The sequence below is a fragment of the Sciurus vulgaris genome (assembly GCF_902686455.1).
Source record: "Sciurus vulgaris genome assembly, chromosome: 5".
NCBI classification, from domain to species: domain Eukaryota; kingdom Metazoa; phylum Chordata; class Mammalia; order Rodentia; family Sciuridae; genus Sciurus; species Sciurus vulgaris.
The window spans coordinates 52361283-52433371 of record NC_136465.1 but is presented as its reverse complement, the minus strand read 5'-3'; the positions used below and the strand labels follow the sequence as shown (position 1 = coordinate 52433371).

The window sequence follows — 72089 nt, the reverse complement described above, 5'->3', positions numbered from 1 at the left end:
GGTACCCTTCATTTCTGTCTTCCCCTCCTTGTGCTTTTGTTATCACACATTTTACTTCCTTATATGTTCTATATATTATAAATTTTACAATGCACTATTATTAGTCAAAAAGAAGGGAATTGTTTTGTATTTAATCATGCATTTTCTCTTTCTAGCACTTTTCATTCCCTTGTGTCTCTAAGTCTTTCTCTGGTATCATTTTACTTCTGTCGTAAGAGCTCTCTTTAACATTTCTGATAGTGAAGGTCTCCTGTATAAAAATTCTCATTGTCTGAAAAAGTCTTGATTTCATTTTTCTATGGAAGATATTTTACTGGGCTAGAAGGCTAGTTTCCTTTCTCCTTCTCCCCACACTTCTAAGATGCTGCTCCACTGTCTTCTCACTTGCACAGTTTATAACAAGAAGGTAGCTTTAAATTTTATGTTTCCACCTTGATAATTCATGTGTCATCTTATCTTGGCTCCTCTCTTAAGATTTCCATTTTACATTATATTTTTAGCAATTTGATTATGATGTGCCCTGGGACGCTTTTCTTTGTATTTTCCTGCTCGAGATTCTTAGGTCTTTTTGGATGGGTGCATTTCTACTTTCCATGGATTTGGAAATTTTTCATGCATCCTTTCTTCAAATACTTATTCTGGGACTCCAATTACATGTAGTTGAGAGACCAATACAGTCTAATGTGTCAGTGAATCTCTGTTCACTTTTTTCCACTGATCTCTTGGTACTTTAATTTAGATCATGTCTATTCTTGTATCTTAAAGTTCACTGGTCTCTTTCTTCTACAGTGAACTGTTGATCTCCCTTCCAGTAAATTTTTTGTTTCTATTGAGTATTTCAAATTATTCTATTATCTGTCCTTTAATAGACCATCCATTGTCAACTTTTGAACTTTCTTTTTAGTGATTGCCCTAACGTTTGCAATATACACTTGGAATTAATCCAACCTCACTTCCAAATAACAATATGCTGACTTACAGGTAGTGTGCATAGTCTATAATAACAAGAATTAATTCTAATTCTTTCTCCTTGTCCTTTGTATTATCACTGTCATTCTCAGTTATATATATACATAAGTATGTATATATATATATATATATATACACAAGTATGTATATATATATATATATACACACACATAAGTTTCACATATAAGTATTCACTATGTATACTTAGCTGTGATTTTTGTTTGCAATAAGTATACATCTTGAATATACATTTGTTATTATTTTGAGCAAACTTTTATCTGTGAGATTAAAAGTAAGAAAAGTAAGTTATTTTACCTTCACTTATTTCTTCTTTGTTGCTCATCCTTTTTTAAGTAGATTTGAATTTCTAATCTATACTATGTTCCTATACTATGAGATTTTTTTAACATTTCTATAAGCAGATTCACTGACAAAAAATAATTTCCTCTATTTTTGCCTGAGAATGTCTTTGTCTTTTCTCTAGTTTTTAAAGGATAATTTTGGAATACAGAATTCCAAACTGGTGGGAATTGACTTAACACTTTAAATATTTCACTCCATTCTCACCTTGCTTGGGTGCTTTCTGAGATGTTTGATGTGATTCTTATCCTTGTCCTCCATATAAAGCTATTTTTCTCTCTGACTTATTTTAGGATTTTTGTTACTAGGTTCAATGTATAGTAGTTTTGGTATTTATCCTGCTGGCTCTTCACTGAGCTTCCTGGATCTGTGGTTTGGTGTTTGACATTAATTTTGGGAAATTATCAATAATTATTGCTTCAAATATTTCTTTTGTTCCTTTCTCCTTCTTGTCTTTTTCTGGGATTCCTATTATCAGTATGTTATACCCTTTTATGGCTGTCCCAGAGCTCTTTAATAGTATATATATATTTTTTTTCTTTTTTCTCTTTCCTTTTCACGTTTAGAGGTTTATGTCAATATATCCACAAACTGAAAGACTCTTTCCTCAGTCATGTCCAGTCTACTAATAAGTCCATCTAAGGATGTGGCCATTCTTTGGAGTGTCCAAAGTCTATTCTTGGTTTCGGTTTCAGTGTTTTTAATCTCTAGATCAAAAATTTTTGAATCCTCCCTTCAAGATGTTCATCTCTCCACTTACATTACCCATCTCTTCTTGCATGTTGTTTATCTTATCCATTAGAGCACAAGAGTCACGATTGTTTAAAATCTCCTACCGTAATTCCAACATGCCTGTTATGTCTGGTTCTGATGCTTGTATTATCGCTTCAAACTATGGTTTGCTATTGTGTGTGTGTGTGTGTGTGTGTGTGTGTGTCATTGTTGTTGTTGTTTTGTGCCTGTTGGTATCCCTTGCAATTCTTTCTTGATAGCTAGACATGATGTACTGTGTGAAAGGAGCTACAATAACTAGACCTTTAGTCACATGTTGGTAAGGCATGAGGGGAAAGAAAGTTCTCTGTCCTGTGATTCGGTCTGTCATTTAGAGAGCCTGTGCCTCTCTGGACCATTAATTTTAGTGCTTCTCAATTTTTTCTCCCCCGCTTAGATGGGACAGGACAGGGAGAGCTGCTGAAGTTAGATATTTCCCTTCTTCAAGTGGAAGAGGCAGGAGGAGTGGAGTTGTGTATTTCTTTCCCCATGGTCAGATGGGCCGAGCAAGATAGACTTTGGTTAATTGGTTTCTCCTAAAGGAAGACCTTGTTAAGAACAGAGTACTCTGGCATAACTCAAAATGGCTTCCTCTCCCCTTTCATTCCACTGGCAGCAGGAGGGGCTCTTTCTCCAATATTTCCTGTGAGAACCTAAGTTGAACTCATGTAGATAGAGTTTAAAAAGTGGAAGGGGGGGCCTCTGACTTGATCTCCCTGGAGTTTGTATTCTTAAACTTTTCCACACCGAGCTGCCCACAATGTGTCAGTTACAGTTCAGATTGTCCTATGCCCGCAGTGGTTCCTACAAAGGTTGCTGCCCCCACACGTAATTATCTGTATTGGCCTGATACTCTCCCGTCTGGAATAAGACTTGTCGATTTTTCAGTTTGTTCAGCTTTTTACTGTTGCTCAGGCAGAGTATCAACCTCCAAGCTCCTTCCATGCAGAACCGGAAGCAGGAAGCTGCAGTTTTCAATTCAGATGTTGCTTCAGCTATAGAAGTTCAGTTTGGTTATTTTTATATTTTCCGTCTCTCTCTTTTCATTATCTTCATATTTTCCACCAGGTTTTTTTTAGCACACTTACAATAGATGGAGTTTTCATAAACTTTTATTTCAGAATAATTTAAGATCTGTAAAAAATTGACCAAGATAGTATTAAGTTTCTATATACCATTCCCCCAGTTTCCCTTACTTTAACATCTTGTATAACTTAATTTAACATCTTTTATAACACTTGTTAAAACTAAATATTGTGAGTCGAATTGAACTTCCCCAAAAAGATAAGGTGAAGTCCTAACACTTGGTGCTTGTGAACATAACTATATTCTAAAATAGAGACTTTGCAGATGTAATTAGTTAGATGAGATCATACTGGAATATAGTAGACCCTAACTCTAATATGTCCAGAGTCCTCATAAAAAGAGACCCAGAGGACAGAGGCACATGTGGAGAATTTCATATTATGAGGAGGCAGAGATGTGGATGATGCATCTACCAGCCAAGTTCTCTGATGACCACCAGCGGGTAGAGAGAGGCAAGAATGATTTCAGAACCTTCAAAAAGAGCATATTCCTGCCAACATCTTGTTTCCAGACTTCTAGCCTCCAGAACCCTGAGATTATAAATTTCTATTGTTATAAGCCACCCAGTTTATGATACTTTATTACAATAGCCCAAGAAAACAAGACAAATAAGAAATTAACATTGGTACTTCTCTATGATCTAAATTCCAGACTTTATTCAGATTTCACCACTTTTTTCACTAATGTCCTTTTACTGCTCCAGAGTCCTATCCAAGATATTACACTGTAGTCAGACATTGCATTTCTTCCCAGTCTCCTCTGCACAGTGGCACATTCCAAGCATCCCTTGTTTTTCAAAAATTTAAGAGGTACTCATCAGCCTTTGTAAGTGTCCCTCAATTAGAGTGTCTCTAATATTTTTTCCCTTGTTAGGCTGGGGTTATATGAGTTTCTTTGGAAGAATGCAGAAAAGTAAAATGCCCTCTATGACATCATATTCAGGGACATGCAAGGATATGTGACATTAACATGATATACACTAGTGATATGAGCCTTGACCATTTGCCTAAGGTGGTATCTGTCAAGTTTCTCACTGTAAAGTTACCATTTTCTCCTCCCATACACTCTATTCTTTGGAAGTAAGTCACTAAATCTAGCCATGCTCTGGGAGGGGAATAGGAAAAATTAATAGTTTTCTGCTAATTCTATCATGGCTGTTTGCTTCTGGGTGTGTTTCTTTTGAGCAACTTCTTCCTTTTTTCTCTTAGTTACGGGTCACATTTGTCTGCTTCTTTGCAAATCAGCAATTTTGTGAATTTTACATTCTAGAATATTAGATTTTGTTGCATTTCTTTAAAGAGTGTTGAATTTTGTTCTGATAGTTGGTTATTTAGACATCTGTTTCATCTTTGGGAATATTTTTTAAATCCTTTTTCTGGAAGGTTATACAGGAAGGGGTTTTTCTACCTTACTTAGTACTGCTATTCAGGTGTGTAACTTCTGGGACTTCTGCAGTATTAAGTAAGCTTTCTCCATGCTGTCTAGTGGAATGGAATGATTCCCAATCCTGTATGAGCTCTGGAAATAACTTGGCCAACAGATCCTCAGTAAAGTTTCTTTCCTTAGCAGCTATTTTTCTCCCAGTCTCACAGATTGTCATCTTGCTCAGCCAAAGACCAAAAGATCCCTGGTGCACATCTCTCCAAATCCCAACTACATCAGTCTCCCACACTCCAATCTCTGTCGCCTAACTCAGCAGGACCTCTGGGGTCTGTCTGAGTTCCCTCTCCTCTCACCACAGTTCAGAAATTCACACCAAGCAGACAGCCAGAGCCATTGTAGGGCTGAACTCCTGTTTTTCTTCTCTCAGCAATCAGTCCCAGGCTGCCTATTACTGGTGACTGACAATGTTATTGCATATATTTTGTCCAGTTTTTTATGGACCGAAGAACAATTTTCATGGCAGTTGAACAATTACAGATGCTGTTACCACTTATGAAGGGTAGTGCATCCAAGTTTCCCTAATTCCTCTCTTTCCTCTGTTCCCTGAGAGGAGTAACCAACTACTTGCTGCCATTCCGTTATGTAAGACCTTAGTAGTCCATTACTCCTTTTCAGTTCCTCAACACAACTGGAACCATACTGTTCACAATTATGTATATTACATTCTCTCTATTAAAATAATGACTATTTTCCATCTCCGTCAGAGCCAGTCACCTTCCTTCCATTTAAAAGGGTAAAAAAGTGATGGAGAGATGGAGGAAGAGGGCTAGTGAGAATGTACTTCTTGAAAGTGGGTTGGTGGGTTGGCAAGTCATATGGACGTTTCCCTCTTTCTCTCCACTTCAAGCAAAGGAACCCTGGGACCATGGCTGAAGCCATTATGGAATTTCCTATGGACACTTAAAGATATTCCCAGGAGTCAGGAGGACCAAGAACAAGGTGTCCAACTCTCAGCAGGGAAATCTAAAGGCAGAGTATGGTTAGTTATTTTGCAAAATCAATGATGAAAAAACCGCCCTGGGAGTGGCCCTGAAGAGGCCCCAGACCAGATATATCTTCTGGGCTAAAAACATTGACTAGACTAGAGCCATCTAAAGGGTTACACTCCTGAGTGGTCCCTCCAAGATGAGGTGACCCCAACAGACTGATGTCGGAATACCTACAGAAGCAGAAACTGAAGGGCATGGCTATGTCAGCTGCAAGATGAGAATTTTCCATGGAGAGGGGAAAGATGGCCAGTAATCCTTAAAAGTCCCCACAGGAGAAAGACCAGGATTGGGCACCAGCCAAATCAGAGAGCATTGATCCAGATTACTGTGCACCAACTGAGCTTCCCCCGTTGGCAACCAATTCCTCCCCTTCCCATTCCCACAAGCAGGAGGATCCATGGAGGAAATATCAGGACAAGGGACAGAGAAGTCTACCCTGCTGTTCCTCCACTGCAGGTTTCAAGACCAGGGGGAGCAGGGAAGGGAGAGGTTTAAGTCGAATAAGATCTTCATGTTTTTAATTAGCCTAAACTACCTGGTTACATGAAGAGGAACTGTTCCTTAAATCAGCAAGGGATGAGAACACTATGAAATCTGAGTTCCCAAAACAGATATCCAACAAAGCAGGTAGGCAAAGCAAGAGGGTGGAAAACAGATCGTTTCTCTGTCAGTCCAGTCAGTAAACTGGCTACAAATATTAGACATATGAAAACAGTATACAGGAAAAAAGATGGGACCCTAGAGAGCCACAGTCAAAAAGCAGGCTGTGACTTGACTTCTCCCCAGTCCACCTGTGGACCATCCAGGGCACAGCTCTAGATCTGTCTCAATGCTCCAGGGTGCTCACAGAATAGGCCCCTAAATACCAACCCCTGTCCTCACAGACAGCTTAATACTTGTGTCCCTGACCCACCACTTGCCACCTGGCACAGTCATGCGACTGTGGCGTGTGCCTTCTGTGGTCTGTCTGCAGAGAGGAACTAGATCAGGCTACAAGGAGCAAACCTCAGCAAACATTGTGGGGCTGGATCGCCTACCACTGAGGGGAAATGGAACCTTTTTCAGGGAAAATGGTCTCTCAACCTATCTGTCATGAAAGATCCACTGTTTTCCTTTCAATCTATCACAGAACTACATTTCATAAAATGTAAGTAAAATGAATTATTTAAAAAATTTAAATAAAAGCAAAGGCTACCCATGTGTATTATTAGATGAGGTAAACATAAAATGACTCCATTTTTCCCCAGAACAATGACAACCAGCCCTTGGACCATACTGGGTACCGCTAGCCCAGCCAGAGACCATTAGCGGAAGCCAGTCCAGGCCAGTGCTCTCCAGAAGCAGCTAGTCATTGAAACCCACATCCCATAGAACACTAGAATCGATTCCTCAAATCAAACAGCACACTGCACACGTGGTCCCAGCTCTCCCTCCCATCCTCCCACCCTTACTCTCTGCAGCCTCTGGTGACCACTGCTTTATTCTCGACTTCTATGAGACTGACTTGTTTCCATTCCATGTATGAGTGAGATCATGCTGTGTTTATGGAGTTGATCACTCCCCAACGGATACATGAACCAAAATATCACTTTATAGATATGTATAAATATTATGTGTTAATCAAAGCAAATAAAGTGCTTAAAGATTTTGAAAAAAACAAATTGCAGGCCTTTCATTTCTCCCTGCCATTCTCTCCAGTCTTCTTAAAGCAACTTCTGATGAGGAAGGGTCATCTGGAGCCACATCCTTTAGTGGGTCTCCTGGCAGTATTTCCATATCCTTATTCTCTGCTTCCAAATTCATGCTATTTTTCTTTCTTCTAAGGCTCCAACTCAATGCCACCTGCTCCACCTCTTCTATCCTTCTAGATACTTTTCCTCTGAGACCTTGTACAGGAACTCACCCACACTTCTCTTATTTTACTTCCTACCCAGCACCGTGGCTCTTTGTGTCCACTTCTTACCTTTCCTATGAGATTGTAAGATACCTGGCAGTTATTTCTGCTTATTTTTGCCTCATTTATCATAGCTGGCACAAAGGGTACCCAACAAAGATGATTTTCATCAATGATTAAAAATCAAACAACTCCCTCCCTCAGTCTGCATAGAACAGGCTAGGCAGAGATAAATGGCTATTTGTCTTTTCTTCCTACCTCCAGTGCCAAGAAGGTCCAGGCCCTGATGGAAGCCAGCCAGGACATCCTATCAGCACTAGGGAAAATGATTGGTTGCTAAGTGGACACTTTGGAAGGGCTCTGTGCCTCTCTAAGCTCTTCAGAAAACGAGGACACCAGCTGTCCCCTGTCTCAGTCAAGTAGGACATTTCCTTTCATCTCTCTCGGGCCTCTTACTGCCCAGCAGGGTGTCAGAGTCTAGTGCCAGTTGTCCCTAGATGAGGAAGCAGACTTGACAGATGGAAGATAGGTTAGTGTTGTGTGAAGGGAAACTACTTTTGTTTAGGCCCCCAGGGTGCGTGGCAGGCACGAGGCTTGGTTACAGGGTAAGAAGCTCTGGAAGGAATGTGCCGCCCAGCTGGAAAACAATCCTGGTGTGCTTTTTTCCTGCATCTGAGAATGCGCCAGGACTGATGGCAGCGTGCAGGCACAATGTGCCACATTTCATACCTTCAGGGACCAAACCCTGTTCCTCCTGCCTCTCAGAGAGGCAGCTCTTCCTGCAATTCAACTGGGATGCCCCTGCCATAAATCAGATGGGGCTTCACCCAAGTCACAGGAGGTCTGCACAAGGCGACTAAGATATGTGAGGAAGAGGAACAGCTCCACCTAGGTTTGCTACTGTACAGAGGCTGCCCGACCTTCCACGGCAGAGACTGATTACCCGCACGCAGCTTGGACCAATAGCAGGTCCCTAAGGCAGACTCCCACCACATCCCACTTCAGAACAACATCGTCCCACGATGGGCCCTCTGGCAAGGATTCTATCATTGACCATAAAGAGGAGCTGAGAAAGAAGACAAAGAGAGAAAAACAGAAAGTCTGGGCGTAGGCCTGGGGCCAGAGGAAGAGATTTGATAGGAAAATAATGTTTTAAAAGACAATGGGATATGTGATTCCACAACAGGTACAACCAGAAGAATGAGAAGTTTACTCCATTTATGTATGATGTGTCAAAATGCATTCTACTGTCATGTATAACTAATTAGAATGAACTTAAAAAGTATAAAGGAAGATAAAAGAAACAATAAGAAAACATTAAAACAGAAAGAACCACACCAAAAAAAATCTGTAAATAATAACTAATTAGAACAAATTAAAAAATCAAAAAAAGTCTGTAATGTATTTTTATGAAGTTATTCTATATATTTTAATATTAATAAATTTTAAATGCCTACTTTTTTACAATTTTATTTTGGAGTCTTCCTTATACCTATTTAAATGGATGATTTTCAACATGTTAATATTTATAGGGTATGTACACATTGCTAAAGTTAGGTCTAAGGCAAATTATGGACAAGAGTAGAACACAATAAGCTCTCTCTCTCATACAAATAATTTAGAAGCCAGTATGTTATTTTCCATCTTAAGAAATAGAAGTACCTATTGAACATATTAAAAAAAATATTTATACATCTTTAAAAAAAAGACAATGAGAAAGTGAGAAAAGAGAGAAGAAAGAAAGAAAGAAAGAGAAAGAAAGAAAGAAAGAAAGAAAGAAAGAAAGAAAGAAAGAAAGAAAGAAAGAAAGAAAGAAAGAAAGAAAGAAAGAGAGAGAAAATAAGGACATCTGAAGAGGAAGAGGAGAGAAAAAGTGGCAAGTAAGAAATAATGTTAGTAGTAAAAGTTTGGGGGTTTTCTGTTTGTTTCTTTGCTTCTTTGTTTTTGATCTGGCAAATGAATAGGTTCTCACACATGCCGGTCATGCACTCTGCCACTGAGTCACATTTCCAGCCCCAGTAGTAACAATTTTTGAGAGTCTCATTGATAGATAGAAAATGTTTCCTAGGAGCATGTCCCCTGTGTGGGGGTGCTCTCTCTGGCACCCAGGAGTGGGGCCACATGGGTAAGCCGTGAGTTTCTACGTGAAGCCCAACACTTCCTGCCTCTTCCTTATAGGCAGACACAGTCCTGGGGACCCTGAAAGATGAGTTTCCACTACTCCAGCAGGGAGGCGGCAGAGCAATGTCATCTCACAGAGGAAATCTGCTGAGCTGGCCAGAAAAGTGCGCATGAGTCTGTGTGTGTGTGTGTGTGTGTGTGTGTGTGTGTGTGTGTGTGCACATGTGTGTGTGCACGCACATAACTTGTCTGTTGAGTTGGAAAATCCCACCACTGTGAGAGATCTGAACATTTTTAATTCTAGTGTTTCTGTTTTCCTTTTGTAATCCTCAGTGTGGTTGAGCAGGGGGTGGAAAACACCACCAAATGCTTTTTGTTGTTTTTTCCATTAGGAGGCCACTAAACTGCGTAATTCAGAAATCAGGGTCTGCTGCACACATAGCTTTCAACTCACATATTCCTAGACTTTGGAAAATTTCTTTTGTTCCAGGAATGAAAGAAGGAACAATATCTTTTAAATTTATTTCTTATTTTTAATTGTGGCAAATACATACAACAGAAACTTTGCCATCTGACCCCCTTTAAAGGGTGCGTCTCAGTGGCATTAAGTGCAATAGTATTGCAAAACCATCACCCCATCCGTCTCCACAACTCATCTCATCTTGCAAAACTGAAACTCTGCACCCATAAAGGAACAATGCCCCATTCCTCCTCCCCCAGCCCCTGGAGACCCCCATTTTACATTCTGTCTCTAGAAAATGTTCTATTAGTGCATGGTACATAAAATTGGAGTTCATTTTGACATAATCATACAAGCATGGAATATAAGTTGCTCCAATTTGGTCCTCAGTACTTCCGCTTTCCCTTTTCTCCTCCTTCCCCCTGTTTTCTTTCCTGTACTCTACTGGTCTTCCTTCTATTTATTTATAGTTTTTTTTTTTTTAATTAGTGCTTTATAGATAAGCAAAAAGGTAAAATTCACGGTAACATAGTCTTTTTTAAAAAACATATATATATATTTTTAGTTATTGATAGATCTTTATTTTACTTATTTATATGCAGTGCTGAGACTTGAACCCCATGCCTCACACATGCTAGGCAAGTGCTCTACTACTGAACCACAACTCCAGACTAATATAGTCTTATATTAAAACAAACAGGGTAGTTTGGTCAATTTCATGCCACCATTCTCTCTCTAGAAATTTGACTACTGTACTTCTTTTAAGAACATAACTAGAATCAAATAGAATTTTTCTTTTATGACTGGCTCATTTCATTCACTTAGCATAATGACCTCAAGTTTCATTCATATTGTATCATGTGTCAGAATTTTCTTCCTTTTCAGGAGTTCATAATATTCTATGGTATGTATACACTCCATTTTGTTTTTCCACTCATCTATTTTTTTGGCTGTTGTGAATAATACTACTATGAAAATGAGCATGCAAATATATTTTCAAGATCCTTCTTTCAGTTATTTTAGGAATATGTCTAGAATTGGAAATACTGGATATGTCCAGAATTGGATCATATGATACTTCTATTTTTTTTTTTTTTTTTGGTGAGGACCTGCCATACTGTTTTCCACAGCAGCTGCACTATTACACATTCCCACCACAGTGCATGAGGGTTCCAATTCCTCCATATCCTCACTGACACTGTTACTTCCTGTGTATTTATTAGTAGCCATCCTAATGTGTGTAAAGGGACATCTCATATCAAATTGTGGTTTTGATTCATATTTCTCTAATGATTAGTGATACTGAGCATCATTTAATGTGCAAAAAGCACATATAGCCAATATAGCAAATAGCTATTTGGATAGCAATATACCTATTTGCATACCTTTTTTAGAGAAGTGTTGATTCAAGTCCTTTGCCCATTTTCTAATCAAGTTATTTGAATCTTCATCATGAAGTTGTAGAAGTTGTAGAAGTGCTTTATGTGTTCTGAATAGTAACCCCTTATCAGACTTGCAATTGGCAAATACTCTCTCCCATTCTGTAAGTTGTCTTTTTGTTCTGTTTATTATGTTCTTGGATATACAGAAGTGGTTTTTTTCCTCCTAACTTGATATGGTCCAATGCATCTATTTTTTATTCTTTTGTTGCCTGTAAGGAATAGTATTTCAAGTCAACTAATACTAAGGGTCTTTTCAAGATGCCATTGAGAAACAGAACAAGATGAAATCCTGTCTTGATTATTGCAATGTATGTGTCCCCAGTGTCTCAGACCAGCCTCAATGAAGCAGGATTTGAACAGGTTAGGAGCTAACCCTTCCTTTCTGTTACTCTCCCTATTGAGTCAGTATATAAGGTTTTCAAAAATCCTTTCTTTGCAGATTTGTTTTGTCATCATGTCATTGGGTTTTATTTAGATGATGCTGATTTGGGGGGATATTTTGTTTTGTTTTGGGTTTTGTTTTCATTTTCTAGGGTTGGTTTTTCCGTTTTCCGGGTATGGTTTTTCAAGTCCTATAGTGAAGAAATGTAAAGAATTAACTTCACATAAAAGATCCAGAGCTGAACCACTTTTTTATAAGAAAACATCCCAGGTTTGCTGGCCAGCTCAGATCTTGACTCCTTACACTGGAAGGGATCATCCTGAAAAGTCAATAAATGGTCCCAGGGGAACAAGCCAAATTCAGACATTTGAAACTGTTCTGAAAGATAAACAGTGGAAAGCATCTTATAAGAAGACATTTAGCGTTCAGGGTCCTGGCTGTATCTTTTATGAGTCCTAATTCTGGTCCAGTGTCAGCCACTGGGTCCTCTGCCAAAGAAATACTGGGAAACCAGCTTTTCTCTAATTCCATTGGTATGTCAGCAGCTGACAGACATCATCTGTGAAGCCAGATCAGTCTTCAAAAATACAAATCTACTGGAATGAATTCACCGTTTTCCTTTCCTAATGGAAAAATAAAGTTAGTCTAAAGGAAGATGACTTCAACTCAATAGTGACAACAGGAGGTGAGGAAGGGGTTCCCAGGTGGGGACAGTGAAGCTATGGGAATGCTGTCCAACCTTGTCACCCGTTATAGTGACTTTCCCTAATCCTGGGAGGCCCCACAGAGGCCCGGGTCCACAACACTCTGGAGTGCAGCAGTTTCTACCCATTCCTCTCCCTTAACCATCCAATGCAAGTTTAAGCCATGTATAAGGAATGACGCTGAGGGCAGTGGCCATGGAAGAGGGTGACCCAGCACCGATATTCGTAGTTTCTATCCCGGAGATGCCAATAAATAGGGTGACATGACTAAAAGTCATTCAAGAAACAAGAGTGGTCAATTCAAAGCAGAATTGCTGCCACACAATTTAACATCCCATTGTGTCCCGAATAAGGTAGGAGCTCCCAGGAGGAAACTGTGAGGAAGGGAAAGCCCAGTGGCCTGATATGGGAGCCACGTTATACACAGAGATACCAATACTAACACAAGCACACACATCCCAACACCTTCACTCACACACAGTGATATCAGTCTCACCAACACCGCACACACAGCCACACACAGACACACATATACACCCTAAAAAGAGTTGTGCTCCAAAAATCAACTCAAAATGGATCAAAGACCTAGGAACTACTCCCAGAAGAAAACATAAGGTCAACACGCCAGCACATGGGCATAGACAATGACTTTCTCAACAGGAGCCCTAAAGCTCAGGAAATAATGCCAAAAGTTAATAAATGGGATGGCATCAAAAGTCTTCTGTACAGCAAAGAAAACAATCAGGAATGTAAAGACTGAACCTACAGAATGGGAGGAAAAAAATCTTTGCTAGCTACTTTTCTGATACAGGATTAATATCTAGAATATATAAAGAATTCAAAAAACTCTACACCAAAAAAAATCAAACAACTCAATTATTAAGTGGGCAAATGAATTAAATAGACACTTCTCAAAAAAAGAAGGATTAATGGCCAAGAAATATATGAAAAGATGTTCAACAATTGACAATTAGGATTGATATTTAGGAAAATACAACTCAAAACTACACCGTGATTTTACCTCACACCAGTCAGAATGGCAGTCATCAAGAATACAAATAATAATAAATTCTAGACTGGTTGTGGAGAAAAAAGTATACTTTTACACTGTTTGGTGGGATTGTAAATTAGTACAAATACTATGGAAATCAGTATGGAGGTTCCTCAAAAGGCTAAGCATGTGACCCAGATACACCACTCCTTGGTATTTACTCTGAAGAATTAAAGTCATACTGCAGTGATACATACATACCCATGTTTATAACAGCATAATTCACAATTAGCCAAACTGGAACCAGCTGAGGTGTTCGTCAATGGAACGAAATAGAGAAAGAATATGTGGTATATACAAAATGGGGTTTTATTAGCCAAAAAGAAAAATGAAATCATGCCATTTGCAGGAAAATGGATGAAACTGGAGATCATCATGTTAAGAGAAATGAATCAAACTCACAAGGTTAAAGGTCGTATGTTTTTTCTCATATGCAGAAACTAGAGAGGAAAAAGGAAAAGAAAGATGGAAGTGGATCTCCTAAAAATCAAAAGGAGGTCAGTAGAGGAAAGGGCAAAAGGGTAGAAGGTGTGGGTGGAGAAGGGAAGTGCCGGGGAACGGTAATGGTCAAATTATATTGTTACATTGTGTATTGTGTGCATGTACAAATGTGTAACCACATATCCCATCAGTGTGTACAATTATAATGCACCAATAAAAAATTTGGAAAAAAAAAAAAAAAAAAAAAGTCAATGCTCTGCTCACCAGGCACAGTGGTACACATCTGTAATCCCAAGGACTCAGGAGGTTGAGGCAAGAGGATCAAAAGTTCAAGGTCAGCCTGGGCAATTTAGCAAGAACTGTCTTAAAATAAAAAGGGCTATGAGTGTAATTCAGAGGTAAAGCACCCCTGAACTCAATCCCCAGTATTGCAAAGACACACCACACACACACACACACACACACACACACACACACACACACACGCCTGCACGTGATGATTTTTGTTTTTTTTAACATTCCTCCCCTTAAAAAATGAGAAGTGGAACAAAATCCAAATTACAGAGCCTCTTAAAGAAGTTTAGTGGCCCATGACTGAATTATAATATGTCCTCATCCTTTTGCTCCTTTCCAAGCAGGTTTTATGTGCATCCTGTAAGAAAATGTACCCCAAGTTCTAGGAGGGTTGGATTGTTTAAAGAGAGAGAAACTTAATGTTCATGGGAGGTAGTCACTGGAGTTTCAGATGGAATTGAAAAGCCAAGCTTGGAGGTTTGTAGCAGAATTCCTAGTGTTCTCTGTCGATGTACATTTATTCCTGTAAATGAATGCTGGTCTTTTATGTACCCTGGCTCATTTTCAGCACAGGTCAAGTTCAAATGCTTCGTGCAGGCTGGACAGTAACTGGGCCTTGAGGAAGTCCAGGTGGTTCTGATTAGGTCTGGAAGCACATGACTCGTCCAATAGAGAACCCAATCAATTCCAGAGGTCTAAGTTCCTGTCTCTGCCTGCTAGGTCCAAGTTTCATTCCTGAAGGAATGTGATTTCCCGGTTTAGAAACAGAATCTTTGATTCCTTCTTCCCACCTACCCTTCCCACAAAAAGTCACCAAGAAAAAAAAAAAAAAAAAAACTGGCTTGAAATAGAGGCCCCAGAGGTTTGTTTGGACATCACCCCCCCTTTGTAAATCAACATTTTAATGAGTTAAGTGCACATGAAGCAGAAACACAAGGGTCACATTTCCTCTGAAATACTTGGGGGTGGGGGTGCAAAATGCACTCCAAATTTGGCCTAATCCAAATTCAGGAGGCAATCCAGGCCCTAGTCAAGTCTCCCTTTCCTAATGTTTGGTTCGGTAACTGAGCATGGTTCCCTCCAGTCCTCAGCTGGGTGAGAGCAAGGGGGTGGCCACAGCCCTGAATCCCTGCAGCCAGCACACACATGAGACAGCAGCAGCCACCTTGGATAATCAATACCAAGAATGCCAACTGTCAGGCAGAATGGAAAGCAAGCAACAGTGAAAACAATGAAAGGCTCTGACATGGAAATTTCAGCAGGAAACAAGCAATTACATGAGAACAAACATTCTGAATGCCACTCACAATCATCTGAACACATAACAGTGATCATTAAAACAATAGCCACAAGAGCCAAAGTCCCTTGCACCTTGAGGAAAAAAAATAGTCTTCTGGAGGTGGAGCTGTGACCCTGTCCCAAGGCACATGTTCAACCGTGTGTGTGTGTGTGTGTGTGTGTGTGTGTCTGTGTATGTGCTTTTTAAAACACATGAGTTTTATTTGACTTGATTTAAAAGCTGGATCTCTTCCCCCCAATCCCCCGCAGTTGAATCCACTCCTCCTGCACGAACACGTTTCCATCCACCAGGCAGGGAGGAGGAACTATTCAAGAAGAGAGGGTTTTCTCTGGGTCTGCTGTAGGTTTAGTCTGAGGATTGCTGGAAAATATGTAGATGAGGAGAAAAGACTTGTCACCCAGTACAGAGCTGTGCTCCCCAGCTCAGGATAGAAGTAGGGTCATAATGAAGAGGAACTCTTCATTTGCTAGGAATCAAATGGGAACACACCATTTTCCTTTGTCCTTTTTCTTCATCAAGATTCAGGACAAAGTCAAGATAGTTTCTAATGTTGAAGGATGAGTTCTCTTTCCCTCCAACCAATTGAATGGAAATAAATGCAAGACTGTGTCCTGGTGCACATCTAACCTGTTCCTACTTTGTCTCCATCATGAGGTATCATCATCACCAATCTCCAGCCTCCTATCATTAATGGCTGTCAGTTCTGGCACTGCAGGGAGGAGGCATCCAAAAGTCAGGAGGCAGCCTAGGAGAACTGAGAGGATGCAGAGAGTTGACACATGACCGCGGCTGGCAAGTGGGGAAACTAAGCAGGCTTCATGCTGACATTAATTACAATTTATAGGCTCGTGCTTATTTGTTTTCTCTAGCCAACTACTGGCTGCCTCCTCCTGTTTTTCCTCCTCTGCAGGAACCTTGGGCCTCCCCAAGCCTGGCCCAAGTCAAGACCCAATTTGCCATGCCAGAGGGAGGTACTGCTGCTAGAAGTCATTGAGTAACCTACCAAGACTAGCAGCCAAATTTGGATTCCTAGTGGCCTTAGATGCCAGCCTTGGGAGGGAAAACTGACCCCTGAGGAATCCAATTAATTCTGTGGTACCCGCCCTGGTTGTCCCTGGGCCACATTGTGAAATAGTCACTTGGGTCTTGGCACATAATTTCTTTATTCCTTCAGATGAGGGACTTAATCCACTAAGTGAAACTACCTAGTTGTCTGGAGAACTAGACAGGAAAAATGAAAACCGAAGCCCTTAAGCCAAGCCCCTGTCAGTCCCCATCTATTCCCAGGTTTAAATGGTGATGATGGATGCTAGTGTGGATCAACAAAGAATGCAAAAAGATGGGACTGTGTACAAAGAAATCCAGCAGTATCTACATTTTCTTTCTGATTCTCTTTCTTGGAAGGAAATCTAAAGTGCATTTCTGGATTTTGATTGTGTTCTTTAAGTCCCGACACCAAGGGAATCTCAGGGAAGCTGTGGCCCATGGCACCATCCAATGCATGGGCTTCCTGAAGGGGAGTGGGAGACAAGAACTTTTCCTTGGAAGTCACAACTGCCCACAGTAAACTCAGCTGAAATCCCCAGAACGGGACCATGTGGATTCTGAATCCTCCACCTCCAACCCCATCCACCAATTCCTGGCGTTCAGGTGACGGGAAGAGCAACTTAATTAAAAACACACAGTGGGGTTTCAGCTGTGGAAAATTGCTGGATCCCTTCTCCTTCTTCCCACCTCCTCTTTCTCAAACACACACATGTAACTTTCCCTCCCTTTATTTAAGCAAACAACTCTCTCCATGATTAAGCACAGCCCCTTCTTATCTAAATAGTCCACAGATGTATGAAGACACAGGAGCTTTCTGCTCCTATTTGGAGCTTGTTCTGGTACCCATCTCCTCCAAATCTACAAAAAGCAGCCTTCGTTGGCCTGTGCTGACAGAAATTCCTAATGCCTGCTGCCCCAGTAAATCAGCCCTGCATGGCAGGCTGTCCTCAATTTATCAGAAGTGGGATTTCCCCTCCAAATACTTCAGTCACCCTGCCTTTCCCAGCTCCTCCCTTAACCTGAGTTTGAAACTGCCCAGATGTAAGCAAATGGAACATGAAAAGTCTCAATTCCATTGTCAAATTCCTGTACTTTAGCTGCCTGGGTATATACCACCAGTTGGTTAACTATGACAATCCCTGTGGATCTGAGGGTGAGTGGGGCAGGGCATGGGGAAGTCTGAAAAAGGACACAGCTTGGAATTCTAGTTTGCTGAGGAGGCAAAAAAAGAAAAAAAAAAAAATGCAGTGTGGCGGGGTGGGGGAGGGGAGGTGTATCTGCAAGTTTCCAGAGTAAGCAGTCTTAGGGAAAAGAATCAATCCTGAAGGGGCTGAAATCTAAAGCTGAGGGTAGAGGACTTGCCTAGCAAGCAATAAAATCTAGGGACAGAAGCGTGGCTCAGAGGCAATGCACTTGGCATGCACAAAACCTTGTGGGGTGGGAATCAAATAGTTTAAGACTGGTCCCCAGCTTTGAGTTTATAATCAGCAATAACCAGCACTCACTCCGGTTTATCTTCTCAGCCCAAAGCATGGCTCATATTTTGAGTCCCTAGGACATAGGTTCTACACAGGGATCCCAGAGATGGCATTATCACAACAGGAGCAAGGACACCACCAGTCCATTAGAGTGTCCCTACCTAAAGTGTGTTATGCAGAATGCTCCACCTCAGACCTACCATGTCAGAATCTGCATTTTAACATGAGCTACTACAAGATTCATGTGCATATTAAAATCCAGGAAACACTCTGGAGAGCCAGATGTATCCAATCCTAAAGAGAAGAATAAAGTCTCATTCCCTCCCATATGTAACTTACTTTTAATAACTAATACCCAGGAAAAATAATCCACCAAACTTCAGACTGAATGGCAGCAATATGACATATGCAGGTAGGGGAAAGGAAGAAAACAAAATAATCCCTTGCCTCCCATCCCAAGTCAGTTATCCTATTAGAATGTTTTGCAAAGATGCAGTGGACTAGGGATGCCTGAAAACCTAAATGTGTGAGTTACAAGTTCAAAGCCCATCACAAACCTTCCTAATCAGAATATCTAGGGGTAGAAGCTATAATAATGGATGAGCAAGCTCCCTTCAGTGATACTTATCCCTATTAAAACTTAAGAATGGTTCTTTCCTGTGATTGCTATAGGATGATGGATACAGATTTATCTCCCATGGGAACAAGTGGGAATTGCCAGCATTTCTGGATCCAATGTGGGAAGATGACCTTTTAGAAGACCAACCTTACTTGGAGGACATTCTGACCTATGACTCTTATTACCCAAAGGTAGGGAAGCACCTGTGTAGTTCATTAAGTGGGCTGTGTGCTGTGCAGTTTGAGGGCAAGTTCTTGGTGCTGCCAGCATCCCTGAGCATAAGACCTGAGCAGTTCTTGGGTACCCCAAACTCCAGGCCACTCTGGCAGCTGCAGCTGAGATGCCTTTATGCACAGTTCATTGTCCTTGTGCTGGTTTGTTAAAAAGAAACTAGTTCAAGAGAGCACTAGAAAATTCTAAGTCAGGAGTGATGGGGCTTCAGGGTCAGCAGTGACAAGGACATCTATGCCCAGTGTAGAAGAAATTTTCTTTCTTATTAACCACAGGGGAACTAGAAGTAAATGCTAATGTCTCACCTGGCTGTGCTAACATCCCATCATTTCACCAGTCAGGGACATTAGTATATGAACATCTTTCTGTGCCAGATTCTATTGTAATAGAATCTTAGAAGTCTTCATAGACTGATTTTAAAAATGCTGTTTCTGTGATTGGGTGTGAGGTTTGGGGTGATTTGGGGACATATGCTCACTTTGGGGCAAAATGCCAGTTGTCTCAGGTTTTGAGATACTTTATCAATCAGGAACTACTTCATATGAAGTTATTACTGCAATTGTTTACAGAATTAAAAGTCACATGGAAGCGTTCCTTAGGCAAGAAAACTACAGCCTGATAGGAAACAGCTTGGACTCAGCAGTGTGACACTCAGGGTTCAAAAGGAAGCTCAGCCGTAATTCAGACCCTGTGCCTACCCAGGTGCTGGGTTCTAACTCCAGCACCACCAATGACCTACAGGTCCCCTGAGAAGTCCTGGCCACATCACATCTTAGATTCTTCATCTGTAAAGAAGGAAGGCATGATCTTCTCTAACGTCTCATGCAGGTCCAACAATCCAGACACAAACAAGTTTTCAAGTCCTAGCTAGTAATCTGAACACTGATTTGGGCCAGAGGGGAAAGAGCATCTGAAACCAAAAACATGGAACAGAAACTCAGGCAAAGTTGGAAACTGCACTCTTGTAGAGTAAGTATTTAACCTCTCTCAATCCGAAACACACAGCTAGTAACGCTTCAGGCGATTATTCATAGGAGCATATGCTAAATGCAGAGCAAGTGTAGGGGAACTTTCAGTGCATCCCAGGGGTCTTCCCCAGCCCACCCACACCATGTCACCGCACCCAGAAAACAGCTGAACTGGAACCAGAAAACATTACTGAAACAAGAGCCAGTGGGTATGTGTGCAGTGGAAGAAGATGACAAGTGTATGATTGTGGGGTGGGGGACAGGGAATCACAATTCACACTATCGTTGATTAATTGAGTGATTTTAGTCAAGTGAATACATGGCAGGAAAAGCATGAAAATAAAATGAACACATACGGGAATTACTATTAACATAAGTGATAACATCAAAACATCTGGTAAAATGCACTTAAAAAAACAACACAAATGAAATGGAATGTAAAACATTTTCACAGTATTCAAAGCTTGTGTAAAAGATTTAGACTCTAAGAAAGGAGGACTACAAAGGAACTCAAGGAAACGGGAATTTTATCTGTGTCCTGCAAATCTTCTGACAACAGGTCAGAACAGCCAGCACATTATTCTGGGGAAATTGTCTAAGGTGCACTTCTAAAACAGCTCACTCACTGAGCTCAACACATCTATGAAGTTGCAACAGAGCAACTAGCTACATGGAGTCTGATGAGAAAAACAGATTCTAGGTTTGGGAAATGGGATTTCTGTAATTTACAGATCCGAATGAAAACTGGAGCTCTGATTGGATTCTGCCCTGGGGAGAACTTGGTGCTAATCCACCAACACCAAGAGCCAAGTGTTACACAGGATATCTTAAAAATAAAATGTTCTTGGAATTATCAGCTCCCATGCTATCTTCTAAGATAACTACTAATATTCTTCAAAGATTTAGCTGCGATCTGCCAACGGCCTCATGGGACTCTCTCCAGAATGATTTTAAAGCTTCACAAATCCAACTTTTGCACTAGCAAAAACTATCCTCTTTTGGAAACCAATGACTAAATCAATGAGTCTGTACATTGGTTTTGTTATATCCTTTGTTGAAAAAAACAACAGCTGGCAATAATGCAACTTTGGGCCCATAGATGGTCACCCTTTTCGTCCTGAAATTGCTGATGCAGTAGAGACAAAGCTGGTATGTATCTAAATTCTTCACCAAAGTATACAGTCAAACCTAAAGACCAGGGACCCTGTGGCTGGGGTAAAATGTGCAGCTGTGGTTCACATTGCCAAGTTATTTTAAATCCTTTCCAAAAAAGTTCCTTCCTACCTGAGAATTCCCATTTACAGAGTGCACAGCATGGCCACCTGCTCTTCCTTACTCTTTCATGGTAACTGCTGGTATCCCAGATAAATCCCTCTGTGACGGTCCCTAAACACAGAAAGGGCCCCAATGCATAACACACTTTGTCAAAATGTGCATTAGATCCATAACAATCACTGAGCTCTTGACTTAATCCACAAAAATGAAGGCCCAAATCCATGTACTCGTGAACTTGCTCTATCAGTTGGACAATGGAAAGTATAATATTTCTAATTACTAATATATATACATTTTTAAATCATACAAAATTATAGGCAAATCATTTAAGTCCCCCAAAACTTTAAAGATAAGAGAGTGTTAAAGTGTTAAATTGATGGGATTACTAATTATGGGAGGTTAATTACATCAGGATCACTCTCAGGTAGGTAACTAAGTTGGCATGCTGATTTTCAGACTGGAGTTTTCCAGAATTAACAGAATCTTCCAGTGCTTCTGTCAGTCCAGGGCCATTAGGGTAATTGACACCTGACAGCTTCACTGCTACATCTGGATTGGGTATGAATATTTGCCCAGAGGGGCAACCACTAAGGTCCTTGAGATGTGATAGGGAATCAAGAATCAGGCTTTGGCAGAAGAAATTAACGTTGTTATTATTATTATGTTTTTAGAATTACTTGCTCTACATTGGACAACAGAAGTAAAGTGGTTTAAGAGAAATGTTTTATTTATATCACTTATTAGGCATAATGACTTTGAGAAACATCTCCTGGCACTTAGGAAAAAACTGCAGAGATGGTTTGCCTCTGAAACTGTTTTCTTGGATGGGGACATTTGTGTCAACTTTCCCTTGGAAGAAATGGGGTGGGGGAGTACAAAAGTAAAACGTGGAGGGTGTCAGACAGGCAGGATGTTTGAAATTTCTTAGATCTAAAGGAAACCAAGTTTAACGGAATCAGTTCCTTCACAGGAGAGCAAAGTTTGGGAAGCACTAGGAATTTTGTCAGTGTTGCATTAGCTCCAGGGCATCTGAGAACTCACAAAGGAGGACCTCGAATCCACCTCCACCTGAAAAGGCCCAGTGAAGGAGCTTCTCATGTGGATCAGGAGACCTTGGTCTTGATTCACCTTTCAAATGCCCAATGTAGACTTTTTTTAAAACCTTGAAAAATCAGTACATTTTTTGTCATCATCTTTGTTCTTTTAAAATGTGAAATGAATGTGTGAAATGAGACTATGAAGCTCTTTACCCAATTTCACAATTTACCCTGACTAGTAATTTAGTGAAGAATTCAAACATTCTTTTCTTCTTTATGTTTTTGGAAAACAACAAACCATTGCCTTCTCAGCTTGAAAATCCTCGTCTCTCTTGTGCCCACTGTGTTCCTCTCCTGAAAGCGAAAACATGTCGCCCTGCATGTGGGTGGAAATGAGGTCATGCACAAGGTGGACATGAACAGCGGTGCATCTGAGACTGGCCAATTCATATCCAAAGAGGATCCCACGGGAGAATCTAGAGCAGAGCAGGCAATGACCTCTCTTCTAGTCACTTTGTTCTCACTACTACCTACTGCACCTGCACTTTTCATCCCTGCACCTATTACTTTCAGAAGTTATCTTAAACGACAAGTGCAGTGTATGTGTTTCTATCTGAAGCAGAGAGATCATTCTGGAACTGAAAACAATGCAATTTACCAACACTCAGAATTTCCTAGTTCCAGAGGCACAGATTGGTTGGGAAGCCCATAAGCAATTTACAACAACACTAGGAAAGATGCAGAACTTAGTTTCTGCTGCCCTCTCTCACTTTTTGCCCCATACCTCTTTTTCATGTTTGTTTGTTTTCACTGGCAAAAAATATTTTAGTGACTGTGTCTCTGAATAAACAGTGGCTACTATTCCACCTGCAGATCTTAAAAGCCTTCCTAATCTAAATGGCCCTTTCCTTACCTGGACATGGCTACACTGGGGTCTGGAGTGTGGCTACGAAGGGAAGGGAGTGGGAATACTGCAAGAACAAAGCCAGCCGGGTGGCAAGGTCCACTACCAACAGGAGCAGTGTGTGGGAACCCCCGGGTTCCAGGGTCGTCCGCTCTTCCCCCGTCCCTCACCCCACCCACGGCTCCCTCCCCAACCCACCCCGTGAGAATCACTTAAAGACCGACTGAAAAGTGGGGCATTCGTGATTTTTCATTTTCTTCATGAAGTTTTTGAACTCCTTGTTTTTCTTGTCCCACTTGTGAATGGCCGTCAGCAAGTACTGGCTCTTCACCTTGCGGCCCATGATGAGAAAGTGGTGGCTGAGGTTGTCCAGCTGGTGGCAGGGGCAGTCTGCCCCATTCTTCAGGAACAGCACCAGCTTCTTCAGCTCCTTCTTCTTGATGGGCCCCAACTTCAGGGGCTTCTTCTTCTTGGGGACAATCTTTTTGTCGCCATTTTCTTTTTTCACTTCTTTGATTTTCATCCTCAGTGCTATGGAGATGATGGGGGCAAAAAGGGAGAGAAGGGAAGACATAGCATTTTAGAACACAGTTATTCATCTAAAACAAAAACCCTAACATCTGGTTGAAGTGGAGAGTAACAGCAAGGAGAAAGAGGCAGTTCTAGAAATGAAAACCAAAGTCTCAGTCACTCACTAGGCTTCTGATTCTGACCCCTAGTTTTGTGGAGTCTAAGGACATCTCTGGAACTGCTATAGGGCACCCTAAGACTTCCAAATAAATTTTCATACCCAAATCATATTTCTTTTTTGTAAATTCCAAGTGACTCAGAATATCCTGCAATGCTTTCAGGGAAGAAGGGGGTCAAACCATCCCATTTAATGCATATAATCTAGTATTATAAATTCCAGCAAAGAAAAAAACTTACTCTGATTTTGTTGTTTAAGAGAAAGTAGATTCAAAAATTCCTTGGAAGTTGGGCCCTATAAATAAGGCAGACAGAGTCTGCCTTATTTCACATTCAGCAAGGGAAAGTTAAAGCACACTTTGAATTGTCAGGCTTAGGTGCATTAAACATCAACATCCAGCTTCAGCACAGGCAAGATCAGAGTTCTCATGGTTGTCTCTCCATGGAAGTTGGACAGTGGATACTGCTAAGGTTCTTCCAACTGAGAAGACCAACACAGAATAAAACTACTTTGACTTCCTGACAGATCAGAGCAAGCCCCAGTGAAGTTGTAGTGGATAAAACTAGGTGATGGTCTCTCCACAAACCCATATGGTACAAAGTTGCTTCTGTTCTCAACACAACCCCAGCAGAGAGGGAAAATAGGCTTACCCACCAACTCCCTCCCCCTTTTTTCTCTCTCTACAAATTTTGCCATAACTTGGAGTTGTTCTTGTGTGGGGGGAGGGTTGTTTTGTTTTGTTTTGTTTTTTGGTTCTGGGGATGAAACCCAGGGCCTCCCACATGCTGGGCAAGTGTTCTACCACTGAGATACACTCCCAGCCCTTAACATTATCTTTAACCTGTGGACCAGATCTTTCAGTGACAGCCAGATGGGGTCCATTGATAATGACAAGTTAGTATGAAAACACTCAATAAACTGTAAACACACTAATTATGTAGTGTCACTTTCACAATTGATTCCCCTTTAGGACTGGCCAACCCCAGGTATTTAGGAATTGGAAATCATTTTCAGGTGCCAATCACCAGATAATGTGGACATCCTTTGAAATCTTCTGAATTAAAAATTATCAAGGCCCTCTTTTTCATAACCCAAGGTTTCCACCTATACTCCATAAGAAGTTAATGATCATAAAAACATGTGGGATACCAGAAAGGGTTCTAAGTCTTTTGCATGTGTTTCCTCAATCAATCCTAATAATTTCATCAGGAAGGTACAATTATTTTCCCCAACAAAGAGATGAGAAAACTGAGGCTTGAGGAGTTAAATTGACTTGCCCAAAATCATCAATCCTAACAAATTGTGTGTTAGTCAGTTTACCATCACTGTAACAAGTATCTGAGCTAGTAAACTTATAAGGAGGAAAGGTCCATTGGGTTCACAGTTTCAGAGGTTCTGGGACATGTCAAATTGCCCCCATTGCTTTACTGAGGCAGTACTTAATGGTGGAAGCAGGCTGCTCACCTCATGATGGCTAGGAAGCAAAAAGAGAAAGAAAGAAGAAGGGTGGAGGCCCCAATATCCTCTTCCAGGCTATGGGAACCAATGGTCTAACTTCCTCTCATTGGGACTCACCTCCTACAGGTTCTACCATCTCCCAGAGGTGCCACAGGCTGGGGACTGAGCCATCAAGACATGGGCCTTTGGGGACACTTATCCAAACTGCAGCACCATGTCTGATTGTGCACTTTTAATCACTATGCTATATCCCTGCTGACTCTGTGGTTCCAGAATTCTTTATAACAAACCCCAAACTTAAAAGTGCTCATTAAAAAGACTGAGAAAATAAGGGGGAGGAATTCAAACACTCTTCCCACATTTTAAAGTGGAGTGGTGAAAGAGTTCCTGGGGCTGAAAGAGACTACCCTAGCAAAGGATTACATTAGCAAAGACTTTGTTATTTAATATTTGGTTGATTAGAAAACCACACCCTTGGCTAACCCACAAGCAAAAAGAAGGGCAAAATCTGTAATGAATGTGTCAAAGTCAGTAAATTAAATCCTCTCCCACTGTTTTCTTTTTCTGACGAAAGGAGTTCCAGATCTTGATGCCTACTTAACTCAAGCCCCATATAATAACCTGGGCCTGAGAAATGCCTCACCCCAAGGGTAGCGGAAAGGTCAGAACTGGGTATTAATGAGCAGACTGCTCTAGCTGAGGATTAAGATTGACCTCCAAGTTGTCCCAGGCTGCCCAGCACACAGGAGTGAGTTGAGCACAGCTTCCCGATGAGTTTGCATTTTCAAACTCTATCCCTTGCTTGAGTCAGTGATTGCCCAGGGTTTGGGATTATGCTTAGCTCCTACCCCATGGTGGACAGAGCACATGGGAACCAACAGGTGGGAGTGCAGTTAAGGGAAAGTAGCAGAGACCATCCCTCAAAGGCCTCGCCCCAGACATGCCTGAACAGGCCCACACCTGGCTTAGCTTCCACCGCTGCCTTACAAACCCTGAAGGAAGTGGTGATTCACTTGAGAGAGGACTTCACCTGTTCCAGCATGTGGCTTACTGAAATAAGAAAAATTCTCAGTGAGGTCAAGTGAGGGACCAGCAAGAAAAGACTCAGTGCCCAGTCCACAGCAGAGACAAGTCTCATCTCTGCCTCCCCTCTGCAGAACACAGCGATAGGAATGGGAGGAAGCACTTGCTATAGTTTGGATCTTAAACACCTGCCAAGGCCCACGTGTTAAAAACCTGCCATTCCTTGGTGGTGGTGGAATCTTTGAGAGGTGGAGCAGGAGGTGTTTAGGTCACTGGGGGGCACGCCCTTGCAGGAGATGATTGGGCCCCAACCCCTTCCTCTTCTGCTACTTTTTGTTTCCTGGTCTTGAGGTCAGTGGTTTTGCTCAGTCATGTGTTCCTGCCATAATGTGCTGCCTCACCCACAGCAATGGAACCAAGTGAACATGTACTGGATCTCCAAAACTGTGATCCAAAAATAAACCTTTTCTCTTTATAGTAATAGGAAGCTGGCTAACACACCAATTTACCAAAGAAAGACTGCAAAAGGTACCACATGGAAGCAAGGGAGTAAAAACAATTCTATACCTCTCCCTAGACCCTCCAAAAAGTGGCCCAGATTATTAGATAAGTCCCAACCTACTTTCCAAAGTCTAATGCTTGGAACCAAGTGTTGCCATAGGCGTGACCAAATACATCACCAGGAGAGACTAATGGGTGCACCAGCTGACAACGAAGGTACTCTCTTTTCTGCAGAAAAGTGAGCCATCATTCACTGAGTAGCTGCCATGGGCTAAACTCTATAGATGAACATAGGATAGATGCTCTGCCTGTTAAGCAGAGCATGTTAAGTAGGCATCGTTATTATCTTATTACAATGAAAGAGATGGAATCAGACTCAGACTAAATCATGACAATGCAAGACCACAATTTGCAAGAGACACAATCAAGATTAAAACCCACACCTAAACCCATAGACTGTGTTCTCTCCTACTATACCATGACTCAGTTTAAAATATTGCTTCAATGGAAACTATTTCATTCTTTTGATTGTGTTGCTTTTAATCACAACTCAAATCAAACATTAATGTTTCTTTGCCATGACCGTGTAAAGGAATTTAGTTTACATAGGTGGGGGAACAGCAAGGGGAGAAGGGAAATCAGATGATGGAAATGTGTTATGCATTAGACTCTTTACTTCTTGCCATTTGGATCACTTTCTATTTTGAGGTGGAGAAAATAGGGAAGAAGGAACATATGGCCAGAAATTGCTAACATCTTTCCATCATTCAAGGGTTTATTTCAGGGATGCAGATTACCAGCAATGTTTGGATAGGCAATTACTTGTCTAAGGTTGATTTCCTATGCCTCATGGATGTATTTGCATCCCCCACCATGCTACACCCAGGAACGACTGGGACTGGGTGGGTGATGACCCAAGGACAGCCAGGGGCTGACCACCACTGCCTCCCCAATCCACTGTGCTAACATGCCTGGACCTCAGGGATTTTACCCCTGGCTGAACTCACAGTGCCAATGGTGGCAGAAGTCAGGGAGAAGACCCAGAAGTCAGGGACAGGTCAGGAAAAAGCTATTGCTGGCCAATGTTATGGGTCCTAGATTCTGTGTGACCTCAAAATTTGATTTTAAACACCTGGAGTCTCGGTTTTCCATCTGAAAGGTATAGAGCATAATCTGACCACTAGCGTGGCAGAATTACCATCCAGAGCATCCCAGGCTGGGCAAAACTGGGAAGCCAGCCCAATTCATCCTCAGCACTGTTCTCTACCATGGGTTTGATCTCATTGTGTGCCCTGCTTCCCCTGATGGAAAACACTACATCTAAACTCCATCTCAGACCCTTGATCTCAGTTACCTGTAACAGTTGGACCATGAACTGAAACAGAACAAAGTACAAAAAAAAAAAAAAAAAAAAAAAAAATCTGTTTTTTATTTTAACTTTAACAACTTAACGTCCTCTAAGAATGAGACATTGCTCCCACCTATTATTATCAGCAAGAATTCAGAGACCCAGAAACTTTAAAAACCAAAAACTTGAGGCTGCAATTAGGGACTTTCTGGGTCTTTCTCAGTCATCTCAAAACAAATAATCCCTTATGTTCGAATAGATCATTATAGTTTCACTGCATTTTCAGTCACTCAAACCATGTTTATTGTTCACAAATTATACTTCCTTGATAGACTTCCCACAAAGTTTGGCCATATTTCTGAGGCTGAGATGAATATCAGAAAAGTCATTCCACCCATCCCAAACCCACACTTTCTTCAAAACTGTCTATTCCTCCTGATTTGCCTGCTTCCACTAATGGTGCCACCATTCTTCCCATAACCTAGACAGAGTGCTCAAACACAAGGCAGACATCAGCCAAGGGCCAGCCATTTATATAACCAATAATCTGAAATTCCTGTAGGAATCTAAAAAGAAAATGATGGGGAAAGTAAGAATGGAGCTGAGTTAGGAACCCGACGTGTGACTCATTTGCTCACAGATAACAGTTACAATGAAGGGTATAGAGAAAAGAAGAGAAGGAAGGAACCCCAGGAAGCACCCTTGCTGGAGTGACAGCAGGGAGAAAATTTGTAAAAGTCATCAGATGCAAAGATTTAAAAAAGAAGAAGAAAAGAAAGAAAGAAACCAGGCAGCCCAGTGTCACAAAAGCCAGTGACAGGAAGCAGTTTTAAATGAAGGTGATGCCCCTCAACCCCCAATGCTGAAGAAGTTTGAGTCTGAAACTAGGTCACTTGACTTAGTGATCTGGGTCACTGATGCCCTATGGAAAGCCAAGATCTGAAGGGGCCAGGGTGAATTCCAGAGAGCTAAAAACCAACTGGAAGCAAAAACAAAGGCATGCCATACAGACAACCACTAGACTCCTGGAAACCTACAGTTACCACTGGCCAATTTTGGCCAAACAGATTGAGCAGGTACAAACATTTCCACTTCTTCTTTAAATCAATTTAAAATTATAGTTTAAAAAAGTTATAAAGATGTGCACAAAAATGGTAAGGGAAACAAGAATATATCAACAACATTTCGTATAGCAGAAAGCAAATGGATGATGGAACTAGGTTTGGCAGAGAAAATAAATGCAGAAATCTAGCTAGTTACAAGAGAGATGACAGGATGAATCAAGCTGATCCATACTTCAGGGTCCAGAGGTGGTCATGGACTGGGGACACAGGTATACTTGCATACCAGTATAATAAACACAGGGATTGGCATAAAGTCTGCATAGGGACACTCAGATCCACTCCCCTGAGATATGAATCCAAGTGACCATTCCCTCACCAGCTCCAAGAGTAGCCAATAGGTCTATCCTATACAGAAGGTTTGAACCAGAGACGTAGGAAAAAGGGCAGCGAAGTGCTACACAGACCCCAAAGGAATAAGTGAAAGTCTGCACAGTAAAAAATGGGCCCCTCAGAGTTTAGGACACTACATTTATGTCTCCCAGGCAGAAGACTGAATGCTTTCTCTCTAAAGAAACTAGTTGCTCAAAAGAAAAGACCTATGGGTCCCTGCTATCATCCCCCACCACCCCCCCCCAAAAAAAACCCTCTAAAATAAGGCCTAAAACTCATAGGCCCTGCATATAAACAAAGAGCTTCCAATTTCATACCTCACTCTTATATTCAAATGCATAGTCAAAAATTGGCAGGATTTAAGGAAATCTAAAAGTGAATGGCAGAGACCAAAACATTCAAAACAAATTTTTTAAAAATGTTTTTTCAGAAATAACAGAGACAATGCAGAAATCATGAGAACACTGTTTTTAAAAAATTACCTCCCATGTAGCTTAAGAAGCTATAAAAATGAAGAAGTAAACAAGAACACAAAGCATTCAAGCAAAGATTGAACATAAAAAAGGCCAAAGAAGGTTTAGAAAGGTTTTCCAAAATAGTTGTAGAGCAGGCTTAAAGCTCAATCAGTTCAGAATGAAGCAGGAGGTAAAAGGGCTCAAGCAAATGATCTGATGAAAATCTGCCAGAAAGGCAGGGGTTGAATTCATAACATGAACATAAGAAGCAGGACAAATAAAATTAGACTTTTAGTATCTCAAATACACACACACACACACACACACACACACACACACACAGGTGAAAAAAATGAAATGTAAATGTAATATACTTACTGGTTCAGCTGCAAATGATACCTACATAATTCCAATAAATTAAAAATTGAATACTAACTCAGTTAAAGTACTATATAACTACATTGGAAAAATAGTGCAAGGGAGAGAAATCTTTAACTTCAATAACAGATAAATATTAAATAATGTCTAAACATTAAAATCAAGAAATCAAACAACACACATGTCACATATTTGCTCCAGTTTGCTAAATATCACATGAAATTGTTAAAGTAGTTGAAAATTATTACTTTTGGGTCATGGGAATTTGGGGTGAGAAGACATAGGGTAGTGAATTGCAATTTTTTATTAAAAGCCATTGATTCCTATTTGACTTTTTAAACTGAATTTATTTTGAAGCAAAAATACTTTGGTTTTAAAAAGTTTATAGTCCAATAAATTATAAAATATAAATGAATCACACAATGTGAGACCATTCAAGAAATAAGAGATTACATTTTCAGGCCATCCATTCTCCAGTCAACTGGAGCAACTTGGCTTTAGTTGAGACTTCTTAGGGGTTTTGAATAAGAATTCTGCTTTTTCAACCTTTTGGATTTTTGGGGTTCAGGGTTCGAATTTAGAGGTGGAGTTTTGGTTTATTGTTTTGTTTTGTCCTTAAAGGGAACAAGAGAAAACCAACAGATCTAGTCAATCCCCATCAAGTTTCAGAATAAAAATTTTTTTAAAAATGTGGATTATTTACTTGTGAACTAGAAGGGACATTAAATTTCACTGGGATGTGCTCAAAAGTAACTTGCCTGAGGTCATACAGCTGGAGGTTCTCACAGCTCTGACTCCCACCTACTTGCCTAGCTCTCTGTTTAGAACTTTAGCTTTACTCCAGTAAGAGAGTTGAGAGGAGATGAATGGAGTCCCAGCAATGGTGGGGACACTGCACCAGCACTTGAATACATTCTCTCCAATATATGACAATGAAAAATCAACCAGGGGCAGATACTAGACTGCACACCCTGATTCTGAAGAGATCTGCATTTTTCCTAAATTGATTTCTCTTTCAGAGAGGTCCAAAATTCCCAAATAGATGACTTGAGGAACAGAGTAAGCCAATCACAGAGACAAGTAACCTCTTGACAAAGTGGCTTGTCACCAGCCAGGGACAACCAGCCATTTGGATTAGGTAGGGTGCACATATGGCACCCCAATGCATCAGCCCTGAAGGCCTGACTTATAGCCCTCCTACCACATGGAGCCTCCACATTGAGTCTATTCAGATAACAAAGCCTCAGGAAGCCATGAAGACAGAGGGACCCTATTTTCTGTTTCCTCTGCCTGGTTCACAAATCTTGGGTGGGCAACCCCAAGGCCTGAGGCAGAAAGCACCATTCTCAAATCAACTGTGCAAATGAGACTGGGAACAACGCTGGGTAGGGGCCCTTGACTCTGACAGACTGCAGCTTCTTTCCAATACTCAGCAGAGGGTCTGGGCACCATGTAGAGCTGGCTTTGAGGCATTAGGGCCCAAATGAGTCCTAGTGACAATGGCCTCCTGATGGCAGCTTAGCAGAACCCTCTGTTCCCAGCAGGAGCTGGTGTTTGGCATCATTAATTCGTTTAGCAGAGAAAGGAGCTGGCACTTTGTCACAATAACTCAGACTCCCTCCCCTGACCACAAACCACATGCTGCATATTTATATGCATTTACTGACTATAGCACATACACTACAAAATAAAAAAATCTAAAAAGATTGAAAGCAGCTTTTTTTCCTCTTATCTATAAGAAGCAGATGTACAAAATGCTTTTGAGTGACACTTTGGAGGCAAATTATTAAATTGAAGTTGTCCAGTTTTCTGGATCCTAGACACCTTAGGAAAGTGGTCAGGCAGGAGGGTAGAGTTTGCAAATTTACATGCCCCTCCCCAACATTCAGTTTACCCATTCACATTCATTCTCTCTCTTTCTCTCTCTCTCTCTCTCTCTCTCTCTCTCTCTCTCACACACACACACACACACACACACACACACACACACACACACACACTAGTAGCATCAATCTCCACCATCCAGAATCACACTGCCTAACTGCTTGATTTTGTGGATTGCGTAAATCCCTACTGACTTAAGCTAATGGTGCAAAATGAAAACCCACTTTGAGAGCAAAGTGCTGCCTGGTGTGATTTTATTTGGGAAAGCATGTGTGTCAGTGGCACTGGCAGCAAGAGCTTGGGTCTCACAGTACAACAAAGTAGAGCACTCTTCCCTTCCCAGGGCACTCCATCACCACCTCCACCTGCCAGTTCCCAAACCCTAAGCAGGAGGCAGAGGAGATGTGGAGAATCACTTAAAGGCCACCATTGGGACTGACTGAATTGTGGCTTCAAGTTCAGGCAAATCTGCCAAGGAAAACAGCTGTTCCTACACGGGGTTACTGGTTTTCCATCCCTCTTCATTCCACCTCCTGGGGTTCACCCAAATGGCAAGCTGAAGTGTGAGATGGTCTCTTGGAAGGAAAAAGATGGGGAGTGGGAGAGATGGCTTCAGAACCAATGAACTGGAAAAGCCATGAATTGTCCCCCCAGCACTGGAAAATACTTAAGACAAGTCTAACTTGAGCACCACCAGAATCACATGTAAAAATGGAGATGGCTGAGGTCCACCCCAGAGTGTCTGATTCAGAAGCAATGGGATGGGGGCCAAGAATTTGCATTTCTAACAGGGTCTCAAAAGAGGCTGATGCTGCTGGGCTGATGACCACACTTGGGAACCACAGATTTAAAGGATTTGAGGGTGGGGATAGGCTAGGCTCTTTGAATTATTACCTTAGTTATTCACAGTAGCATATTTTAAGAACTCTTTCTTGAATGTTTAAACAATCCAGGGGCTGAGGACAGCGCCCCCCACCCCCCACCCCATCCACAGAAGCTCAGACTGATGGCAGGAAGATCAGCATGAGCCTGTCCACTGCCCAGCATACCTTAGGCAACATGGTCTTGCACCATTTACGGAATTGCTAAGGATCATGAAACACTGGTTCCATAACTATAGAAACTTGCAAAGTCAGAAAACAAAGGCTCTGACAGCCAACAGGCAGCACATTTCAGAAGAAAGGATCCCAAATCCAGTCAGCAGACACCAGCTGACTAAACCCACTACTAACTTATTGTATAAACTTGAATGAATCACTTTCCTTCTCTGGATCTTAGTGTAACCATTTGCAAAACAAATGTGTTAGGCAAGTTCATCTCCATTTCCATCCCATCAATGGCAATCTAAATCTAAACCTTTATATTTCCTTCCTCTGTCTTAGAAATTTAATATTAAAGCCAAGACCATCCAAGAGGAAAAAACAAAATAAACAAACAAACAAAAAATAAAAACCCCTTGCCTGTTCACATCATTGAAAGACTTCACTTGCATGTACCAGAACCCAGGCCCAAGAGTACCAGTCTTGGTCATGAAACTGTCTAAACCCAAGGACAACCCCAGAAAAGGACCTGAAACACTTTAAGCACATCTAGCAGGCTGTATGCTATCTCATTTGACAGATGGCAAGAAGAGACCTTGGGCAGGTGCTGCATCCCCCTGAAGATGGGATCCCCCTAAAGAGGCTGTGAGTCCAGTGCCTCTGCACAATGGTGGCCACAGGCATATTTCAACTCTCCTCATTCTATTATTTTTGCAGTCCAATCCATTTAAAAGCAGAGAGTACACTCCAGGCAAAATGTATGCTCTTCCTCCCCATTCTTCAAGACAAGTTATAGTCCATCTTCTTCAGGAAGCCCCTAGCCAGTTCAAGTCTTGACCTTCATGGCCTTCCCTGTCTCAACCTTTGCATGATAATTTCCCAAGCATACCTTCTATGTCCTCCTCCCCACCGCAAGTTCCTGCACCCCTGTGCACTGACTAGTGCAATGCCTTACCAAGGAAGGGTTTCACTAACTGGATCTTTTCCCTCCCCAGGGCTTTCTAGGTATAAAATGATTCAGAGAGACATTCCATTGATTCATCATAAACTTTTGCTAAAGAAGCTAAAAAAAAAAAAAAGAAAAGAAAAGAAAAGAAAAAGTTTATGACCCAAATCCCTCATTCTAACCTTTATTCAATTCTCTTTTACTCTCCAAGCCCACTCCACCCTCAGAGGGTCCTAATCATAGGTTAAGTTTCTTCTTGCTCATTCACACATCTGACCCTGCCTGTCTATCCAACTTTCTACACTTGAATTGTCTTTTCTCTTTTTTTCCCCAGTTGTTCTGGGATTTATACTAACAGCAGGGAGGCTGGGAAGATGAGATTGCCTTGGCAGCCTGCCCCAATTCTGGCCCTTGGCAAGCACCAAAGTCCAGTCTGGGCCCACGACACATAACTTCCCATCCATCAGACAGGCAGCACCTGGCTTCACTGCAAACCTGGAGATCGTTATAACGAGGGGACAGAACACATATGGCTGTCCTATCACCCACCCAGCAAAGGCCCACCGGAAACAGACACGTCTGGTTGCATGTCAACATACTTCAAACAGAACAGAGGTTCCTCTAGTTTCTTGGAGCTGAAATCAGTCTTGGTCTGAAATAGATTTGCTTGGAGCCAAGAACCTAAAAAGTGAACTATAGTCAGCAACAGCCCTGTCTCAAGGCTGGCACTGTCTCGATTACCAGAGTTCCTCTTCTCTGCCAAGCTCGGCCAGTCTGCATCCAGAGCAGCCACGGCTATCAGCCTTGAGCTGAATATCCAGATTCCTGCTTCTGGGTCCTCTGACCCTACTGAATCTTTTCTCTCTCAACCCATCCGAACCCTCATTCACGAATAACTGCAGGGGTTCTTAGAACTGAAGGAAAGCCAATGGTTCAGGAAAAATGAAGGCAATGCAAACTCATAAGCCCCCAACTTTGTTCTCCTTTCCTGCTTCTCTTCAAAAGAGCCACCTATTGAAAAGAAATAAACACAAAGCTTCCTTGTGGCTGTTGAGGTTGCTGACCCATAAGGCCTCATTGGCCCCAGTAGAGAGACAACTCCAGAGAACTGCATGAAGTTAAGTGGATGGGTAAAGACTCAGCTACAACAAAGACACCTGCAAGAGCAGGCTGGGCCCACATTCAGGAGCACCTTCCCCAACTCTCAATGCGTGCTTCCTGTTAAAAGTCAAATGCCTTCTAGGTATGCTGACCAAGTTCCTAGCTCCAAATCAGACAGATTTTCTTTTAATGGACTATAGAACCCTTCATGTATAGCACTTCTCTTCCTACTGAAGACAGGCAAAATCCCAGGGTGAAGGGTAATGACTGAGTCCCATGAGACAGTCCTGTGAGCTCCCAGCTCCTGCAGTGGGAGTGCTCATTACTGATTTACAGAGTCAACCCTCAGAGCTGACCCCTCACTTCCCCCAAGTTCCTCTTCCTTGTTCTCATGCTGCTGTCCCAAGGCTCCTGCATCCTGTGCAAGGGCTTCCACTCCACACAGGGAGTGAAGAGTGGTCTGGGGGGTTTTCTTCAAGTTGTTCTCCAAGGTCCCCCATGATTTCACCCCCTTTATATTCCCTCCTCAAAGACCTCGCCCGCAAGCTCCCAACTCCCTCGCCCAAAGCTGCAAAAATCCAGAATGCCAGGCAGTCCCTTCATGGGGGGGCAAGAGGAGTGGGGTGGCAGCATCCCTCACTTTCTCAGTCACAGGCAGGGGACCATGGAAGACAAATGTCACCTTGCACACCATCATAGCTGCAGTACCAGTGAAGCCACTTCAGAACATAAAATGTTCAAGCTGTTGGCTACCATCCAAAGATCTCATACAAGTGGTGAGTGGGAGGGCATGCTGACAACTGTCACATGCCAACACCAGGACCAGTTTACATCTTGTGGACAGATGTGCACATAGACACATTATATAAATAACAGCCATGGTGCCAATTTGTCACAAATGGTGGGGCTGCTGTGATACCATGCTTCAGACAGCACGTGCTATGGCCAATTATCATCGTAGCCCGTGTGCAGCATTCAGAGTCACACCCTCACGGCTGAAGAATTTTGTTGACTTGGCCAACTGAGCAAAGTGCATCCTCAAGATCTAGGATTCTTGCCCAAACTTGCTACCCTGACCGTGATCTCCCAGAGAAATCTGGTGAGTGCATATGCTGTGCCTAATAATCGACAAATAAATAGTTTGTAAAGGGTCCTTATTTGTCTGAAGAGCTTGAAATGAGCTGCTGGGGCAATGAGAGCACTAGAGACATTCAGAGCATTCAATGCCAGGGACACAGTGGGGACCCCTCTTGTCACCCTGAAGGGCCTGCTTTCTGAGCCTTTTGGGGTGACTGTTGGTTGCCCTCTCCGTGTCTGAACCTTACTCTCCCTGTCTTGGCTACATGGCAGATATCCTGTCACCCCAAGCATATACCTCGTGGCTCTGGGTTTGGCTCTATTCACAGATAATGTTAGAAGTTAGATCTTGTAACAACCTCTTGGCCCCAGAGTCTAAACTGCAGAGTCCTGCTGTATTTCTAGCAACTGCTTGCCTCCCAGTTGCTACCAGAAGCCAGGGTCTGCACGGTTGTGATATGGTATACCTAGGGTTCCTATCACATACCTGTAATTTCCTCTACCAAATACATTTATATATATGTGTGTATATATATACAAATACATGTATAGATTAATGCCTTTACTTTAGTCTATATTTACTCATTCATTCATTTACTCTACTTTCCTTACCTTCTGCCCCACTTTTAAGTACTGCTCTGCCTTCAGGAGAAACAGAGAAGCACAAATTTTTTTTTAACTCTAATTTGGCCAAAACAACTCCAGCTTTAGAAATTTGGATTCATTTTCCTATGGTCTCTCAAGAAGCTCTCTGTGACTGTCTATCATCTCATTCTTTTTTCACCCCATTCCCAAAAGCATAAAAATTCCAGGCTGCCCTACACATAGAAGCACTGCTTAATGTAGATTCTTGCTTTTTATTATATGACCTTTGAAAGTATGTATTCTAGTTCTGTTTCTCCCTCTGTTTCTGGCACAAAGATTTCAATATCTTTATTTGCTGAGCTTCAGGACACAGTCACATCTTTGCTGCTTTCTCCCTTGGTTACAACAAAAAGCACTTTTCCCTGATGAGTGCGACCATGAGAAAGACTACCACGTAGGTATCCTTCCTCCTCCTCCTTACCTCCCTTCAAAGTCTGTGAATTCTCCCTTTCCAATGGGAGTGGAGCAATTGTCAGGCCTTTTCCTGGAACTATGTCAAGTCCTCATGTTAGACAGACCTAGAGACTAGACAGGAAACCCAGAGAAATCATCCTTGCAAATGCAACAGGTAAACACCAGATGGCTTTTCAGCCCCTCTCAAGATGTACTGAAAGACAATCCAATAGCAGGATCAGAGGGGCAGACCAAATCAGCAACTAAACTAGCAAAAAACCTCCCAGATCAACACTCATTTTTTGTAAAATTAAAAAATAGCCAGGTGTGGTGGCACATGCCTGTAATCCCAGCAGCTTGGGAAGCTGAGGCAGAAGGATCAATGAGTTCAAAGCCAATCTCAGTAATTTAGCAAGACCCTGTCTCAACTCAGGGAGAATGTACTATGTAAATACATTAAAGAGCTTTTGATCAGGGTGAATCAACATTGATGGATCTCCTTCTCATATAGAACCACACTCAGACACCAAGGAAAGCACTCCTGTAACTCCATAGCAACAGAGAGCATTAGTAGCGACCCTCAGCCTAGCAGTGTGGGTACAGGTCAGGTGCTGGGCTGGAAATACCCAGAGATCTCCAATTTGCCTAGCAGCAATTGAGACAAAAGCTCAGGGCAGCAGCAAACAAGGCAAACTCAAGAGATCTTGGCCTCAACCTGTAGGGAGTATTATAGCCATTCATTTAATGGAGCCCAGGAAGGATAGCACAGGGAGTAGTCTCTACTACCCCAGAGACTGTACAAAGCCCTTGGTGAATAGCTGAAGAACTCAATCAAGTGCAAGCTAGTGGGCTAACATTAGTTTTGATAGAAATAACATCATTTCTACCCACAGGCTGCAATGCCAGAGACATTTTGGTAAAAAAAAAAAAAAAAACAAAAACCTGATGTTTATGTCCAGGGAGAAAGTACAGAGCGTATTTCTCATTGAATAATTGCTGTCTTTCTTCCCTGAGGTCGGACACTCTCCCACATATCCCACAGATGTGCCCCTAGAGTAAGTAGTGGCCACACCAACCAGTCTTGGGCCCCTTCTCTTCTTATCTAGTGGCCCATACTGGTTGGTCTTCTATAATGGAGTCCAGTGTAAGATTTCCCTCAAAGAAAAAATGCTGTTTAACGACCTGAGTGTGTTTAAAAGATGCCATTGTTTTTCTTCTGGTGCTGGGGGTTGAACCCAGAGTCATGCACATGCTAAGCATGCTCCTTCTACAACTGAGTTGCATATTCCCCCGGTCCTATGGATGAGTTTAATGAACACTAAACTTGGGACAGACATGCACATCCTTCAAGCAGAATAGGATTTAAGAGGCCATGTAACCTCTAACACGGAGGCCCTGAATAGAATTGAGGACCACCTATCACTCAGTCATTAGTAGCCAAGCAGACTTAGGGAAGACCCCTATCTCCCCATACTCCATTGTTCCCTTCCCTTCATTCCCCACGCTTTTTCCTCTCATAGTTTCCTGCACATGCACATGTGCACACGCACTCCACACACACACACACACACACACACATACAGTCCCAGAAACCCCTTCGGTTCCAGCCCCAAGGACACAAACAGCCTTCCCAGTTCCCTCCTTCTCTAAATGCAAGCAGTCCTCTCCCTATTTCGATGCCAGCACAAAGTGCCAAAAAACAGAAAACAAAGCCCCACTCCAGCTCATTATCAGATAAATCATTTCCTGAAAGAAATGTGGCTGCAGCAGAAGAGGGAAGTCATGTCCAAAGGCCCCTCCATCAGTTCTCCCAGCCCTCTCAATTCAGGAAGACCCTGGGCAGAGCTGCCCTGGGTCCTTCATTCCTCCCAGGACCACTGATCAGACAAAAAAGCAGGCTGCAGTCCAGCACTTTCTCCTGTCAATACAGAAACCATTCACTGAGCTCCCCTGGGGCTCATCCAGGTGTGTCCCTACCCTGTCTTCCAAGCATCCAGATAAGGCAAAGACCATGGACAGATGAATGTGCTCATAGCACCACTAGAGAAGCAAGCCCAGGAGGTCACCAATGACCTCATCAGGCCACCTCAGAAGTCAGTGTATTATGCTGGAATTTGCAGGGGATGTGTCCCTCTGACCCTGCTACCCCTGGGAACTTCCAGGTTGAGAACTTCCTGGGGGAAAAAAAGAAAAGGAAAGCTTCCAAACACCAACCCAAGTCAGGTTTCTCATTCTAAGGAATTTGGAGGGCAAGGAGGAGAATACCTGCTTTCAGCTGCTCCAGACCAGATTCCTCACACCACCCTACTCCCAAAAAGCATCAGGAAAGGGAGTCAGGGATGGGGAAAAAGAGCAAAAAAAAAAAAAAAAAAAAAGGGAAAACTCCCCCTTGCTTCCCTAGGCTTGCCTGTTCTTGACTCTGAGCAATCATTCCAAACAGGGAAATCTGCCAGGAGATACATTAAGTCTGTAAGAAAAGAAGGCTCCAGGCAAAGAGCTGTCAGTCACAGGGAAAAATCAACACAATATATTGATTCTACTCTTTTCCCAGTGAAGGGCAGCCTCATGCTCAACCCTCTCACCACCTCCCCCATCACACACAGTTGTACGACTGTAAAGGCAAAAAAAACCCATCGAACTCATAAGGAAAATTGATACCAAGGAAGCCCAGGGAGTGGGGGTGGAGGACCAGGTGCTCCTGCTTGCATGAAGGACAGAGTGGGGGAGCCGTCCAACAGACCCCCTTGCTGGCAACCGGATAGCTGTTCCCCAGAATCATGACCATTAGAAGGCTCAGAGCCACCTAATCTTCACCTGCAAGACTCAGAACCCATACCTTCTGGTTCTGCATACCTTCTGGTTGTCCCTTTTCTCCTCGAAGAGGTCTGTCTACTCATGAGGTCAGGGACTGAAGACAAACACATTTTGAGGGTCGGATTCCTACACTGCCAGTGACCTCATGAGCTGGGTGGGCCCCCTTTACTCCTCCACCTTCCTCAAAATCATCTTACATCCCCTGTGAGAAGAAAGTTTCACCCACCCGCACAGCCCCTACTAGGTAGAAGTCACCCACCAGAAGACACAATGCAGGTGCTTGGAAAATCCATGAATCGTGGGATTTGAAGGGTTAGGAAAGACCTTTTGCATCATACTTTTCTGGATTCCTGTCAAAGGCAATTCTCTTAGGTATCACAGACAAGAGGCCATTGCACCTTTGAATAATTCCTGTGGTGTGGCCCCACTTGATGACAAGACAACCCATCCTTCTTGTTGAACAAAGTTTTGTTTCTGCAACAAGTCAAGTTCTACCAACTAGGTGGAGTAAGTATTCTCTTTGCTGGATTAGACAGATTGAGCCCTCTCGATTTTCATCCTGATGTCTGTAATCCTGAAAGGTAGATATCCTGAAGCATGCAGGCTCGTCCATTTGAAGAGAAGATGTGGGAGAACTGCCAGGCCCTCTGGAAACTGGAAAGGAATCAACCTGATACTTTGAGGGGCCTTGCAGCTTACTTTCTCCTCCTCACAGCTCCCGCTTACACAAAATCTCTGCCATTAGTCACTAGAAGCTAAAGGGATGCAGGGCACTCATTCTACATGCTTAGAATTGGGTCAGAGGAATAAAACTGAGAATGCTGATGAAAACACCAATCATTTTCTACTACTCAATGTTGATGGCCCCCAGGCATGTACATCTGCCCCAGGGTCTGCTGTGAGTACTGTCCCCTCTTTGAGGGGATGCTAAGAGGATCTCAAGTTGATCTATCCTTTAAATCTGAATCTTCTCTTAATATCAGCTCCACTCGAGGGCCCACAAGAGATGTGCAGGGTCAGCTCAGTCTCTATTTTAATAACCTCAAAAATTCATTTTAAGCTCCTCTAAGAAAAACATTACCATGAACCAGCTCATGCTTAAAGAGGAAGCCTTCTATGGGAATGCCAAGAAGAGCTGTTAAGAGAGCACCTTGTGACTTGGCCACCACAGAGTGAGTGACATGTCATATGTAAACTGTACTTTGTAGTTTCTAGGACACCAGGACACTGATAAAATCTATAGAGTCTGAACATCAGCTCAGTGAAGTATGTATGATTATCCCCATTTGGCAGATGATAAAATTGTGGCTCAGAAAAACTGCACTTGACCAAACTCACGTGGCAGGCAAATTGTGGAGCAGGAAATAAAGCTCAGTTCTGAGACTTTCTTGATAGGATGCCTAAAACTCAGGAAATAATGCCAAGAGTTAATAAATGGATGGCATCAAATTAAAAAGCTTCTGCACAGCAAAAGAAGCAATTATGAATGTGAAGAGAGAACCCATAGAATAGGAAAAAGTCTTTGCTAGCAATTCTCTGACACAAGATTAATATCTAGAATATGTAAAAAGCTCAAAACACTTTACACCAAAAAAGTCAAATAACCCAATTATTAAATGGGCAAATGAACTAAACAGATACTTCTCAAAAGAAATGTGAATGGCCAACAAATACATGAAAAAATGTTCAACATCATTAGAAATTAGGGAAACGCAAATCAAAACTACCCTGTGATTCCATCTCACACCAGTCAGAATGGCAAACATCAAGAATACAAATAATGATAAATGCTGGAGAGGATGTAGAGAAAAAGAAAAACTTTTACATTGTGGTAGGATTGTAAATTAATACAACCACTATGGAAATCACTATGGCGATTCCTCACAAGAGTAGGCATGGAACCCCTCTGTGATCCATATATACCACTCCTCAGTATTTACCCTGAAGAATTAAAGGCATCTTGCTGCAGTGATACCTGCATACCCATGTTTATAGCAACACAATTCACAACAGTGAGACTACGGCATTAGCCTAGGTATCCATCAACAGATGAATGGATAAAGAAAATATGGTACATATACACAAAGGAGTTTTATTTGATCATAAAGAAAAATGAAATTATGCCATCTGCAGGGAAATGGATGGAACTAGAGACTGTCACATTAAGCAAAATAAGTCAAACTCAAAAGGTTGAGGGTCCTGTGTTTTCTATCATATGCAGAAACTAGAGAGGAAAAAGGAAAACAAAGGTGGGGGTGGATCTCCTAAAAATCAAAGGGAGATCAGTAGAGGAGAGGGACCAAAGGGTGGGAGGTATGGAGGGACGGGGGAAATGCTGGGGAGTGACATTGGCCAAATTATATTGTTATTTTGTGTATATGTATGAATATATAATAACAAATCCCATCGATATGCACAACTATAATGTACCATTAAAAAATGAGGGAAAAAGTATGTCATTCCATAAATGTTGAAATAAAAATCTTAAATGAAAAAAAAAAATCCAAATTGTGAGCTCTAGAAAGCAATTACTGAGAAAATACTTTTTCTACGCTTCTGAACTGCTTCCCTAAAAGGCACTATCAACCTCATACAGGTGAAGAGGTTCCTGTGCCATCCATCTCTGAGTTTCTGAGTAAAGACAGGGAAGAACAAGAAGCCCCAGAACACATATAAGAGATGGACCTCATATGTAAAGATAATTCCAAGGACAGGCAGCTGAGGTCAGGACATCCACCAGACCCTAGTCAGAGAATTTTTATCTACCATGTGTGCAATGGTCCCATAACCTCCAACTCCAACCCCGACTCAACTCTTCTGCGTATGCATCCAATTCACTTTTCTCAACTCCATCATATTAGACTCAGGCTTCTTGGAAGAAAGTTAAGTATTCCCAGTGGATATGCCTAAGGAGCAGGGAGCCCACACAGATATGTTATTAAGAAACCAAGTCACAGAGTTCTTTACACAACAAAACCACATTATTTCTAAGCTGGAAGCCCGAGAGATCACCAATGGGGACCCTTCAATTCACTTAAGGAGATAGGTTCAAAGACTTCAACTGGTTGACCCAAATCAGAAGGCTGCTCAGTGGCAGCACTGAAGTCATATCCTAGGATATCAGAATCTGTGTTGTTGTTGTTGTTGTTGTTCTTGTTTTTCACATCATATTTTATCTCCTAACATAGAAATTTTTCATTTTGGTTTTGAACAGGTGGGTGAACCTCTGAACCACAAAGAGAATAAGTGTCTTGGCTGCACTGACGTAGGGTAAACCAAAACTTGAACTCAGGCCTGTATGACTCCTAACACTTAACGTGTTCTTTCCAACATGCTTTTTTAAACCCTAGGAATTACACCATGCCCTTGAGGACAATTCCTGCTAACCGCTGGAATCTGCTAAGGAAGTGACTCCTGCCCAGAGAATCGGCACTTTTAAATGGATTTACTGAAAATACTAAAACCCAAACAAAACAGGTCTATTTGGCATGTGGAGTAAAAAACAAAACACCAAGCCTTGTAAAAATGGCCTTTGGTTTACACAAAGTCACCATTGCAGAGAAATCCTGATGGGCTTCTCCAAAGCCCTTCCTAAGGAGGGAGGATTGGCAGCACATTCTCAAAGTCCTCTCTATGAAGCAATGGAGGAAGAAGTAAGCCTCAGGCCTCATGAGTAAAGACCACATCCCCAGGAGGGCCGGTCAGCTGTGGCAGACTCTCTTGAGTTTTGCAAGTAGGTGGTAGCTATGCTGTGTCCACACACACAAACACGAAAGGGCCACGTACACATAGTCCACCACAGTACAATCATGCACGTGTCTACACTCACACCTCACAGACAGCATACACTACACGTGCAAACACCAACACTGCATCACACACTGCTCACTTGCATCTTCACACCCACCTCACAGCCATATTCATTCACCCACAGAGATCTAAACACAGACAGACACACACACACACACACACACATTTCATCTATGTGCCATGACCCTCATCCCTTAATGTGCAGCCTCTCTTGCCTTCCTCCTCCAGAGAAGCCCGAGACACCTGAGCTGATCCAGTCCCTGGGCCCTGTCTAATGTCATTACCAATCCAGCGATTATGGGGCTGGATCCAGAAGCAGCACTGCGTTTGCTGCCTGCCTGGGCCACTAACAAGCTCAGGAGAGAAAAGTCAGAGCGGTTTATGACAGCTCCTAATGACGACTGCTCTTGGTAATGACCGGCTCTGCGGTGACCCAAGTATGAGTTGATTATAGGCTCTGGCTCCTGCTCAGCACACCCAGCACAGAGGTTTCCCAGGGGCACTGACCGCAGCAGATGGTCCCCCTCCCTGGCTTCTGGGACCTCATCAGGCCTGCCTCCTTCAAGTGGGTGGCCCTGAGCTAGCCCACACCCAGCTAGCACCGTCCTGAGCAGTCTCTTAAGGGACATGACTTATGGGCTTCCTGTCTCTCCCCCACTCATAGGCTCTCCTGTCCAAAATATCTCACCCATTAATGCCTAAAGTTATGTCATTAGTACTTCCTTCCTTTGGGCCAATGAGCAACTTCTCTTTGAGGTCTTCATCATCTCCTCTTCTTCCATTTATTTATTTATTTATTTATTTATTTATTTATTTATTTATTTATAGTGAGTAACAGAACATTTTAAAATAGGTTTTTGCTATTTTCCCTTTGCCAACAGGCATGTTCTCCATCCTTTAGCATGGCATTCAAAACCCTTGGTGAGCTGGCCTTTGCCTACTTTATCAACCTCATTTCCACTTGAACCACATGCACCAAACAATCTAACTACAAACAATCTAATCTTGCCACTCTTCAAACCACAGACAACATCATGCCTGCAGGCCTTGACCGCTGCTGGATGTTCTGCTTTAGAACATCCTATGCCCATCTTTTCTGCCTAACAAACTACTACCAGTTTCTTGAAGGACAACATGTTATGCGTTCTTCATAGCTTTCCTTGAATCTTTTCTAGGAAGTACTATTTCCTTCCCCATACTGCAATGGCCCCCTCTTCTTATCTACTAGAGAAATTTGACCATTTGGTCAAGCAGTATTCTATTCTATTTACTCTCTCTAGATCGTAAGGCCACTGAGGGCAGGAACCACATCCCAACTGCATAACCATTTTATGTGCAAGCCTGACCCACAATATACTCAATTCAATCCACCTGGCACTATTAAGTCTCCAACACTAACGTGATTAAATTCATCAAGACACTTTCCTCCCCAAAGCAGTAAATACCATAAAATGCTGAACACCAAGGCCTAAGAGACAGAGCAGATGTATCTGGTGGAAACCCATAGCAAACCTGAAGCTTTTCCTCCAAGTGACCGCAGGACTTCGAGGGACCCTAGTCTTCACATGAACTCACCCACGGATAGACCAACAACCCCATTGCCAAACCTTACCAGCTCCTCTCTGCTCATTTCAAGACATGATAAAGTGTGTGCTCCTCCTTATCCAGGTGACTCTCTGCAGAGCTTCTCTCTCCTGATATAATTTCAAAGGCAACATGCAATCAAAAAGAATTTCACCTACTGAAAATCTCTCCTGCCTGTACACATGTGCACCGGTAAGAGCTATCTTATGACCAGGAGAGGCTTTACTTTCCTTACCAAGGGCCTAACTCAGAGTTTAGGGCACCTGGAATAAGGAAGAAGTTCAGGACTAACTTTCTACAGCTGCCCTGCTTGGCTCTGACTGTGGAGACCCTCTTCCCAGGCCCTAGGAAGAAGCGATATAAACACTTCGGTCTGCATGGTTAAAATCTCTTCCGATGATGATTCCAAAGTTAGAGGTTGTGTTACAAAGACTAAGCAGGAATCTCAGTAGAAACCCAACAATTGTCTGCTCAATCAAATCTGCAAGAGTGCACGGTTAGATTTTCAAAAGAAAACATACACACCTGCTTTTAAATGAATGCGTGTTAAGAATAAGAATCTGTAACCTGAGAGGCCCTGGTGCTGGCCATCATTTGGCACCTTGCAGGCAGCTGATCCTCTTTGCACCTCTGCATTTTAGAACAAAGGCCCTGACTCTGAAGCCAGCCCTTCTCCCTCTGGTAGAAGAGGCTGACTGTAGGTTACCACAGGAAGGTTAGAGGCTGCCCTCAGTGGCTCAGTCTTGCCCTTCTATTTCTTGTCACCTTGCCCAGGACTGACAACAAGTACTTGCTTGGCTGACCTCCTTCCTTCCCACAGCTGTGCCTCCTCTCCTGGGTGGTATATCTAACTAGGACCCATGGCCACAGGTGGATTGGTTGACCACTATAGCACATGTGGGTTTTCAATTCACCTGCTACTCCACAAAAGCAGGCCCAGCATTGCTAGGACCTTGTCACTCTTTTAGTCAGGGACACAGACAATGGAGAATCAGAAGGACCAATTCCTTCTGGCATACTTCAATCAACCTGTGAGTCCCCAAGTATTTGGACAGGCCTAGCCCTTTAATAGAGTTCTGAGTTCATTGCTAGAACTGACAAATTAAAACTGACATTCTTCACCTATGATTATTTACCTGACAGGTTTTGTCACTGGAACATTTATGACTTGAGTCCTAACACCTTCCCCTAACCTCATCTCCTGAAACCAGGATGCCCTTGACTTTCTCCTCTGATCTTAAGCCTCACACTTAAGCTACTCATCCTCTCAAGGAAACTCCCCTGAATTTCTGCAGCTCCCACAGAAGACCTCTCCCTCCCTCAGGCCAAAGAGCTGGAATGTGCACTACTGCTTCAGAAGTGACTGGATGACAGAGATAAGAGTGGCCAAGGCCTGTCTCACCCACTAGATTCTTAAATGTGTCAAGGGTAGGAACTAAGTCCTGGGTATGGAGCTGGGACTGAAGGCAGTCTGAAAGGCACACAGGAGCCTGTGAGTCCATGAGCCATGCACAGCAAGTTGGCAAGGCCACACCCCCACGACAGGCATCACAGGATAGAACTTGCTTTTCAGGTAGCTGTTGTGTCTAAGGGTTTAAAGTGCTTATCTAGGCCATAGACACAGAGGTAGGGATTTCCTTCAGCCATAAGCCATTTCCCAAGTCTGGATGGATTCATACATAGTAAGACACAGGTCTGAACTAATTTTCAAAAAGCTCACAAAAGAGAATACCTCTGAGATAGTCCCAAGAGGAAATGTCCTATGAAGCAGGCTGATGGAAGGACTAGAGAAAACAAGAGAAAGAAAATCCCCCTCATAATCCTGCCTGAATGAGAAAGAACACTGTTCAGGGAACCTGAATCCTCACTTTTTGCCACCACCAAAGTACTATTTTGGCACTCTTTACAACTCACAGACATCCTTTCAGAATTTGTAAATGATTTCCCTTAATTCCTGGCTGAAGAAAATACTCCTTTATTCCCCCCAAATACCTGCAAGCCAGTAAACATCAGTCCCTAAGAGCTGTCTATGAGTAACCTTCTCCCAGGCCAGCAGCCCCCTAGAGAACTTGAGAAACCAACACATTTTACTCAAATGTGAGCCCAGGCCCCAACCCCAAAAGCCTTCCTCAACAGACAGGAATGTCACCTGTCCTCTGAGGTTCTTGCTTCCACCCCTGCTCCACCAAGAAGGTCAAGATAAGAAGGACCCAGGATGGGTCCAAAGTTATCAGACATGCCCTGTAAGGTCTTACCATAAGGACCGCAGAACATTGCGATCCTGAAGCTCCAATATCTTGTACTGCTGGAAAACAAGTAGTTTACAACTTGATGATTCCTCTCTGAAAAATGACTATAAGCAATTAGCACAATATAACCCTCTGAAAGACCTGGAAGACTTTATGTCAGTTCCTCCATCATCGGCATCCACTTGTTCATTCACTGCATCATTTAAACCTGTCCTGGGCCTGGCATGGTGGTCCATGTCTATAATTCTAGTGGCTCACGAGGCTGAGGCAGAAGGATCACAAGCTCAAAGCTAGCTTCAGCAGAAGTGAGGCATGAAGCAATTCAGTGAGACCCTAATTCTAAATAAAATACAAAATAGTGCTGGGGATGTTGCAAAGAAAAAAAAAAAGCTGTCCTGGACTCTTATTTCTACCTGCACCGGGCTCATCTTCCATCTTGATTCCCATAAAGATCTCTTGAAACCACAAACAAGCAAAATGAGAGGCCCCAGAGAAGAAATGTGTGTGTGTGTGTGTGTGTGTGTGTGTGTGTGTTTCCCCACTATAACTCAAACTCAGTAGATCCAGAAGGTGATTTCATCCCCATCACGCCCTGGCCCCGACTCCCAAATCACTCAACAGACCCAACCCCCTGCCAGTTTGATTCAACGAACATCTATTTTCAAAGAAACTTAAGCTGGCTGCTTCTGGTTCACTTCCCTCAGAACCCATCACAGGCTGTTCCTGTGATGCTGAGGGAAGTCATCCTGAGGCTTGCCCCCTCTGAACCAGGAAATCCCCAGGTGCCAACACTAAGTGGCACTCAGACTCAGGAAGGCTCAACGCCGCAGAGGTAACTCCTGCAGATACCAATGATGCCAGGCTGTCCAGCTAGCCAGGCTGCAGTGCCAGGTCCGCTCAGGCACATCGAGAGTGACAGCACTAGTGACAGGCAAGGCCCCTTACACGGCAAAGCTGTAGTTCAAATATTTATTGTATGTGTCTGGCTTTCACACGGAATTTGCAACCTGCCAGTTACCAGTGTTTACCTTGGTAGAAATTCACGGGAAATCTTAGTCTGAACAGGCCCAGAGTTTATTTTACTGCCAGATAAACAACTTTCTTTGATAAATCATCCGTGTGACAGTGTTCCTGAAAGACTAAACAAAGATTTCAAGCACAATCTATAGGCCTTTGAGAAGCCTTCCAAAGCTAATGCATGTTTAATTGGCTGCTCTAAGCAGGTTGGGGCAGGGCAAGGGTCTGACATTTCTTTGGCCATTTGTTCTCCTTTAAAAAAAAAAAAAAAATACAGATTGGAGCTTCTGGCTCATTTCTACAAAACTGGGTGAAATCTACCAATATTTAAATGCTCCTTTGCCTCTGAACATAGCCTACTTCTTTGGTCAAAGGGAATGAATATCACAGGGCAGCTGTTGGAAAAGAAAAAGAATTCTGCCCAGGAGGTGTTGCATGAGAAAAAGGGGAGGGAGAAGGAGGTGCAACAACACAAAGGGGCTCTAAAATCTCTCTGAAATAGACCCCAATAAATTATAAGTAGAATATCTTAGGTAGAAGATTGCTTCAAAGCCCCTAAAAACACACAAAAGAAAACTTAAGTGGACATGTCCTGGAAGTGGTGTAGATTCAGTCATAAATCTCTGATGGCTTCTAGTTGTAGAAAGACCTCAGGGTATGAGTGCTCTAACTAAAATCCAGACGTCCTTCACTTCTATCATTAATAACTGATGCAGTGTAGGGGTAGGGAGTGTTTGTTTGTGTTAACTATAGCACTCAGAAGCTGCAAAATTTTTTTTTTCCAAACAGGTCTTTTAAATGCCTTCTTCTGTTTAATCCTGCCAGCAGAGAATTAACCGGTACATTCCATTCCACTTTGTAATTCATTTATTTATTGATTTATTTACTTATTTTTGCCAAACAAGCTAATTTCATGAGTGCTAGAATCAAATCCTCCTTCCTAGGCTAAGTTCTATCCTGAAACAACTTTACAATAAAATAAGATCATTATTATGAATTGAATAGCCATTACTGAAATGAATTAATCTGACTGATTAATTTAATTCTCCCCACAATGTAGTAACGTTGGAATTACCATCTATATTTTGCAAATGGGGAGGCAGGTTCAGGGAGGTTAAGAGTCTTTCTCATGGTTGCTCAGCTTGAAGGGCTGGGATTTAATCCAAGTTTGGCCCACAGCCTGTGTTCTTTCTAGTCTGTTACACTGCCGGCCTCTCCACAAGAAGGAATCCAACAACCACTGAGCTCTCTCTCTGTCCTCGCAAATTCCACCAACTCTGAGAGTAAAGGAACACTCAACTCGATGCCCTAGCATGAGAAGCTCCTCCCAGGCTCCTGGCAGGATGGGAACATGATGGGCATGAGAGGACAGGAAAGCAGGAGGGTATGAAATCTGGGCTGGTTAGCTAACATGTGCTGGTGAGAAGGAAAACCAAACTGTCAGGGGTCCAGGTGGAGCAGCCCTGGGCAACGGAATGACTAACTCCTTTATCTTTTCTTCAGTATGTAAGAGAAGAACATGAACTGACTGATCTTCAAGATCTTATCCAACTTAGCATGTAACTGGTAGATGAATAACATGGTACCCACTGCAATAGGTAGCATGTATGGGCTGTAAATAGTCCCCTTCCCCCAGATCTGCCCCTATCCCTCTTTTCCTACCCTCCCCACCAGAAAAGCTTCAGAAATTAAAGGTGAACTTAAGGGCAAATCCTTCTCCTTGCTCCCTTTCTCCAAGGGAATTAACATATCCAGCAAAAGATGAAGACATGATGCTTAGAAAAATAAGTCAGGTGCAAAATTATAATACCATATGATTCCACTCCCATGAGGTCCCTAGAGTAGTCACATTCATAGGGACGGAATGGGAAATGGTGGTTGCCAGGGCCTGGGGAGAGTGGAATGGGGAGTTGATGTTCAGTGGATATTGAGTTTTAGTTTGGATGATGACAACTTGGAAGATGGATGGTCATGATGGTTGATCCATGATGTGAATGTACTTAGTGCCACTGACTAAACAGTTAAAAATGGTTAAGACAGTTTACTTGTATGTTTATATGATATGCTACCACAATGAAAGAAAGGAAGGGAAGGAAGAAGTGGGTGTGCTAGGCCCGTGGGTCAGGTCCACTCACAACCAGAGAATCACAGATTGGCAGTTTGGAGAGCACTTCCAAACACACCCAGACCACACTATCTGACAATTGCCCATCCCAAGGAATAACCCAGTCAGAAGTGAACTTAATCACAAATAGAAGTCATATCTCAGCCAGTCCCAACCCAATTATAGCTATTCCTAAATCTGTCTCAGGACAAAGAAAGGCAATCATTCCAGTCTGATGCAAGGAAGATGAAGCACTGAAAGAGAATCAGGTTCAATGAATACACTGAGAGTAGAGAACAGAAGAGCTTCCTGAATCACACTTCACTTCATTGGTAAAACCCATACAGGAAGCCTCACCTGCATAAGTCAAAACACTGATTTCTTCCATCCCTAGAAAGAACACCAAAGCAAACAACTGCTGAGTCCAGCTGGTAAGATACTATCTCACTTTATCCACTCATCATCAAAATCTATACCTGGGTAAAGGCTACCATCTCACTGCAAGGAAACCGAGGTATGGAGAAGATGAGAGATTTGCCTACTGTGGCCCAGCATACACACAGTGGCAAAGGAGGCAGAGGAAGGAAGGAATTCAGTTCCAAAAGATGCAGTGCCCCATCCATGGACCCCAGATGGCTATGTCCTTGCTCACATTTCAGTAGACTTTCATTGGTTTAAAGACACTAAAATAAAGTGATGCTCAGTCAAATTTGCCTTATCTATGCATCTTCTGCCACCATCACAGCCAAGAGAGAATTCATGATGAAGGAAGGTTCCATTATGCTTACCTGAGGGGGAAATTTGGCTCTATACAGATTTTCCTTGTAGTTTCCTTATGCTTGACCTCAGCCCAAACTTCCAGGGGCCTGATTCCTTGGGAGGAACCCCCAATCTGAGACTGGATGAGCAAGTAATTGGCAAACACCACTCCAACTGGAAGACTTTGAAGGCGTCTGGTTCAGTCAGGGTCTCTACACTGTACCACCCAACCCCAAGCACAGGAAGACTGTTCAGAATGAGACACAGTGACACATGTGTTACACCTCCAGTGTACTGAACAAAGAGCTGATTCCATGTTTTCTCACACATGAAATAACATAATTCATTCCAAGCATTTATGAATCTATGGATAAGATGTATTTTAGACATCTTCAGTGACAATAAAATCCAGTTATTTTCAGCCTGCCAGGTCTGGGGGAGAGGGGCATTAAAGGCTCCTTCTCCCATGTCTATTAAACTTTGCTTTCACTAAACTAGATTTCTGGATGTTAGGGCTGTTTTTTATATATACACATAGACATTCAAGTCATTCAAGCTGGGCATGTAGCTTTCCTTGAACTTAATTAAACAAACTGCATATATTCACTTGGAAAGGAGTTCTCCCCTTTAAAAACAAGGAAGTCCAATGTCCAGGTCTCTATCATTCACAGACATATCTGACAAATCTTTATTTTATACCTATCACGTATGGGACACTGTGCCAGGGACTTTTTGAGTACAAATAGGTCTTATTTTGTTCACTCTGAGACTCAGATTTTTTTTTCCCATTTTAGCATGAAGGATGTTTTCTTTGTCAGTGGTGTAAAAACAAATAACCCATCTCGTAATTAATGGGCATCCTATACTAGGTAAAATATAGCATAAGACAAACACTACTCTCAAGCAGCTTACAGATGTTACAGTTATTGAGTTGGCAGTCCGTTTTCCTCATCTTAGGGAGGAAACCCAAAGTTTAGTTTGGAAAGCCTAAACCCCTTTTATGCAAGACAGCAAGTTGCCCTGCTGAGCAAAACTTGATGCCCCCAAACAGCAGCATAGGCCAGATACCTTGACAGAGGTGTGAGGTAGAGTGAGAACAGATTAGCAGAGGTGCTTGGACCTCAGAAAATATTTCTTCCAGGAAATATTCCAAATGCTAACTGTGAGAGCTCATTTTCTTTTTCTTTCCTATTTGGCTAATTTTAGTGTTGCCAAGAACACTTTTTCTCTTTATGAGAAAATATATAAATGAAGAAAAAAAAAAATCCTGCCAGAGGGCAAGGCAAATTTCTGGGAGTAAAGGAATAGTTTTCCACCACAAGAAAATATGGAGCTAAAGAAGTTGCCACATGAACTCTCAAGAAACTCAAAAAGCTAGAATAAAAGGAAGCTCTGAACTATCTGCAGTGAAAGTACTAAATATTATCATGCAAGTTTCTGCCAGAAATGCTTAAGGGTTTTTACAGGTACTGGAGAAGAAGTTCAGGAAAGTGGCTGGAGGTGAGGATCCTAATTTCATGGCATTTATAAATCAGATCCTCACTTCCCTGAGATAAACTAACCTGAAGGAAAGATGGATGTTGGCACTGAGTTGTTAATAGCAAGATCATTTGTGGCGGGCTCACAAATTCTATATTGGCCTATTTAAGAAGCAAGAGCAGTATCCTGATGTCATACAGCAAGAAAAGCAGAGGGAACAAATAACAGAAGAGTGCATCCTAATTTAAGCACAGCAGGCAGGCTGGCCACCATGTTGAATTTAAAGAGTTTGCACCATCTAACTGTTGGCTTCCCACATCTGGTGCTTGATCCGGGCTGATCCAGCTGCATTCCATAGCATCCAGTACACAAGCTTTTCTGCTGATTTTTTTCCCTGTTGGGGAAAAAATATGTGCTCTGAACTGAGGGGATATAATGCAGGGGTGGAGAAAAAAATGGCCAGGCAGACCTGCCAGAGGGTTAAAAATGCATTGCCCAGGGGAAGGTAATGGGCTGGGTATGGTCAGCTCCACAGAGGTTGCAGGAGTCCAAGGATAGGCAGGCAAGAGTGTGAGAGTGAGTGCTGACCCAGAAGGAATGAAGCCCTTGCTTCCAGAGCTCATGGGGCCTTCTAGCAACCTATGTCTTCCCACCAGGAATGGCAGGACCACTTAATGCAAAATTTGATCCCTGAAGTAGGGAGTCAAACATTCTCTTTCTTCTCTGTTGTGTGTCAGCTTGCATTGTTGAATTGCCTTTGTTTCCTAACTGAATCCCATCAGCGTGGCTGACTGCTTCACTTATTTGAAATGAACTGAGCTAGGAAACAAGTTTCTCAACAAGGCTGTGTTCTCCAGAGTGCTAAGAAGGGCAGAGTTAAGCTCAGCTCCTGTAGACAGACAGCAGCGGGGGGGAGGGGGTGGGTCTAATTTATTGTTTTATAAGAACATTAGAAACAAAACCCCAAAAAAGTCTGTCCTGCATCCAGGATAAAAGAAGTCTGGCATACACCATGCTTGCGCTGTGCTTGCCTCAATGGCAAAGTCCCAACACTGTTCATCATTTCATAGGTGAGGAAGCCAGCACCATTGTGAGCAAAAAAAACTCCAGTTGGCAAGGCCAGGTTCCTTATTTATCAAAGATAATGACTTGATAAGATGCTCTCTAAGATCCCAGAGGAACTCCATGAACCCAAGAAGAAAATGATCTCAGGGCTGAAGGAATACAATCCCAAACAGCTAATTACTCAGCTTCACCAAAATAGGATTGGTTATTGATATGAAATACACCCTCCTTCCAGTAAGCAGTATGCTGGTGGCTTGTTGACTTAGTAGGTACCTACTGCAGTGGGGAAAAGATGCCCATAGCAGGTGAGTTACCCTAATGCCCTCTAGACTTTTGCCCTACATTATAAGGTCAACGTTGCCCATCCATAGTCTTTCCCTAAGACTGCCTTTTCAGCCCATGTCTGAGGAATGTATCTAGTTTAACTAGTAGCCACAAAGCCCCCAGGTACCAGAATATTGAGGGGCAACTGGAAGAATAGGGAGGAGACCCCATGATGATTCAGGGATAGTGAGTTTCAGACAAAGATTCTGAGCATAAAAACATGGATCTGCTTTTCTTAGCTCCTTAATATTAACTTTGGCCTTGAGTTCCTGCAGTCCCAGCAACTTACAGCCTATGAGCTATAAATGGACTACATGACTCTACAGCAAATCACTGACTAGTGTTTAGTCAGGAATTTTTAAAAAGCTAAAAATTACATTCTAATTTATTCTAGGTAGATATTTTTGGATTGTAGTATCTAACATGGTGCTGTGTATTCAATAAATGTTGAATGAAGGGACACGTGCATATAAATGACCAGACACACTGAATTTTGAGTTTCCTAATGGGAAGACATCACCTGCCAGTCTCTGCCACACACTCAAATCCAAGACTTTCTATTACTTTTCTCTGGGGTGCAGAAACTGATAAAATCATATGAACGTAAACTAACCACTGATACATTACCTTTCACAATTTACTCTAATATGACTCCCTGGGTTTACAAAAGGTCAGGGGTAAACTTCTAAACGTGAGTATCGTGATTTACAATATCTGAAGGGGATCAAATCATATACCTTTAACTAATCCTCCTGAGGATACTTTGGAATCTCAGTCATATTCAAGCCAATTCTTCCTGTGCTAGCCATGCAACTAAAGTCTACCTGTCAGAACTTCTCAGAGATTTTATTTATGCCTTTGTTTCCTCTACATCCTTTGGGAAGTAACCAAATGTATCTTTGTGGATGAAAACCTTGTTGCCAAGGTAGTATGGAGCTGTGTAGCAAGAAACCCACCAGGCTCACCCAGTTTGGGGCATCCCCAATGAGGCAAGAGTGTTACCATCAAGAAGTAAATGTTACTCCCATAATAGGTGGAAGGACATCAGACTTTGCATGAAAAACTTTAGGTGACCTCTACAATTTTATTTGAGTTCCTTTAAAATGGCAAAAAGAAGATAAGGTGCGACTCGAACACTGATAGCAAAAAGTACGGGAGACCAGATTTTTCCGAGAGGAGCCAATCATTGTCCTCTGAAAACAGAGAAGCTAGACAGAGGCCTGGTGTTGAAATAAAAACCACAATGAACATCCATTCTCCTGATGCTCTCTGTAGCAAAGAGTCTGAATTCTCCAACTTCCATCTTCTGCACAATTGCAAAGACTGAAAATGTGCCTATCGTGATGCACAATTTCCTTCGACTTGTGTATGTGCCCACATGGGTGTGCATTTCATTCAGACATGGAACTTCAAGGCCATGAACAAGGCCCTTTTTTGAACTATGATAAAGTTTGATAAGTGATAAGTTTGAGTAATGAAAACACGAAGGAAGTGATTCTGGATGAATGTGAAGACTCACATTACCTACCTTTATGCTTTTCCTGGTAGAATGTTGTAAGACATCCAAACTCCGGGACACAATGCAAAGAAACTCTGTTCAGCATCAGGCTGAACCTGTCCTTGAGCAAACCAGGCCTGACCCAAGCACATCTCTGCATCCATGAAAGGTAGAGCAAGAGAGAGGAAGGGAGCTGGTCCTCCAAAAGGAAGCAATTCACATTTGATTTTCCCAAAGGAAAGACTTCCAGGTTGTTGAGAATTCAGGTCTTCTACCCTCAGACTGGGAGGAACTGGGAATCTGCTTCTCAGGCCACATCCTGCCAGCTCCTGGAGCCCTGGGGGCTGATTTGGATTTCTCTTTCAACCCACAATGATTTGGAAAAGGAGAGAGAAATCGCACCACTGTGGGGATGTCAATTTGCTTTGCCTGGAAGAACTTGACTGGGATTTCTCCTCTGAATCCCCTAGTCATTAAAATCTCCCCCTCCTGGGAAGGCACCCTGCCGTTAGCCCTCTAAACCCTGTGTAGAGTAGTGCTGACACCTAGGGGTAGATATAAAAAAGAGTCATCCAGGCAGAGCCCAGCCAGGACTGCCCACTGGAGCTGGTGAGAGGGGGCTGTGCCTCCTTGTAGCTTCCCAGGGTGGGTGTGTTTCCAGGCATCTCTCCACCTGTCCCCACGTCTGCTGCCCTCTGCTACTACAGAAGGTCTCCCAGGACCATGTCAGTGACACCTTCCTATGTAGAAAAGCTGAAACAATTTGACTTAAATAGAAACTGCCCAGTTCCTGCCCTAGCCTGTCTTCTGTCTGCTTGAGAAAAGCAGCAGTCATTTGGAGAAGAGGGAGGTAGAGAATGTAAAAGGCCAACAAAAAAAGCCTACAGACTTTCTGATCACATGAGACATAGGCCAGGAGAAGGCAGGGGATTCCAAACCTCCCCACCCAGGTCGCCAGGAACACTTTCTTACCAAACTCGCTTGCACAAAGATGTTCAATGATGGCCTCAGATTTCAACTCATTGTCACATGGAGGACACACAGTTGTACCTAAGAAGGGAAAGGGGGAGAAACAGAAGCTGTAAGTTATGGAGAGAAAACAACCCCTGGGGAAGAAATGTGCCTGGGACCAGGCTGAAAGTGGTTAAAGGTCTTCTGGAATTTCTGTAGGGTGATCTGAGAATAGAAAAAAAGGTCCTTGAGCCCAGAATCTAGAGCCATAAACAAACCAATAGTTTATTGAAACATTTTGGTCTATGAGAGTTGAATATGATACAATTATTTAAGATGTCTAAGGTACATGGAGGCAGGTTCTGTGAATCATAACTTTTGCACTATTATGAGTCCCTGGAAAACGCTGGCATATAAAGCAAAATAGATCTATTTATTCCATTGTTACCTGGCCTTTGCCCTATCCCCTTTTGCCCCTTCTGATTTCTGCCCCCTTACCATTTGCACACTCGCAACAAGACAGCCTATCAATTTGACACCAGAGAGAAAAAGGAGTCAAACTTACTAACTTCAACCCCAGAGCCCTGAAAAACCCCTCCAAAAAAGGTCACTTCAGTAAGAGCTAAAGACTGAGCAGGAAGCAGAGCAGCTGGGTGGGGGTGGGGAGACACTGGTAAGAGCTGCCAAATGGGAAGATGGAGCTGGTTGGGGAGGGAGCCCTTGAAGGCTCTTTCATGAGCCACTGTGAAGTGCTTTGAAGAAGAAGTGTGTGTAGGTAGGCAGGCCACTGGGAAGCAGCTAGGCCCCAAAAGAGGAAAATTCTGAGACCAAGGCCAGAGGCTTTCTCTGAGTCAAAATGCTGTTGAAGCTGGGATACCCTTCTGTGGAAGGGCAGAAAGAAAGCATTTCAGTGGAATCCAGAGGATGAAGTAGCTTCTCATCACTGCCATGGCCACCATTATCTATCAAACAACATGGAGTTTATGGAGGACCTAGGAGCACTAGCATATTCTAGGGGTAGTCCACCCACTCTGCTCACATTGCACAGGAGGTCTAAGTTGTGCTGTAGCTAGAGCACAGAAAAGTCATCCCTGAGACTGAAGCCAAGGGAGGCGGAAGGCCAAGTAGGGTTTGGTGAACTGAGCACTTCTACTCTTCGTCCTCCATCCCTGCTTCCCTTCTCCAGGGGCTTCTGCAGCAGCATGTCTTTCCCCCAAGAGACTCTCTATGTCTCAGACAGTGAAAGCACCCCAAGGAGGAGAAGGAGGGAGCTGCCCCTATCAGGGCATAGTTGCTCCCAGAACTCTCTAGGTTTCTAAGCAAGGTCCCCACAGGGCCCAGCAGAGTCCACACCCCTTAGTCTGTATTGACAAGATGTCTCTTCCACATGTGCTCTGCACTCAGGACTAAACACCTTTCAGGTTCTCAGTGCAGTAAGAACCATACTCCAAGCAAAGGATGGCATGACTGCCTTTGGGACTGATGTTGGAAACATGTTTTGCACCCAGAACTTGGGATTAGGTTTTAGATTAGAGGTAATGTTTTTGACCAAAGACAAAACTTACCCAGAATTTTCCATCATGGTTCTTGTTCCTTGGGGAGAAAAAAGAAAAGAAAAAGGAAGTCCCGCAATATGGAAAGGACGATGTCACACACACCAGGACTGTGAGCTCTGCTTTGAGATATTTCTCGTGTAGATTTTTAAGTAGAACTTATCATATTATAAGGTTCTACAAATATAAAGTTAGCCAAGCAAGTAGCAGGTCAGGGTAATCTAAATATAAAGGACAAGTCTCTGTCTGCTCCACGCACTCATTGCAAGCCCCTCTGAGTCCCTCTGATCCCACCTGCAGTCATAAAGCTCTGCACCCCACAAGAGCATCTTCCTCAGTCCCATCAATTACATTTGGACTTCAAGTATTCAATGGAAAGAATTCCTTGGGGCGAACTCTGTTTTCAACATGGCTTTCCCTCATCTGAACTTTTCTTACAACCTGACTCTGGAGCAGCTTTACCCAGAGAAAGAAGGAGGAATGTGTAATGCAATATTAATCTGCGCCTCCTTATGTATCCTTGGGGCCCTGCAGGCTGCCTTGGCAGGAGAAATCCTCCCAGGCTTTCGTCTGAGAGGTAGAACTAAATCACTGTTTAAAAGTGTGTTTAAAATAATGTTTGAAGCAAATGAACAAAAAATGAAAAGGTTTTTATATTTTATTAATTTTTAAGGGAAAGAAGAGGAGGAAACCCAACATGGGGAATCAAAATTAAGTGAAATGCTTAAAGTCAATACACGCATACACACCACCAGATCTTCTCTGGCCAGTTCACTTAGAGACAGAAAAGGAACACTAAGGAAGTTTCTTGGGGAAAGTGAGGGCCCTGTGGCCTCTACAGTCTGACTAAAACATCCAAGCTGATTTAATGCACAACATGCCTAAACAACAACTAAACTAAATGTGCTCACTCATACAATTTGAATCAGTAAAACCTGGCAGGAAAGAGGAACAACAAGTTATTGGCCTAGAAGTTTAACAGATTTAATGTAAATGTAAGATTTAGAAATCACTTTCCTGGAAAAGGAACACTTGCCTCTCCTATAACAGAAGCTGATGTGATTTGGACATATGCCTTTGGGGAGAAAAGTGTCTTTTGACTCACTTCTTAACATGAGGCATATTCTTAATAACACAATGCTGGCCAGAACCCCAAAACTGCATATGCCCAAGTATATGAACAGAAAATGGACTAACGTATGCAAAGACAAGACCCTGCTTTTAAAATCCAGTTGAAAGAATAAAAGGTAAATGAAGTATGCCTCAGTGCTTATTCTCATCTCATTCAAAAGGTCCAGTTTTTGTCCTGGAGTCACTAGCTATAAAGTTTTGAAGACCATTAGTTTGGTCTGTCTCAACCTGACTCCTATACACACATACACACACACACACACACACACACACACACACACACACAACTTGCTCCCTCCTCTACCCTCAGCTGAGAGTCAATGGCCAGAAAGTCTCAGAGGAAGTCATGCCGGGCTCCCTCAGACCCAGGGGCTGCAGTCCTGGAAGGAATGTGTGCCCTCTCAGGAGGGAGCCTACCACCAAAATTGCTAAGAAGAGAACCAGTCCCACTCTTGACTGATTCTCTCTCAGCTTTTCTGTCTTGGTTCAGCAAAGAACTGGTCTTAGGAAAGTGACTACCTGAGTCCAGAGCAAGGAGGGAGAAGACAAGCAGAACAGCAGCCACGGGGTAAAAGACATACAGAAGTTAGTAATGGCCAGGTTTCCCCCAACTCTACCACAGCCTTTTGGGGGGGTTGGGTTGGAGGGTTCTTTCCTCTCATTAGCAGACACTACCTCATCTAGCCCCTGCCCCCACCTTGCCTTTGGACATCATCCACTTTCCAAAATGCTATTCCTCCAGGGGTCTCTACTTTATGTCCACCTACAGTCTCAGAAAGAGGCAATCATTTGTGGCCACGGGGAATGGATTCAACCCAAGCAAAACTGGCCACAACCTCTCAAGCATAGCAGGGCTGGAATAACCCCCCAGCTGGCTGAGGAAGGGGAAAAGGAAAACCCTGCCGGCTGCGGGAATTGATTCTACACCAACAGAACCAAAGAGCTTTGCTCTGGGTAATTGCTCAGCTCTTGCTCTCAAAGGGCTGTACCCCACTGCACAAGATTAACACTGAGAACAGAGGTGCCAGACATCAACACTGCAGGCAGGCTATTTCCTATTTCACCCGAGGCCTGGGGCTAATGCCACCCAATGTTGGTCACTTTGAACCCATCTCCCTCCCTAGAATAAACAAACTTTGGGCCAAACCTTTTCCCACATCTCTCCCAGAGTAAGGTGACTACTCATCCCCCTTTTTTTTAGCATCAATAGCAGAGGTTAAAAATACTGAACACTTCGAGATAAGCTAAATTCTCCCTGCTCCTCGAGAGCCCTCAAGATGCCAGCCCCTGTGCTAAGCATACCTGGAGTATAGCTTTCCCATCCCAGATTATCTGCACATCTCTGAGCCTTATCTTTGCTTTGGAAGAATTCTGGGTTGGATTCAGTCTTATAAAAGGTCATAGGCTGGGTTTTGTTTGTTTGTTTGTTTGTTTGTTCGTTATTTTGGTTGGCTCCCCACCCCCCACCCCAAATTTTTTTTCTTCCCACTAGAAGACTGCCCTTTAAACAGGAGGGGGCTCTGAGAGGAACCTGGGGCCCCTGGGGCTGTTAGGAATTTACAAAGTCCAATTTGCAGCACCCTACTCCCCATGGAGGAGATGAACAATGAGCTAATTACATTTTTATCTTTCTAATTACCTGAGGATTTGTGTAAATGAGAGAAGCAGGGGGTATGCAAGGATGATGGAGAAGAGATTTTCTACCTCCTAAACCTTCCGAATTCAGAGTTGTTACCTGAAATGGAGTGAAGAAACAGAAATCCCAAGTTCCTAAACTTTTTTTTTTTTCTTAGCCAATTCTGCAGCAGTCCTAGGACTACGCAGCTGAATGACCAGCTAAGGAAAGAGGTTTTTGTTTGAATCCTCTTGGAACCTATGAAAATAAAGCCTGCACCTAGCATTCTCTGGCCCTTTCTGAGCTTTCTACACTTGCGTTTTGGGTTTCCTACCGTAGAATCCTGATTCAGATGTTAAAAATTCTGGATGGGGACTCGGTACCCTCCCAAAAGAGAGGAGACCTCTCCTTTTACTGGAAGGGTAATGTTTTGTTTAAGGTATGGAAAAAGAGACCGGATCTCAGGAAGAACTGCTCCAGTGTAGACCAAGTCTCTGCTGGGCCGAGGCCGAGAGCCACCACTCCTAAGCAAGCCCCACCAGGCACCTGGGTCATGAGAGAGGCAGAGCGACACCACGGGCCAACTAGACGCTTTTAGGAGTCAGTACGCACACCTTGAGAGCAATGTCTGGCAGCACATCTGAACTACAAGCAGCGGTGGGACGGGATGGGGTAATGAGGGCTCTAACGTCGCCCCCGCTGCAGCCCTGGCCGCCCGCGGATAGAACCCACCCTGGACATGGGGTCGAAGGGCAAAAGAAGGGGCACCCTTACCTTGGGGCTTGGAGGCTTCGGTGGCATTGGGCGGGGTCATAGCGATACAGACGTCTCCTTCGGGGAACTTGTCACACTTGAGCATCTCTGGCCAGTAGAAGCCAAAGAACTGCATGACCGGCTCGCACGAATCGCGCACGGCCTCGCAGAGCCAGCGGCACGGGTAGATGGGCCGGTCGAGGCAGACGGGCGCGAAGAGAGAACAGAGGAAGACCTGGGTGCCGATGTGGCAGTTCTTGTTGAGCAGAGGCACCCAGCTGCTGGCCTGCTGCTTCACCTCGGCCATGGTCTCGTGCTCCAGCAGGTTAGGCAGCACCATCTTCTTGTAGCCCACGTTGTGGCACAGCCGCAGGTCCACCGGGATGTCCACGCACTGCGGCGGCTTGGTGTAGAAGCGCCCGCTCTGGTACGAGCCGATGTCCGACTGAAAGCTCACATAGTCGTACTCGCTGGCCGTGCCCGCGGCCAGGAGTCCCGCGGCCAGCGCCAGCAGCACACCGGAGGCGGCCCAGCGGTGGCCCCCCGCGCCGCGCCCGCTGCCCATGCTGGCTCAGAGAACTAGCTGCCGCGACGTCGGGGCTGCCTGCGCTACCTTCACGCGCGCGTCCCGCCGCAAACTTTCAGGATCTCCAGGGACAAAAGGCGCCGTCCCCACTCCTGCCCGGCTCCGAGGCGGCGCGCTCTTGCCGGGTCTCCCGCGGGTGGCGGCCCTTGGCCTGCCTCAGGCGCTCTGGCGGGAGTTCGCAACCAGGAGCGAAGCGTGGCGCGGAGGACCGAGTACGGTCCCGGCTCCCAAGAGGCGCAGCGGACTGCAGGCGGGCGCGCGACACCTCCTCCCGGTGCTGCAGGACTCGAGTGCGCGGTGCTCCAGCGGCCAAGCCCTCGGAGTCTTCCCGCGCAGCCAATCAGCTCCCGGCTACCGCGAGCCGCACTCATTACCCTGTCAGTCACCAGCACAATTAACCAATCGCTTCACGGGCGAGAGGATTTGGTTTACTAGAACTAGACATAGGTCAACACCCCTTAAGAAGCAAAACCAAAAAATAAAGAAATAAAAGAAGAAGGAAAGAAAAGAAAAAGAAAAAAAAAAAAAAAAGGAAAAGCAAAGAACGTAGGATGGGTGATACCTAGAAGAGCGAGAGAATAAAGAAAATGTTTAGCTCTGTAGTTAACTTGGGCCAGTTTGCGGAAAAGCAAGAAACCTTAATAGGCCTTACAAATTCATGAGATCACAAAAATTTTTAACGCTTTTTCCTAATTTTCTAACTCACCAGACTAGCAGGTCTGCTCCAAGATTTTGTTCTCTTTAGCAACAGTGTAAAGATCAGCCTTTTCTGGGCTAACTGGGAATTGGGAAGGCTGCAGTCAGTCGGGGTGTGGGGGTGTGCTTCTTTAAATCCCCAACGTGTCCAGTTGGGCCCCTGTGAAGATGAGAAGGTGGTATTTGGGGTTGTTGGCTGTATTTAAAATGCAACATCTTCCACGGGTGGAACAATAGAATGGTGGTCTTCAACAGCGCCCCGACCCCACGCCCACCCCCATGAGTGGAATAAAGTTGCTCAATATGGTGGGAAATATTGTTCAGAGTCGTTAGCTTTGAGAGGATGATTTTTTTTTTTTTTTTAAGTTTTAAAATGAAGTTTAAAAAGTCCTATTCAAGTCTCAACCCAGCTGACGGCATGTCTGTGTGCAGGCATATACACATTGACATGTTTGTGGTGTGGAAAGTCAAAACATTAAAAACACATGTGCACTTATCCGCGTGGCTTGTGTAAATATCAAGTCAGGACTTGGGCACACATGCTACATTCAGACCCAGTTCAGGAACCTTATGTCAAAACGAAAGGTCCCCACTAAGGCAGAAGCCAAGAGAACAGTATGAGCAGAAACATGGTTGGGCTAGACCTTGAGAACAGCCTTGCTGCCATCCTCTACCTCCAAGTTCCTGGGTATTCTTTGTATGCTTCAAACATTCCCCTGAGAAGAGTCAAGCTCCACAGCTGAGAGTGTAAGCATAAATGACCCCGGGACAGAAGACAACAGTAAGCAGTTCGTGAAGTTCACTGGGTCTCCACGTCTGTGTCTTTAAGTGTGGGTGGAGGGAAGCTGAGGATACTAAAAATCATAGCTGAACAAATTGATGCTACCCCGTGTGACAAGTGAGCTGCAGATCTTAGCTCTTGAGACAGAGCACCAAATGAGAGACTGCCTTGCTGGGCCAGCTTGTTTGTAAAGCTCTCAGGGAAGCTTGCTTTGGACTCTGCAGATCTAATTTCATAATGAACAGATTCCAAGTAAAATAACTAGAGTTTGTGAAGAAGCAGGGCTATTTTCTTAAAGGAATCGTGACCACACAGAGATTGTACTTACACCGTGCACTCAGGAAGCATCAGTGGATGGTCAACTTCTCTGTCCTTTCTAGGCCAATAAAAGCTGCCCCAAAGCAGAGGGGCAGAATGGGGGAAAGAGAGAGAGAATACAGAGCAACACTTTGGATGGCCAAGGGTTAATCCCAAGATAATTGTTAATGCTCAGCCTGAGGAGCTAGGGAAGACATTTCTCACAGAGAATAGACCACAGGAGACCAGGCAACTGTGTCTCAATTCAAGGGGCATTCAGAGAAAAATGCTGTTTGGTAGGGGGTCCTTTTCTCTCCTCAGGACAGGCTTTCAGACCTGAGCCAAATGTATGTGTTTACTTACTCACTGGAAAGATCAGTGTTTGTAGATAACATCCTTTCACCCTGAATCCAGACATAGCTGACCCCTCTCATGTTGACATAATTTTCCCAAATGGTAAGAGGACTTTCATCAGTCATCCATTAGAATTCTGGAAATTCATCCAGGTAACTGCCTCCACCAACCCTGAAGTCTCAAGGCAGGAGTTGCTGTTACACATCCATTCATGGGAGAGCCCAGGATGGTTCTGGTCACCCCATATTGACACTGATCACCCCAATGCCCAGCACCCTCCCCTCCCCTCTACAGATCTTCCTACTTCAGAGATGAGCCTCCTGGGCTCTGCCCAGGACACAGCTGTCTCCAGGTTAAACAAGGAGTGTCAGTATTAGTAGACACCAGAATTCTAAACCAGCATATTTCTGGTTCCTTACAAGACCCAACTGAAAAGGGAGGACTCTAAGTCCCAGTTCCATTAAAGTAGACTCTAATCCATTCTCAGAATTTGGGGAAAATGATTACTGGTAAGTTTACATGCTGTATTTAGCACCCAGTGGAACAGGCTGAAGCCTTTTTGTTTCAGGGGCACATACAATATTTTTGTCCTTTTTAACATTGTCAGAACTTTACACTTCAAATCCAATCTCCCTTTCTCTAATAGTGTGTGTGTGTGTGTGTGTGTGTGTGTGTGTGTGTGTTTGTACACGTGTGCACACGCAGAAGAAAGTTCTAGAACAAAGACTCTAAACATGCTATTAACTTGACACAGCTCCTCGAAACCAGGGTTCCTGAGTATGAGAACTGTGGGACAGGAGAAACTCAGATCTCCCTGCTTCTCCAATGTTTTAAATGAACCAGGGCAAAATGAAGCTTAAAACTGAAAAAGTTCTGATTTTCCCACACTGCTAGTTTGCAGTATATGAACATTGGAAGTGCATTCCCTGTTGCTTCACAGAACCAGCTTAAGGAGGCATTCTTAGTCTCCCATTGCTTGAAGCTGATTATCCAGTCAAGCAGGGTCACCAGGAGCTTCCCAGGTGCCTATCTGGTGGCCTCTTCCTGAATAAAACTGGGAGGGTAGGAGCCTTCCCAACCCATTGCTCCTATTCTATTCCATTATCATATCATCAGTGACTTTTGGAACACTCTCCAAAGATACATTCAGCATCTGCTCCATCAGCCAGCAGCATTACACCAGGACAAAGGGGCTTCTGCCTGTGGCCAGGGATGGGGGTTGGGGGCAAGGGGCAGGGGGTGGACATGGGACTGATACAAGATAGAGAAAAGTATTCTGGCCCAGAGTCAGGAAGCAAGAGGTATGGCCTCAGTTCTGCTCCTAACAGACTGGGCAACTCTGAAGAAACATATTCCATCCCTCTGGCTTTAGTATTCTCCAAAACAGAGCTATTCACGCCTATTGTGCTGCCTCCTAAAATAAAGGATGTTCTCAGCATCTAGGCACACATAAGGCACCTGGCGGGGCTTTCAACTGTATGAAAAGCTTAAAATGATATTTGATACAAGATGCCACAAAGCGCAGTGGTGTTCTTCATTGGACAAGTTTCTTTTCCATCCCACCAAGAAATCTCGAGCCCCTGACTCATCCAGGAACTGATCAGACCTGAAACTGCACTTTGGGAATGTCTGGGAAGAATCTTAAAAAGTTGGAGTGCAAGACAAACTCCAACCCCACCTCCTTCTGTGTAAGTGTCCCTCTGCCCCATTCTTGATAGGGGATAGCTAGGCATCCCAGCTGCCACCACTGGACCCTTTGCTTCTTTAGGATCTGGTCACCAAGTTGAAGCAAACCACCAGAATATTCTTCCTTCCCTGGAGGGAAACTACTCCCTCCAATTGCTACTCATGAGACCATTCAAGCATCAGTTCCTACCCTCATCCACTTGTGGCATTGAGAAAAATGCATTTAGCCATGCCCTGGATGGGAAGGCCATGGTCACAAGTTTCTGCTTCTCTGCTCAGATAGACACATCAACCCACTCTCCAGATGACACTTTGTCAAATGGGGCTTGACAATTTTCATTCATTCATAAATAGAGTCATTTCTTTATAAATACAGAGTTATATACTGTATAGATTTTTATAGTTATATACTGTATAGATTTTTCCAGAAAGATCTAAAAATAAAATATATAATTTTAACATGATTTTATAAACTAAACACAAAGCCATCTAATTGGCTACTTCCCAGATTCAAACCATCATAGACTCTTGGACAGTTCCACAGGACAAAGCCCAAACTCCAGTAGGATTTCAGGATCTTACCCTCCAAAGTCTCTCTGGCTTCATCTCCCACCACCTCTTACCACCCCAGTCTCCTGTCTCAAGGAAGTACTTGCACTTCCCCAACTTACTTGCTTCTTTCTTGCTTTCCAGCTTTGGTATGTTCTGTTGATCCATATTGTTTTTTCTGTCTGTAACACCCTCTATTTCCTTTATACAAACACTTTCTCATAGGATTCACAGAATTAGCAAATAAAAATATAAGGTTCCCAATAAAATTTGAACTTCAGATTAAGCAATGAAAAATTTATAATATATGTATGTCCCATGCACTATTCAGGACACCCTTACTAAAAAAGGTTTCTTGTTTATCTGGAATTCAAATTTTGTAGAACTCCTATATTTTATCTGTCAAGCCCACCTCCTCCAAGGAGACATGGCTGAATTCCTCTCTACCCATCACTTCCCTCCTCCATCTTTAGCAATTAATGGCCCTCTTTTCCCTGTGCTCAGAGTCTATGCACACATCCTCACGGCACTCAAGTCTACATTTTATAACTGTTAACTTCTGGGTATATGCTGTATGGCTGTGAGCTCTTGGAGAACCAGGACCTTGACTTATTTTATCTAGTCCATCCCTGAATCCCCAGCACCTAGCACATTGCATATATTGAATGCTTAGTAAGTACATGTAAATAAATATGTAGTAAAGTGAGACAACTATGTGAAATACCCAGGCTTATCCAGATTTTATACTTTAGCATTGATTTTGCACTGAAGTTCTGAGAACCAAGACAATAAGTAAGCAGAAATAGCCCACATAGTTCCTTTTATCTTCAGGAAAGAAAAATCTTCCTAGATCTGAATCCTAAAGAAACTGGTCTCCATTGCCTTATACAAAGACAGTGAAACATAGGATTTTAGTACTGGTTCTCTTCTCACCACAGAGCTGACCTGTGGACAGGGGCCATGTCCAAATCACTTCTGTCCCCACAGGGTTTGCACCTAGTAGGTTGCTCAGTGAAGGATGAGAGGTGGATGGGTTTCAGGAATGCACCAGCCAGTTCTAAGAGGAAAGCAGAGCTTCCTATAAATTCTTCCTGGACACTCTTCCCTCAGCCCCCAGTACAACACTGTACAAAAACAGCACTAGTACCTAGAAGTCTAAGGTTTCTGGAAGCCTCTGACAGTAACTGGGAGTGGGAAACAAGAGAGGGGATTCCAAGGTGCAACACCTGGTGCCAAGTCCTGGCTTTGGAACCTCAAAGCTTCACTCAGACTCCACAGAGCAAGAGATACAGGCCTTTAGGAAACCCCTTCCCCTCTGGTTACCCCAGGGAAGTGAAAGTGAAGTGGCACATGCTTCAGTGATGGGAGGCCAATAAATCTGCCAACATTGCTACAAGACTGACTACAGCCCAGGACCAGGACAAATTCCCCTAGGAGCCACATGCTTATTTACCTAACCCTTCATGGCAAGTGCACCAGACAGTCCACTGCCTTCCTGTAGGTTGAAGCAGAAACCAACTCAGATATAAATGAGGTGTTAGCAAGAGGGGTGTGCCATCATCAATCTCCTCCTCGACAGGGGAGAACCCCCTCAGCTCCATGCCTGATGCCCTTGCCCTCAGCTAAGGAAGCACCCACCTCCACCATGTCTCCATTCAGGGGTGCTGGAGAGCCTCTTTCTGCCAGGTCTTCTCTGCCTGGATAATGCACCCACCCCTCAGCCATCTGGAACATCACTCATCTGGGTTAAGGCAAAATCCCTTGTCAAGTAACAGGCTGCCTTTCTGCCATCTTTCCCAGTTTGCACACTATGTATGTTATCACATTTGGGCTTCACAAAAAGCTTCTGAGCTAGCAGAGAGTTTCTGTATTTCTAGCTCATAGAAAACATAGAAGTTCAGCACAGTAGGCTTCTTGGCTGGCAGTCTAACCACCAAAGCACTTCAGTGTAAAACAAGCTTAGATCAGGAACACAGATCTTATGGATTCTAATTCCTGTTGACTTTTTACTAGACTGGATTGCCTTAGTTCTATTCCAGTCCCTGGGGAGAGAGACCTGAAGCACCTTTGATAGTCAGTTGCATACTACTGTGAATTCACCCAGAAGGTAAAAATGCTCTTGAAAGAAGGGAGAGTGGAGATACAGGACTGCGGTTGGACAAATGCATGGGGATCCTGAAACTGTGGGTCCTAGGATGGAAGACAAGGAGGATGATGTAACACAGGCCTGCAGAACTGGAAGTGGGAGATTTGGGACTGTTGCTGGAAAGGGTGCCTATCCTGTGTCACACAGAGGACCACAGTTCTCTGTGCAAGCAGCTGCCAAGGAACCCTGTATAGCTGACCTGCCAAGATGGGAAGGTCCAGAAGTGTTCTAGTGGTGAAAACACTGAAAGAGGGCTGTGTATATACCCATGAGAGAAAGAAGGGGCAGTGCATGGGCTGTTCCAGAATAGAAGCCAAGAGGTCTCAGGTCTTTTTTGGGGCCTGGAGATTTTGAGTATTCCACAGTCTTTTCAAGAGTGGTAATAAAAATATGTAAATCTAATATAACATGGGAACCACCAATTGGATTATAGACAGACAATTGTCACCTTTGAGCCTGGCAGGAATGTGCCAGCTAGACCCAACACTGGGGATGGCCATCAGAGATCTTCTCTTCACATTTTGCTTGCTTACATGTCTGGAGCTCTTTCAGGATCTTCTCGAGAAACTTTATCTTTTTTATCTTGTATTTCCAGTGTAGCCATATAGCAGGTATGTAATAGATACACACTCGCTAAATGAGCCGCCTTCTCAATATTGGTCTTATGACCTAACTCTGACCAGTGAGAAGTGAAAAAACATTTTTGAATAGACAGTCTTAGAGGACATACACCTAGACTCTTCCATCTTCTTCTTGCCTGGAATTCAGATGTGATTTTAGAAGGTATAGCTGTTATCTTGCAACCATCAGACCATAAGCATGAGTATGAATGCTTACACACAAGTATGGTGGAACAGAAAGACAGAAAGAGCCTGGGTCATAAAGAATCACTGTACCAGCCCTGAGCTGCCTACTCTTAAGTTGTTAGATGAGCAGCACAATCTTCCATGTCTACTTGTTTAAATCCAAAGTCATTTGGGTTTTCTCTTTCAGGCAACCAAAAACCAACCCAAATGTTCCAGATCTATAATTTAGGGACTCTGGCAACAGTCAGGGAACTCAAAGACTAAAGGATAGATTTTTACTATTTCTTAGGTCTTTGCTACTCAAAACTTGGTCCTCAGACCAGCAGTATTAACATCTTCTGAAAACTTGTTCAAAATGCAGATGCTCAACCCAGACCTACTCAATCAGAATTTGCATTTTAATAAGATTCCTAGGTGAATCTAGTGCATATTTAAGATGGGAAAACATCATCTTGGGAAACTCTTCCATGTTTCTGGAAACTTGTACTTCTTCATTTTGATTCCTAGAACATCTTGTTCTAAGTATCACTGGATGTGTCAACACATGAACCCACATTACACTGTATCCCTTTATTTAGCATACCACTGGGGTCCCATTTTTCAGAAGAGGAGATTGAGCCACAAAGAGGTTCATCAGCCCTCCTTGTCCAGAGCATTTAAAGAATCAGATGAAACCAAGTTTTCAGGCAGAAAGAGAGGACAAGGCAACTATCTTTTCTTAAGGAACTGCCACCATGAGGCCCCTCTGAGCTGCCAGGAGCCCAGCAGAACTTGCTTTCTTTCCCACACACAGAAACGTAAGTAGCTGAATATCTGGAGGCTTCTGTAATCAAGCAGTTTTACACTCTATCATATTTAATATCTGTCACCATACAAACACTGCCTTTTACCAAATCCTTCTAACCCTAATGGTGTTACAAGAAAGCCTTAGTTTCCCCACCTGGAAAAGCATAATTTGTCCATCAAGCCCTTTTGTTCTTTCTTTATTTTTAACTGTAGTCTAGACCACCAAATTGCTTAATATGCAGCATAAAGCTCCATAAATAACAATTTCCCTAATAGAGTCGCTCAGTCTTAGAGTGCTTTCCAAGCCCTGCATTAACTCCTCCGGTGCGAAGGGCTTTCCAGCCATTTTGGTCCATAAATGTATAACCAGCTGCTCCTAAAATTGCTGCATAATCCTCACCACCATCACTAATGTTTTCTTTTACTGCCATTATCATGGTCGTCTTGACAGCAGAGTAAGTGTTCTTTCTGGAGGGTGAAATGCTCTACATCCTGCATGGTTTTAGCTCATCCAAATTCCCAGCTTTGGGGTTTTATTTCTATCCCACCCCAAGGAAATGGTCTTCTCACAAAATAATGGGGATTTTAGATTAGAGTTTAATCCCATGCTCCCTTTTCTTCAGACATATCCTAGGCCTACAGCTGGCCCTTTATGAACTATGCTCTCCTGGAACGAATCAACCAGTACACATTGATCAACCACATACTGTGTCCCTGATCCTATGCAGGGTTGTGTGGGGAAAAAGATCTCTAAGATATATTCCCTAACCCCAAGAAGCCTTGAGATGGGGAAGAAAGATGCGTGTGGAACAAAGGATTGAGTGGAGCAAGTGAGAACAGAGAGGACACTTACCTTATGACTAATCATAGTGACTAATCACCTTATATATCATAGTCAATGTTACAGTTTGGATCTTGAATGTCTCCCAAAGGCCATGTGTTAAAGATTGGGTCACCAGGGCTGGGGTTGTGGCTCAGTGGTAGAGTGCTCCCATAGCATGTGTGAGGCACTGGATTCAATCCTCAGCACTGCATAAAA

General features: G+C 43.2%; 1 protein-coding gene across 1 annotated transcript; it reads right to left on the bottom strand.

Moving 5' to 3' along the window:
* Nucleotides 1-18554: 18554 nt before the first annotated feature.
* Nucleotides 18555-63255, bottom strand: SFRP1 (secreted frizzled related protein 1). Its single transcript, XM_079141055.1, has 3 exons — nt 62385-63255; nt 57333-57410; nt 18555-23797 (listed from the first exon to the last, which is right to left on the bottom strand). The coding sequence occupies exons 1-3, from the start codon at nt 62926-62928 to the stop codon at nt 23475-23477; spliced, it is 945 nt and encodes a 314-aa protein (XP_078997181.1). The 5' UTR covers nt 62929-63255; the 3' UTR covers nt 18555-23474.
* Nucleotides 63256-72089: the final 8834 nt, after the last annotated feature.

Coding starts and splice junctions, on each gene's coding strand:
- SFRP1 (XM_079141055.1), bottom strand. CDS start 62,928: ATGGGCAGCGGGCGCGGCGCGGGGGGCCACCGCTGGGCCGCCTCCGGT. Junction 57,411..62,384: donor CGAAGCCTCCAAGCCCCAAG/GTAAGGGTGCCC, acceptor TTCCCTTCTTAG/GTACAACTGTGTGTCCTCCA. Junction 23,798..57,332: donor TCTTTGTGCAAGCGAGTTTG/GTAAGAAAGTGT, acceptor TCATCTCCATAG/CACTGAGGATGAAAATCAAA.